The following is a 72,089-nucleotide window of genomic DNA, read 5'->3' on the forward strand; positions in this document are numbered from 1 at the left end:
CGTTAATAAAAACTCTGGCTGAGGGATTGGAGTACAATGCAGAAATGGAAGTTAAAGCTCTGCCAGTTATTCCAAACTTGCTTAGAGTAGCTTTCAAATATCTCCAGTGGATCCTATCGAACTACTTTTCCACATCCAAAAACAACAAAAGAAGGGGGTTCTCTCTCGCAGAAAAGGCATCGATAATATTGATGACCCTCCTTGTATTGTCGGGGGACAATAAAACCCACTTGGTCCGTGTATAAAACCCACTTGGTCCTGGTGAATCTGGGAGCGGAGTAAAGGGTTCAGTCTATTAGCAATGACTTTAGCGTATATTTTAATGTCAGTATTTAGTAAAGCTATTGGGCGGTAATTAGCCAACATAGTGGGGTTCTTGCCAGGTTTGGGGAAAGCAACAATCCTAGCTTCTAGCATTTCTTTGGAAAAATCACCAGATTCTGAAGCTGCATTAAAAACTTGGGCCAAAAGAGGAGCCAGGGAGTCCTGAAAGCCTTTATAAAAACTGTTTATGTAGCTGTCCAGTCCCGGGGCCTTATTAGATGGGAGAGCGTTAATGACCGCAACTATCTCCTCTACTGACCAAGGACGGCTAATGTGTCAGTATTCAGAGAAGGAAGATGTAAATCTTCTAGGAATTTGCTAATATCAACTGCGGTCGGCTGTGGAGTTGCAGAATCATCTGCCAGGTTGTAGAATTGAGAGTAAAACTTTGCAAATGCACTAGCAATTTCCATAGGATCAGTAACTTTAACTCCATGTAGATTAGTAATCGCTCTAACCCGGTCTTTAGCCACTTTCCTTCTAAGTTTTCTAGCTAACATTCTACCCGCCCTATCTCCCTGCACATAAAATTTTTGCTTCAGTCTAAATATAGATTTATGTACTTCTTTTAAAGTCAGAACATTCCATTCTTCCCTGACCTTAAACAGATCTTTGTATATTTTTTTATTAGATGGAGATGATTTATGTCTGGATTCTAAGTCAACAATTTGTGTTTCCAATTCTGTTCATCTCTGAAGCGCATTTTTAATAAGTTGCGCTGCTGTCTGGATAGCTGTTCCACGCACAACTGCTTTTAAGGTACACCATACTGTAAACACAGATGTATTATCTACTGGGTTAGTTTCCAGATAGAAAGATAAAGATTGGGAGATGGATATTTCCGCATCCTGATCATTAAGAAGATAGTCACCTAATTTTCATGGGTTGGGTGACGTTCTAATCGAGATATTCCAATGTAAACAAAGTGCGGAATGATCAGACCATATTAGTTGCAGGATAGAGGCCCCTTTAATCTGTTGGAGGGTCCATTTGTCGGCGAGAGCTAAATCAATCCGCGAATATGAGATGTTGACCTGGGAGAAAAAGGATAATCTCTTGTTGAAGGATTTTTGGCTCTCCAAATGTCGTAAAGATCATATTCCAATAGGATACAGGCTCGTGTAATAAGTTTGAGAGTAGATCGGCCCACATGGGGGTTGGGGACCATTTTAGGGATGTCCTTACAATTGGCACGGAATACATTACAAAAGCATCTAGTGAAGCTAATCTGTTTCGTATTAGGGGCGTAAACAGTGGCTAAAGTCATTTGGGTATCTTCTAATTTTTCAACAAGAATGAGGTGCTTTCTGGCATTTGGGTGGCATGGTGTAACCATAAAAATAGCACTACTCAGAGCTCTGGGTTGACGGACTACCGTGGAGTATAAGGCAGGGCCACCCACTGATGAAAAATATATAAGCTGTGACACAGTCAGGTTAGGGGGTCCCTCTCCTGGGTAGAGGACTCCTTCCTTTCACACACAGCAGCTGGGAAACAGTACGCCAGACTGGATTCGAGTACAAGCTGGTCGGCGCCAGTCTTTATTGTACAATGTCAGAAATAATATAAAGAAAACATAAACCTAAATCCTAGCCCTGTCGGGGCACTAACTTCACAGGTGGTTCCCTCACTACGAGAACCTGGCAGGGCCTAATGCCCTCACCAGCAACAAAAGCACAGCACAAAACTCACGGATAGGTTTTCAAGTGTCTCTGAGCAAACTCCCTGTCTGCTCTCCCAGGTGAGACACTCAGCCCTAAACACACTAGGCTTATATTGGCCACTCTCAGGTGGCAACCCTAACAAGCCTGTTACCAGGCTGCGAGAACCAAAACCTGGAGTGGCCGTGGGTGGAGCCCTCCCTCTCCTCTCACCCAGAACCCCCAGGTCCCAAACCGGCTTTTCAAAAAGCCGAAACTCAAGCCTGCTACACTGCAGACTTTCTCCTGGGGGTTTAAAACACATAAGACAGGAATCTGGGACAAATGTACCTGCCACAGACCACTTTACCAATGATCCTATCACATATCCCCCCCCTTTGTTTCGACCTGTGGGGCGGAACAACTGAAGCCCACAAACAATGAACGCGTGACAACGCGTCATCATTGGCCAGCTGGCTTCCTGGCCTGTGTTCCACTGAAAATTTAAAAGTTTGTAACGCCAAGAACCATCTCGTAATTCTCGCATTACTGTCCTTATTTTCGGACATCCACTTCAAAGGGGCATGGTCAGTGATCAATTTGAACTTTCTTCCAACCAAGTAGTACCTGAGAGCCTCTAATGCCCACTTTATGGCCAACGCCTCCTTCTCCACTGTGGCATAGTTTTTCTCATGTACATTCAACTTTCTACTTAGATAGAAAATAGGGTGTTCCTCACCCTCCTTGTTCTGGGACAGGACCGCTCCTATACCTACTTCTGATGCATCGGTTTGTACTATGAATTCCCTTTCAAAGTTAGGAGTCATCAGGACTGGTTGGGAACACAACGCTACTTTCAACTCCTGAAAAGATTTCTCTGCCTCAGGACTCCATTCTACCATGACTTTTTGTTTGCCTTTGGTCAGGTCAGTCAGTGGGACTGCCATGGTGGCAAAGTTGGATATAAACCTCCTGTAGTACCCCGTAATTCCCAAGAAGGCTCTCACCTGCTTCTTATTCAGAGGCCGTGGCCAGTTTTGTATGGCATCAACTTTATTGAGCTGAGGCTTTATCAGGCCTCTGCCAATGGTGTATCCCAGATATTTTACTTCCTCCATGCCTAGACAACACTTTTTTGGGTTGGCTGTCAAACCTGCCTTATAGATGGAGTCCAACACTGCTTGTACCCTGGGTAAGTGAGACTGCCAATCAGGACTATGAATGACCACGTCATCCAGATAAGCAGCCGCATACTGTCTATGGGCCTTAGAATCCTGTCCATCATTCTTTGGAAGGTAGCAGGTGCCCCATGTAGCCCGAAGGGCAACATCTTGTACTGAAACAAGCCCTCTGGCGCTGAAAAAGCTGTCTTTTGTTTGGCGCTCTCGGTTAACGGTACTTGCCAATACCCTTTGGTTAGGTCAAGAGTGGTTAAATACCTTGCCATCCCTAGTCTCTCAATCAGTTCATCCACTCTTGGCATCGGGTAGGCATCGAATTTTGAAACACTGTTCAACTTTCGGAAGTCATTGCAGAAACGCACACTCCCATCGGGCTTTGGAATCAACACAATGGGACTTGACCATTCACTATGTGATTCTTCAATAACCCCTAACTCTAGCATATTTTTAATTTCTTTCGACACCGATTCTCTTTGTGCTTCTGGTAACCTATAGGGCTTTAGATTAACTTTAACCCCTGGGTCAGTGATTATGTCATGTTTAATGACCGAGGTTTTCCCAGGTACGTCAGAGAACAGCACCCTATTTCTGATCAGAAACTCCTTGACCTCTTGTTGTTGAATTGCCGACAGGGTTTCTGCCACTGTCACTTCGGGAACTAAGGGCCCTGGATTTACTGGAGGGGCTCGGACGGCCGACAGTACCGTTCTATCTTTCCAGGGCTTTAATAGATTTATATGGTATATCTGTTCCGGCTTTCTTTTCCCCGGCTGGTAAACTTTGTAATTTACCTGTCCCACTCTTTCTAAGATTTCAAAGGGCCCTTGCCATTTAGCCAAAAGTTTATTTTCCACAGTGGGAACCAACACTAACACTCTGTCCCCAGGAGCAAAGCTGCGTAACCGGGCATTGCGGTTGTATACCCTCTGCTGTGCCTGTTGAGCCTGTTCCAGGTGCTTTCTCACTATCGGCACTACCGCAGCAATTCTCTCCTGCATCTGAGAAACATACTCAATCACCGTTTTGTAAGGACTAGACTGCCCCTCCCATGTCTCTTTGGCAATGTCTAGTAACCCCCTTGGGTGTCTCCCATACAACAAGTCGAAGGGCGAAAACCCGGTGGAGGGGAACCTCTCTTATGGCCAACAATAAATACGGCAATAAGTAATCCCAATCCCTACCATCCTTGTCGACCACTTTCCTAAGCATGTGTTTTAACGTCTTGTTAAACCTCTCGACCAGCCCATCGGTTTCGGGGTGATAAACCGAAGTTCTTAACTGTTCAATTTTGAACAGGTGGCATAACTCTTTCATGACTTTTGACATAAACGATGTACCCTGGTCAGTTAGTATCTCCTTGGGTATACCCAGCCTGCTAAAGACATGAACTAGCTCTCTGGCAATGGTCTTGGTTGACGTATTGCGCAACGGGATCGCTTCCGGGTACCTGGTAGCATAATCCATTATGACCAGAATATACTGGTGTCCCCTGGCAGACTTCATTAAGGGTCCAACCAAATCCATCGCTATTCTTTCAAACGGCACCTCTATAATAGGCAATGGAACTAGTGGACCCTTAAAATGTGGCCTGGGAGCATGATACTGACACTCAGGGCAGGATGCGCAAAAGTCAGACACCTCTTTATGAAGCCCGGGCCAGAAAAACCTCTGCATTATTCGCTCAGTGGTTTTCTCTACCCCTAGATGGCCTGCCGTTATATGACCATGGGCCAGATCCAACACTGTTCTTCTGTAGGCTTTGGGAACTATTAGTTGTTCCACAATATCTTCCCCCTTCTTAGTCACCTGATATAACAAATCCTGACACATTGCCATGTGGGGATAGGACAAAGGACTATCAGGGTCTACGGGTTTACCATCAACTACTTTTACATTCTCCCTGGCTTTTACCAAAGTAGGGTCATTCAACTGCTCCACGGCAAAGACCTCTCTTCTGACCTCTAAATCAGGCAGACGATCACCTGGCCCAACAACACTTCCCACCTCAATGGGAGGCACATCAGTTGGCGGGCCGCCGTCACGTTCCGCATTCTCTAGTTCGCCAACCATAGTAGAAAAAGGGAATAACTCTGACTCAGAAGAAACTCCCTCCTCCACTACATCGACAACCTTCTCAAATGGATCGGGGTTGTTCACCTCTGGAACAAAACGGCTTTCCCACAACTTCCAGAAGTGAGCAAAGTCTCTCCCCAATATTGCATCGTACACCAGACCATGCACCAAACCCACAGAAACTATAGCAGAGCCACATGGTGTCTCGATGTTCACCTCGGCCGTAACATAATATCGAGTATCCCCATGTATGCAGGTCACACCAACAGTTTTCCCTGTATGCCTCAAGGGGTTCACCAGCTCAGCTTTTATAAGTGTCACCAAGCTACCAGAGTCTAACAGTGCCTCTACTCGGTTGCCATCTACAGTGAGTACACACATGTGCTTATCAGTCTCAGCCTGCCGGTCAGCCGTACAGGCTGTCTGTGCAAAGAAAGACCCCCTGCGGTAGATATGAGCAGTATCACATTGCATAGGTTCAGTTGCAAGTGAACAATTAGCGGCAATATGGCCGAAGCCACCACATCGGAAACACTGAGTCATATTAATGTCTAGAACCTTCCTGGCCTGGCAGGCCTGTCTCCAGGTTCTACACCCTCAGTCTTAGATACATTCCACCGCCCAGCACCCTTCTCCCCTGGAACAGTCTTACCAGTGTCTGTGGGAGTTCGCCGGTGCGCCATCGGGGCTCGGTGGGGCATACTCATCAGCTCCTCAGCCGCCATGTACCTCTCCACCAGCTCGACCAACTGGTCCGCGGACTTAGGGTCTGCATGGCTCACCCACTTGCGCAGAGTCACAGGTAATGATCGCAGGTACCGGTCCATCACGACCCTTTCCACGATCTGTGGTCCCGTCAGCGTCTCGGGCTGTAGCCATTTTGAGGACAGATGGACGAGGTCATGCATCTGTGAACGTGGAGGCTTGTCCCTATGGAACTCCCAGCGGTGGACCCGTTGGGCACGAACAAAGGTGGTGACTCCCAAGCGAGTTAGGATCTCCTGTTTTAGTTTTTTATAGTCCTTGGCATCAGCCAGGCATAAGTCGAAATAGGCCTTTTGTGGCTCCCCAGACAAAAAAGGTGCCACCAGACTTGCCCACTGCTCCTTGGGCCAACTCTCCCTTTCGGCCGTTCTTTCAAATGCGGCGAGATAGGCCTCCATATCATCGCCCGAAGTCATCTTTTGGAGGAAGTGACTGGCTGGTACGGAGTGAGTGGGGGTGGGAGGACCAGCAGTAACCTCTCTGGGCTGGGCGACCAGGTGCTGTACCACCTCTGTTATGGCCTGGCTGTTTTCCGCTAAGGCCTGGCGGGTTTCCTCAATGGCGACCTGTTGAAGTCTGTTAGTCTCCTGCTGAGCTCTGGTAGATTCCTGCTGAGCTGCTGTAGCTTGGAGCAAGGCCTTAATAATGTCCTCCATTTTGTCCTGGGGTGTAGGTTGGAAGCTGAACCTTGCCTCTCTGAGCATTGGCTGACGCCTCCTCTATGGGACTCCAAGGACACAGTGTTATTTCCACACTCACCAATTGGGTGTCTGTCCCTTTAATTTTTAAACGGAAAGTTTTCCTCTTGCTGCAACTTCAGTGTGTGTGGATGCCCGCATCCTCCACCATATTGTGACACAGTCAGGTTAGGGGGTCCCTCTCCTGGGTAGAGGACTCCTTCCTTTCACACACAGCAGCTGGGAAACAGTACGCCAGACTGGATTCGAGTATAAGCTGGTCGGCGCCAGTCTTTATTGTACAATGTCAGAAATAATATAAAGAAAACATAAACATAAATCCTAGCCCTGTCGGGGCACTAACTTCACAGGTGGTTCCCTCACTACCAGAACCTGGCAGGGCCTAATGCCCTCACCAGCAACAAAAGCACAGCACAACACTCACGGATAGGTTTTCAAGTGTCTCTGAGCAAACTCCCTGTCTGCTCTCCCAGGTGAGACACTCAGCCCTAAACACACTAGGCTTATATTGGCCACTCTCAGGTGGAAACCCTAACAAGCCTGTTACCAGGCTGCGAGAACCAAAACCTGGAGTGGCCGTGGGTGGAGCCCTCCCTCTCCTCTCACCCACAACCCCCAGGTCCCAAACCAGCTTTTCAAAAAGCCGAAACTCAAGCCTGCTACACTGCAGACTTTTTCCTGGGGGTTTAAAACACATAAGACAGGAATCTGGGACAAATGTACCTGCCACAGACCACTTTACCAATGATCCTATCACAAAGCGATACTGGAGTATCTTCACCGCTGGAATGACCACAGTGTTTGCATTCAGAAAGGAGTGAATGAAGGGATGTATGAGGCAGTTCTAGGCCATAGAGATCATCTCAAAATTCCCCAAATAGTGAATGTTGGGCAGACTGAGAAAGAAAAAATGGCTGCTACTAACCTCCGCTAATTACTATATAGCAAGCTTATGTATAGTAGAGACACACGGGGTAAATTTCCCAAGGCAGTGTATGACAAGTTTATAGTTACCCGCCGCCTGTATTCACCTGCTGGACGTCTCACCCACCAGCGGACTGCCACGGGCGATCCGCGTCATGTGACCAGGAGCGGAGCCACAGGCAAGGCCAGGGACCTGCCAACTATGCCAGGCCTCAGCATATTATAATCAAACAGCCTCTTGCCGGTTCCCAGGTATGCTCGTCGGGATGTCTAGGGGTGCACTATATGAATACCCTTAAATTGCTAGAGAGAAATAATCGCTGTCCAGACAATAATTGTGGTTCCAACACACAAAAAGTTCTTATTGCAATAAAAGAAAGTTACACACTTTCATCTAGCACAATTAGCGCAAAGACAATTAAATACAGAATATACGATACAGCCCAATACATACGCGTGCGCACTTGTCCCAGCATACAGTCAACAGTCCAGAAGCCTGTGGTCATCCAAGAAGAATGGCTGTATACTAGAACCAGTATGCAAGCTATATACCCTCCCAGAACCATTGGGTCTTGTTCGTGGACATTCTGGTATGATGCAGGTCATTGGACAGTTCATATAGCATCACTAGGGGTATGTCCCAGTTCCTCAGATGTTGCTTTGTGTGGTTTTCCCGCCAAAAAACTGTTTTAAACTAGTAAAAAACACTTCATACAGCTTCACATTCTTACCACTATTTTCATATAGTTCATATCTTGCGAACGCATGATGCAATTTCCTTGTGGGTCGAACCGGATATCTGCAAATAAACAGTGATTTAGAATGGTACCAAACATGATATATCTACTTGCTTATGTACCTTAAATATCGTATACATTACATTTCCCAACATAAGTATTCGCTAAAATAACCTCTAATATTAAGCTTTTAATGTGGAGGAACCTTTTTATAAGTTTTGGTATGTGTAAGTCTGAGAATCTTGCATAAAGGCGCTAATATGCGTCGTGTGTTTATGTGTAGAGTGCTTTGATAAATAGCGCAACTGTGCGCTGTGTATCTTATATATTTTATGTTTTATTTAATGTGCGTATGGGGTATGGTAGGACTTTCAACAATATGCGGTAGCAATGCAGACGCATAACGCTAATAATTGCATATAGCATCGCACACAATGGTTTCATGCTGACGACGCAAGATGGCATCGTCAGGGGCAACACAAGATGGCGTCACCCGATATTAGCTTAAGATCTGGTCTCAGCCAATCATCTGGCTTCTACAGTCCACCCTTTGATAGCAAACAATACGCTATCACACTCTGGTCTTAAATTTATTCAGTCATACACTATGAAATATTATTTAAAGTTATGTTATGGGATGGCGCAATGTGGTCATTAAACCATCAATAATGTGTCCCTGGAAGGGACATAAAACTACCCTTATACGCACACCGCGGATCTCGGCAGACCATGGGAAAGATGTAGGGATGCACCTAACCTATAAAAGGAAGTCTTGAAGGGGATAGGGACTGTCACAAACTCACGGGTGGATAGTGGATGCTACCCGTATTCAGGAATTGGCTAGACCTATTCCTGAGGCGCGGAGTCTAATGTGCCGGCGGTTTTCACCAGAGTCCCTTGCAAGAGGGTATGGACTTGGCTGCGTCCGACACACAGGTCGCGGCCCTCAGGTTAGGTTTCCCTATACAGGTGCTGGCACTTGGTCGGTATACAGGAGACTTTGAGTGACTTAGCCTCTTAGCTGGGTCAGAACCAAACGGACGAAGTGGTACCAGGGAGCAGACGTAAATGGGTCACAGGGAATAGCCGAGGTCAGAACCAGATATCAACGTAGAACCAGGGGTCAGGCAGAATCAGAGTCATAAAACACGCCAAGGGTCAGAACCAATCATCAGGATATGCACAGGAACGCTGGAGTATGGTAATGGAGCCTATACTCTGGCACTGGAGTGCTCCCAGGAACTTCCTTTTATAGGTCAGGGTTCAAACTAGCCCCAATCAGCGCTTCCATTTACAGGTGCCTGTCCCTGTAAATGTTAAACAGAGCGGTGCGCGCTTCTAAGGAAGCCGCGGCCGCCTGCACACATCCGCCAGGGGAGAAGAGGAGCAGCTGACAGCTGTCACACACCAGCCCGGACTGCAGCGTTGCCAGACCAGGTAAGGGCAACCTGGATTCAGCGGCGCTGTGACAGGGACTTACATTATTTAGGATGTTTAAAATAACATTTAATAATACATTTCATGCTTAGCTAAATCTATACATCATCTGATGGTACATTCTAGTTCAGGATTGTAATACAGTTCTTCATTTACCTTAGTATGCATACTATTACTACGAACCACCATCATAATTTTATTCTCCCGGTTTACCTTTGTATTACATTTTCCACACTTCAACACAGCAGGAACACATCTGACACATAACCCAATAACTAAGATGACAGCCAATATGAGGATCAGGAGTTTACCTACACTAGCAACCATTTGCTGGACCCACTCTCCTAGACCGGAGAACAATTTTACAGGGTTCAACCACGAGAACCACTCTTCTACCTTATCCTCTACATCAGTCAATGAGGCATTATGGTTCTTTCGAAATTCCCATTTCAGCTGCAGAATCTCATCCATCTTCCAGTCTATCACCTCCTTGAGATCGCCAGTATTATTTGTGATGTAAATGCAACACTTGACACCAATTTGGGTGGCCAGAGTCACACAGTAACAGCTGTTAAATAATTTAATACTAGTCTATGTTGCACAAGTTATTTCTTATAGGCCTGCAGCTCCTTACCAGTGTACCTGAATGTGTCATCATACATCTCGGTGATATTATTTATTAATTTAGCAAGGTCGTGGATGTATCTAAAATTTAAAGTACCCCGAGCGATCCTGGTGGGATCTAATGCTACCAAAATTTGGAAGCCAGTTGTTTCGCTAATGTGCCACTGTGTGGCTGTATGTACATCACCAGGTATCATATTACTTTTGTCTCTGTGTTCATACTGTGTGTGAAGATATGGTGATGGTGTGTTTTTGTGAATACCAAGCATTTCACCATGTGTAAGGGTCATAACCTCTGGGAGTACCCTTCCCAGATAACATAAACCTTCAGAACTCGGAATGAGCCACTTGTACGCTTTCCTTCCACATATAAAATACACATCGTCTGGGAGTACATAAGGGATAGAATTCATCATTATCATCGGGCACAATTCTCTAACAAATAATCCTACCCCAGATTTTCCCATTTGGCTGGTACACGATTTAGGTTGTACAAAAACTGCACAGTACCCTTCAGGTACTCTGCCAACCATTACCTTGGGAGAACTGTGGCCCTGATTCAAAGCCGAATGCTCTGACAGAGCGCTCGCTCTGAATCAGGGCCGTCCTTCTTAACATTTAGAGCGTCCTACTGACCACTCACAGCTATAGCGAGTGGCCAGGAAGATGGTCGTGATGGTCAAGACCATCGCGACCATTGGGCTTGCGACGAGACCCTTGTGGTAGGGCCTCCGTCTGGGCAGCCACGCCCCCGGCATGCCCACCAAAGGGGGCGTGCTGTCACTCACCATCGACAGCATGCCCCCTTTGGTACGAGACCCGGAGCGACAGCTTGCCTGTCGCTATCCGGGTCTCGCGCATGCGCACGATGGAGCCTGCTCCGTCATGCACATGCGCACTGGGCCAACATCAACCCGCTTGCGAGCGCTCAGCACTCGTGGGCGGGTCTGAATCAGGCCCTAAGTGTATACTTATCCTGGAAGTGTCTTCCATTGGTAATGTTGCATATAAGTCCACCATCTGCTGGTTCATTATCAGCTCTGTGTGAGAAGGTCATTGTCTGATTGTTCCCGGACACCTCCCAATTTCCTGGTTTATTGGAATTGGTGATGTTTAAACATAACAGGGATCTATCCACTTGGTACTGGTGGAGCTTAAAATTTGGAGGCTTGGACTTAACGAATTTCCCGTCCAGTGTTTTCCCCTTAAGTAGTCCAAGAACCTCAGAGACATTTAATGGGAGTGGTACTAAACCTACATTATGTTGTCCCTGAGGCACATGAGTGCAAACCCAACACTCAGTCTGGTTTAAGACCTTACCCACCTTGGAATGGTACTCCTCTAAAGCTCGCACTTGACAGGTCTATGTAATCTGCCTCGACTCCGCCTTGTATCTCCACCTCACTTTCTGCAGTGAGTGGAATGGACCCAGGTATCTGTCTCTGCCACTTTCAAGGATGTCGTACTTGTCAGCAACACTTGATACGGACCTTCCCACCGATCTGTCAGACAACCTGAACATAAGAAATTTCTGATCATAACAAATTCTCCAGGTTCAACATCATAAGCTTGTTTCTGGCATATCAGGTGACAACAATTTCAATTTCTGCTGCTGCTGTTTCAACTGTTTACTCATTGTTATAAGATACTTTACAGTAACCTCGTTGTTACTCTTCAAGTCTTCCTGTGGACTTACAATCAGATAAGGTTGTCTCCCGAACAGTATCTCAAAGGGGGACAAATTAAGAGGGGGTCTAGGAGTTGTCCTGATGCTATGAAGGACTAGTTGTAATGCTTCTGACCAACCTAGTCCAGTTTCAGCCATGATCTTACTCAATTTGTTTTTAATATTACCATTCATCCTCTCCACCTTGGCACTGCCTTGCGATCGATAGGGGGTGTGAAGTCTACTATTAATACCCATTAACTTACACATTTTCTGGAAGACGTCACCAGTGAAATTAGTACTCTTATCACTTTCTATGATTTTAGGGATACCGTACCTGCATACAAATTCCTGAACGATCTTTTTAGCAGTAAACGCAGGAGTATTAGTGGCAGCTGGATATGCCTCTACCCAATTAGAAAACACATCTGTACAAACTAATACATACTTGAGATTCCTGCAGGGTGGTAATTGGATGAAATCAATTTGTATTACCTGAAAAGGTCCGTCTGTCGGAGGGATGTGAGATAGCTCAGTTGGTATTGTCTTCCCGACATTCTTCCTCAAGCAGGTCAGGCATGACATTGCCCTTTTCTCAGCTTGAGAAGAAAAGCCTGGTGCACACCAATATGCTCTGACCAACTTGCACATACCTTGTTTACCTAGGTGAGTCAGACCATGTGCTGCCTCAGCCAAGCTTGGGTAGTATGCCTTGGGAGCCACCGGCTTACCTTCTCCAGAGTCCAGAGGACTCTTGCCCACATCCCTTGGATCTCCAGACTGCCTTTTCCTGAATGGAACACAAATTTTGCATCTCAATTAATTTCTGCATATCAATCATTTGAAAAACCATCATTTTATCAACTGGTATGTTAATTCTTAACCCTGCTGCAAATTTGGCAGCTTTGTCTGCACTATTATTGCCCAGTGACACCAGATCTTCTTCACATGTATGGGCTTTACATTTGATGACAGCTACTGCCTTTGGTAGTTGGATCGCTGTCAATAGTCCTTTTATATTTTTTAAGCATGCTACTGGTGTGCCTGCTGCTGTCATAAAATTTCTAAGACGCCATAGAGCTCCGAAATCATGTACAACCTCAAAGGCCTAGAGTCAGTGTATATGTTAGATTTGCCTTCTACCAACTCACACGCTCTTCTTAGTGCCACTAGCTCCACCACTTGGGCCGAGTGAGGTGGACCAAGGGGTTTGGCTTCTATAACGTCCTCGTCATTTACCACAGTATAACCTGTACATAACTCTCCAGTGTCAGTTTGTATATGACAACTCCTATCCGTGTAAAATGTCACATCTCATTTTCTAAAGGTGTATCATGTATGTCAGGTCGTCTGATTCAAATATTCCATACAATCATGTGCATCAGTATACCTGCAGAACTCACCTTCCACCAGCAACTCACCTCTCTCCACCCTTTGTGCATCCTGAGGCACATATGGTAAATACTTTGCTGGGTTTAACGTACTGCACCGTTTAATGGTGATATTTGCAGGTGCTATTAGAGCTAGTTCCCATTTCATGAACCTAGCTGAGGAAACATGTCTGGTTTGGGCAGAATTCAGCAAAGCAGATACAGCATGGGGTGTATAAACAATCATATCATGGCCTAATACTACATCCTCACTCTTACTGACCAAAAGAGCCGTTGCTGCTACACTTCTTAAACACGTTGGGAGTGATCTTGCCACAGGGTCCAATTGTGCACTGTAGTATGCTACGGGTCTACTAGCATCACCATGTTTTTGTGTGAGGACACCTGCTGCGCAGCCATTAGCCTCCGTACAATATAAATAAAAAGGTTTTTCGTAATCTGGTATTCCCAATGCAAGTGCTCTTGTCAGACTATCCTTAAGGTTAAGGAAAGCCTGCTCTGTTTCCTCAGTGTGTGTTCAAGAAACTAAGTCCTGCAATGGTAAAGCCAAAATAGAAGAAACCTGGGATCCATGATCTGCAGTATCCACATATGCCCAAGAAGATACGGATTTGCTGTTGGTTTTGCGGCAGTGTCATGGTCTGCATGTCCCGGATTCTGTCAGTAGTCAGATGTTGTAGCCCCTGGGTTAGGCAGTGTCCCAAGTATTTAACCCTGGTCTGGCATGGCTGTAATTTGTCTTTAGCAACCTTGTGTCCTGTCTCTGAGAGATGAAGCAACAGTAGTTTAGTATCATTTAAACATGATATAAATGAATCAGAGCACAACAACAAATCGTCTACATATTATATTAGAACAGATCCATTGGCCGGTTGAAAAGATTGTAAACAGTCATGTAAGGCCTGGGAGAAGATACTGGGGCTGTCTATGAAGCCCTGGGGCAACCGTGTCCATGTGTATTGTACCCCCTTGTGTGTGAAGGCGAATAAATAATGACAGTCAGGATGTAGAGGGACAGAGAAGAAGGCAGAACAGAGGTCAATAACAGTAGAATGGGTAGCATTTTGTGGGATCTGCATGAGAATGACAGCTGGATTTGGCACTACAGTGAATTGGCTCTCAACTACCTTATTAACCCCTCTAAGGTCCTGTACTAGCCTATAACCCCTCCCACCACTCTTCTTCACAGGAAAGATGAGACTGTTGGCTACACTAGCTGTACGGACTAAAATCCCCCGCTGGAGCAATCTCTCAATTATGGGATACACCCCGAGCTCCACCTCTGGTTTTAAAGGGTACTGAGGGATTTTTGGAGCCTGTCTTCCCACCTTTAAGTTGATCATTACAGGAGCTACATTTGCCATTAATCCAGTGTCCTGTCCATCTTGGGTCCAAAGGGAACCCGGTATTTGAGATAACATCTCCTTTACCTGGGATGGACTTTGCTCTAGGATGGTAGAGTGAAGCTTTAACCTTTGTGGAGTGTCCAATATATCCCTTACCTCATGCACAACTCTCTCTGGGATATCTAAAAATATACCATCAGGGGTACAATAAATTACACATCCCATTTTACATAACAAATCCCTTGTCAGTAGGTTAGTATAAGCCACTGCTGCCAGGAGAAAGGAATGCCTGGTATGCAATGGCCCGATAGTAACCTCTGCAGATTTGGTTAAAGGATAATGCTGTACTTTACCTGTTACACCCATTCTGGTACTGTCTTGCAGGTCACCTGTTAATTAGATGGAGATTTTAACACTGATCTGGTTGCCCCTGTGTCTACAAGAAAAGTATGTTTAGTACCAGCTACATCAACCGTCATTATAGGTTCTTCCCTAGTATCCCCAGTTAACCTGACTGGCTGTAGACTACAGGTGTGACCTGACCCCTAGAGCTGACTGTCCTGCTCCAATAAAGCATTTACTGCCACTATGCGAGCAGGCGATTGCTGGAAGTTTCCTGCATTCTGGGGATGTTTTGGAGCTCCCTGGTTAGGTGGCCCCTGTTTCCATGCTTTACAGTCCCTAATTAGGTGTCCCTTCTGGTTGCAGTTATAACACTTTCGTGGTAGGTATGATTTGAAAGGTATAAAACTTAAAAACCAAGCGCTTACGCAAAGTAAATAGAAAAGACAGACTTTAAAATATCCAAATTGAAGCTGTAATTATAGCTGTTTCTATGGATATCAATAGATTTTATGCTAAGCATAGCAATGGCTCCACCTCAATAAGGGATCTATGCCCTGTAAATACTATTAAAAACAAACTTACATTTATTGAAACTGTAATGTTTATAGTCTTTTCAGACCAATTGGTGGAGTAGTTGATTAAAACAGCAGTGTCCCGATGTTAATAGTCCGTGTAGCCAACCTCTAACTGTCCCTACTTTACTGCTCCTCTCTCCGGGGTATCCTCTGTGTGTCTGCTGACTGCGGTGCTTGGTGAAGGTAATAGCCATCACGCGGTGGGACCCGCACTGATGGGGGATCGCTGAGTACTTTCTCCCTCCGGGGATTCCTCTGCGCGGCGCTGCTCTCACACTGCGTGGAGCCCGCGGCACAGGGTGATGACGTCAGACGCCGGGCGGCTCTCTCGGATATGGTGACAGACCTGCTGTTGAAGTTCCTTAAGTCCTCCTTAACTCTCCAACGCGTTTCGAACCTGATGTGGTTCTTTTTCCAGGATGAGTGTGGTAGTTATTTAACTGCCTTTAAATACTAGATTTTATTATCCAAACAGGAAAGGGTAAAACCGGAAATCCTCAAAAATTTGCGGCAAAAGTACGGTCTGTGGAATCAGGCAGGGTCAATATTGGGAGCGAATAGTGCGGGTGCATCTGGTAAACCCGTGTAGGATTGTAACACTAACTCGTTTTCTTTGACGAGTGTTGCTCTAAATGCCAACTGGGCAAATTTCTGGACCTCGGAGTTACTTTTTAAGGCCCAGTGTGTGGCATATAATTTAGTCGGTGGTGTTTTTCCTGCTAAAGCCACCCTGGCCATCTGAATCTCGCTTTATTGCTGAGGCAGAGGTTCTGGTAATTTCCTCTGATACCCAGTCTACAGAGGAAGAGTGGCCATGGTCCCTATGGGAAATGTGCGACTGTCTGCTACGGACAATTCCAGGGAATGGAGGAATGACACCTGAGCACAGGGCCGGATTGGGACTAAAAATAGGCCCTGAAATTTTAAAGCACACAGGCCCACCTTGGTGTCAGTATCTGGTTCCTGGCAGGGACTCCTCCCATTACTATTCCTGACTCCTCCCACTGCCTAGTCTATGCTCTTACACAATAATTAATATTAGAACAACGTAAAAGTGTACATTATTCTCTGTATTAAAACAGAGCACAACCTGCATAGCCAGATATTTCGTATTTGGTTGGTTCAGTTAGATAAGGCTGGAGCTACATTGGTGTAGATCACACCCAAAGAAAAGGTAAAGCAGTTTCCCAATTGACCAAATACTAGCTTAGCAGTTGTAGAGGATTAGATAGGGATCACTGTAGCTTTTTTAGGACAGTGGGTGCAGAACACAGAGAAGAACACATCTGTGTACACCAAAGCAGAGCTGTTACTACACAGACAAGTACCAAGAAACAAAAAAACAGATGTGGGCTCGCTGGGAAGGGGCGTGACCCCACAATAGTACCCCCAATTCAAATTATGCCACACAGTAGTGCCCCTTCGTCACATTACACACACAATAGTGCCCCTCATTCACGTTACACCACACAGTAATGCCCCTTATGCCATACTATGCCCCCGGCAGCTGTCCAGCACATCAAAGGGATGGGCTCCTTTTGGAGCTGCTGTCCCTGCAGGTGTCAAATTACGTATTCCAGCGATAGGTTTGCGTCTTGCAATGCGATCATGGGTGGTAATGTCATGCCCAGCTCGCATTGCAATTGCAATAGTTAATAAATGGGGCCCCAAATAATACCCCAGGCAGAGGTGGTTTGGGAAATTGAAATGGCCATGGAAAAATTTCCTGCACCCGATGTAGACAAGACAAAATCAACAGTAGGCGGGGCCCAACAAAAACGTTAGTGGGACTAGCAAACTATTTCCCTAGCAACATTACAATATGTCAAGCATGCCAATAATGACTTTAAACTAAATATGTGGTCAAACACTCCGATAATCCAAACAACGTCTTAGATAAGACACTAATGGCAATGTATAATAGTAAATATAAAACAGTAAGATAGTTCTCTATTATGCATGCATTTAGTCCTAAAAGCCCTCTATGCCAAGTACTGTATATCACATCCTTGCCACTCATAAGTACACATTACATGAGCACAGAAATAGAAAAACACTTTAAACAATACACATAACATATTTATATCAATTAAAAATATTTATAAATTTACACTTAATATATGGTAACACCGGAATAGGGTGTGGGTAAAGGCCAGATCCATGCAAAGTATATTGAAAAAACCTGATCCATAAGAAACATTGAAAAAGCTGGATCCAGACTAATTTCCCACACGTGCACACCCAGAAAATCTGGATCCACACTCATTTCCCACACGTGCACACCCAGAAAAGCTGGATCCAGACTAATTTCCCACACGTGCACACCCAGAAAAGCTGGATCCACACTAATTTCCCACACGTGCACACCCAGAAAATCTGGATCCACACTAATTTCCCACACGTGCACACCCAGAAAATCTGGATCCACACTAATTTCCCACACGTGCACACCCAGAAAAGCTGGATCCACACTAATTTCCCACACGTGCACACCCAGAAAAGCTGGATCCACACTAATTTCCCACACGTGCACACCCAGAAAAGCTGGATCCACACTAATTTCCCACACGTGCACACCCAGAAAAGCTGGATCCACACTAATTTCCCACACGTGCACACCCAGAAAATCTGGATCCACACTAATTTCCCACACGTGCACACCCAGAAAAGCTGGATCCACACTAATTTCCCACACGTGCACACCCAGAAAAGCTGGATCCACACTAATTTCCCACACGTGCACACCCAGAAAAGCTGGATCCACACTAATTTCCCACACGTGCACACCCTGAAAAGCTGGATCCACACTAATTTCCCACACGTGCACACCCAGAAAAGCTGGATCCACACTAATTTCCCACACGTGCACACCCAGAAAAGCTGGATCCATACTAAATATATAGGAATAGATGGTTACACACTGAGGACCTGTTTCTGAGTCGCATGCTATGCCGATAAGAATGCAAACAGCCAATGTTTTTTCATCACCGCGCATGTCCTGATTGTCTGCCCACAGAGACGCAGGTTTGTACACAGGGTGTTGGAATTATATTAAGCATATATTAAGCATTCCTGTACAGCGACTGGTAAATAACAGGGGGTGTGGAAAATCCAACACGTGCAGATGTTGCGTCTTATAGGAGTGTAGCTGGAAGCGGCTACGTACAGAGACACAGCAGCCTACATAGGAGGCCTTACTCAGATGGAGTAACTGCACCTCCCATAGGTAATGTAGCAACTTTAGATGCTGCGAGTGGGCGTCTCAGTCCTTGTAAATTTGGGCGCATGCTTGTACACCAGGGAAGAGATTTTTAGCAGCATTGCATCTGCGTCAGTTTCATAATCAGGCCCTAAATATACGGAAAAAGAGGAATTTATATGAATTTAGTATGGATCCATCTGTTTCTCCTCTCTTTCCTCTTACTCCATCTCTCACTTCCCGTTCTCTCATCCCCATATCTCTCCTCCCATCACTACTTCTCTCTCTGATATTCTACATCCTCTTTCTCTGATCCCGCTTCTTTGCCTCTTCCATCCCTTGTTTTGCTCTTTCCCCCTGTCACTGTCCTGCCCTTCTATGTCTATAGGCCAAATGTAATGGGGTGAGAGTTTAGAAAATGTGAGAGTTTAGCAGTAACTCTCACATTGGTCGAGTTTTATGCTCAAAATGGGAAAACATCTGGATGAGAGTTAAAATCATGAGAGTTTTTGAGTCTGAAAAACATGCGAGTTTGCCTGTTCTGACTCTATTACATTGGCCAAGGTTAATAGTGTGGGAGTTTACTGCTAAACTGTCACATTTTCTAAACTCTCACCCCATTACATTTGGCCCCAGGTTTTTGTTTCCATTCTGCCCCTTTCTTATTAATTTTGTGTGATGGAGAAAACTGAGGGTGATTGTGTTACTTACGCTGGACATTTACTATACAATTGTCTGTCTGATCCACCCGTTATCAACTGACCGGCCAGTTAATTGTACAGTGTTTGCACGTGACCGATCAGAAAATATTGACTGGTCAAACATGCCGGAGGGGGAGTTACGGAGAGGGTGAGGGGGAGTTACGGAGAGGGGGAGGGGGGGGTTACAGGGAGGGTGAGGATGGGGACACTGAGGGGGGTTACAGGGAGAGTAAGGGCTGGCACACTGGGGAGGGCTTACAGGGAGGGAGAGGGAAGATTGGGGGATACAGGGAGGGTGAGGGCTGGGATACTGATTGGGGGTGACAGGAAGGGTGGGGGCTTGGTCACTGATTAGGGGTTACCGGGAAGGTGGGGGCTGAGACACTGATTGTGGGTTACAGGGAGGGTGAGAACTGGGACACTGATTGGGGGTTAAAGGGAGGGTGAGGACAGGGAAACACTGATTGTGGGTTACTGAGTGGGGGTTAAAGGAAGGGTGAGGACGGGGACACTGATTTGGGGTTTACAGGGAAGGTGGGGGCTGGGACACTGATTGGGGATTACAGGGGAGTGAGGGCTGGGACACTGAGGGGGGTTACAAGGAGGGTGGGGGCTGGGAGACTGAGGGGGGTTACAGGGAGGGTGGGGGCTGGGACACTGATTGGGGTTACAGGGAGCATGGGGCTGGGACACTGATTGGGGTCACAGGGAAGGTGGGGGCTGGGACACTGATTGGGGTTACAGGGAGGGTGGGGGCTGGGACACTGATTGGGGGTTACAGGGAGGGTGGGGCTGGGACACTGATTGGGGGTGACAGGGAGGGTGAGGGCTGGGATACTGAGGGGGAGATACAGTGATTATATATATTATAAATGAAGGAGACCAGAATTTCGCAACAGATTTAAAAGGAAAATAAAGTGCACACACTTACCTGATAGTGTTTGGTAGTGCGCCCTCTCCTCTCCTCTTCAGGGTCCAGGACATGCAGCTGTCTCATTGGGTCTGTCTCCTCCTGCTCCTGTATTAGCGCACTGCTGCTCCTCTAGTCTTCGGCACTTCCACAAACTCGCAAAGCAGGCAGGGGGCGTGTCAGAACGTACTGTACATGTTACTAGAGGTCCCGCTGGTCCTCTAGTGTCTGCTGGCAGGACATGGCCAGTGGACAGTAGAGGACCAGCGGGATCTCTAGTAACATTACAGTTTATGTGCAATAAATGTCTTCTCTCAGGCGGTGGCCATTTTGGGATAGACATTTTTAATAGCATCCATGCGGACGGGGGAAGTATACCTTTCCATGCGGACGGCCAGACCGGCCCACTTGACCAACGGTCCTTCTGGCATTTGCCAGACGTGCCAGATGGTCAGTCCGGTATGCAGTCGGGAAGCCGGCGGACCTAATCCCGACAGAAGGCTTCCCGACTGCTTAATCCCGACAAGGCACTAATGATAGGTGTTGAAATCCCGACGCCTGTCATTAGACCTACGCCGGAAGCCCGACACCCGGTTTACCGATCGAAGGTAAGCTGGGCGCGGACAGCCGCGGGGGGGGAGGGTTAGGTTTAGGGCTCCCGGGGGGGGGGGATTTAGGGTTAGGCACCCCCCCGGGAGGTTAGGTTCAGGCTAGGGGAAGGAGAGATTAGGGTTAGGCACCCCCACAGGTTTAGGCTGCGAAGAAAGGTGGAGTTTGGTTTAGGCACTTAAAGGGGGGTTAGGCAGGGCCGCAACTAGGGGGGGGGCTAGAGGTGCACATGCACCGGGTGCCAGAATGCAGGGGGTGAAAAAAGGCAGACTTACGGTGGCTTGGGGGCTGCAGATTAAGAAAACGGCCATCCAAAAATGGCTGCCGCCGAGAAGGAGACAGATGCTAGAGGTCCTTACTGGTCCTCTAGTGTCTGTCTCCTCCTTGGCGACGGCCATTTTTGGATGGCCATTTTCAGCAGATTCCATGCGGACTAGCCATCCACATGGACTCTGCTGAAAACAGCCATCCAAAAATGGCTGCAGCCGAGGAGGAGACAGACACTAGAGGTCCTACTGGACCTCTAGTGTCTATTAGGCCAGCGGAAGTGCCGGGAGCAGATGCTGAAAGCTGCATCTTCTCCCATGAAACTCCTTGGCAACGAGCATAAACCCCATGGCAACGAGCATAAACCCCATGGCAATGAGCAGGTAACCCCTGGCAACGAGCATGTAACCCCTGGCCACGAGCATAAACCCCATGGCAACGAGCATAAACCCCATGGCAATGAGCATGTAACCCATCGCAACGAGCATGTAACCCCTGGCAATGAGCATAAACCCCATGGCAACGAGTAGGTAACCCCTGGCAATGAGCACGTAACCCCTGGCCACGAGCATAAACCGCATGGCAAAAAGCATGTAACCCCTGGCAACGAGCATGTAACCCCTGGCAACGAGCATAAACCCCATGGCAACGAGTATGTAACCCCTGGCAACAAGCATAAACCCCCTGGCAATGAGCATAATCCCCCTGGCAACGAGCATAAACCCCATGGCAACGAGCAGGAAACCCCTGGCAATGAGCATAAACCCCATGGCATTGAGCATGTAACCCCTGGCAATGAGCATGTGTGATACCCTAAACTATTAGTTTATTCACAATGTAATCAGACAACATAGTATAACAGTAAAGACAGAGATAGTGAATAATTTCTTATGATTATTTTACTTTGCAAGAACAAAGAAACACTTGGTAATATTCATATATCAACAATGTATTTCAGTAGACAGTAACACACACATTAACACTCTCGTTTATTTTATTCTTCCGGAACCTGAAGATCACCAGCGAACTCTGGACTTCGAACCTGCAAACTATAAATGGGTAAGTATTCTCTAGTGGCAATTATCAAATGACTAATTTTGCAATTCCCTTAACATCTCTAAAATATATACAAACAACCTCACGTGAGTAGGATAAGGTTACATCAAGAATACAATTGCAAACTTGTTTTACTTTTCTATATACCTGTTTAGGAAAACGTTTTCCTCACACCACTGCTCTTTACAAGTCTTATACAATGCTAGTTCAGCGCTGAAATAGTTAATAGGGTGCACCCTTCGTTGCCCGGGATATGAAGAACAGTTCTTTGGGAATGATTTAACTGCCAATCTACTCTGTATTTGCCAAGTCCTGTACAGATGTTCTTATACTGTTCCAGCTACAGTACTTGTCTGTATTTAATGCAACACTGTAATCCTCTGTATATTATCCTGCTGCGATGGTGTTGGTGCTACTGTCAGTTCCTTCTCTGCTTAGCAACCTTAGTTCATAGCGAGAGTATTACAAGTGCTGGCACTGAAGTGTCCACCTAACACTGCTGGTACCTGTTGTACCTAACCTCCAATATGCGGTATCAGGGGGTTACTCTTACTATTATGAATGCAGTCTATAAACCCCAGGCTGATCTCTGCAGGGACTGCTGTGCATATGTAACTGTGGACAACTGTAGGCCTCCAGTTAATAGGCGCTAATGTCACTGAGTGTCTATTTGGGAGGTTGCAGCACTTTTCTTACCCCTCCAGTATCAGCTCTCAACCTCCGGCTCCTTTACAAGCTCAGTCTCTCTATATTTCCGCAGCTCCGCCTGAGGCATTCCCTTAGGGGTCGTCCGACACACCCCTCTTAGGCTGATTGTTCTCAGAACCTCCCCGGATGACACAGCTTAGTCCCATTGGATATTCCCCGCCTCACAGACCTCCGCTGCTCGTCCCGGAGTCTGGCTGCAGCCCTCAGGTAAGCATCAAGGCAGCGCAGCCCCTTCTCCTATCCAGCTACCTCACCAACTGCCCACAGCAACTGCCATTTTTCTCTAGTTCAAATCCTTGAGCCTTCTACAGTACTCACTGGTCCCCTGACGTCCACCACCACTGAGGGGGCAGTGCAAATAGTCCCTGAACATTAATGAAACCAGTGAAATCATGCCCTATATTAGACAATGGCAGGAGTCACATTAATATTTTACATTTTCATAGAGGCACATCAGTGTGGGTAGGAACACAGGGTGTTGGTGGGGTGCCACACATGTAACCCCTGGCAGTGAGCATAAACCCCATAGCAATGAGCATAAACCCCATAGCAACAAGTGTGAAACCCCCTGGCAACGAGCATGAAACCCCCTGGCAATGAGCGTGAAACCCACTGGCAATGAGCATGAAACCCCCTGGCAATGAGCATAAAACCCCTGACAATGAGCAGGTAATTTTAAAGTAATTAGAAGTCTTACTGTGGGGCATAAAATGGTGTCGGGCAAATATGTAAGTGGCACTTTGGTAATAGGTATTACAGTGTGTGGCATAATGTGAAATGGGCATTATGGTGTGTGGAATAATGTAAGTCGCTATACCAGGGACGTTTGACTAGTGTACTGCCTTATGGAGGAGCAAGGACAAAATCCAGGTACGGGAAGGGAGGGGGGCGCAAAATTGCTGCCTTGCACCGGGTGGCAGATATCCTAGTTTCGGCCCTGGGTTAGGGTTAGGCACTTGGGGGGAGGTTAGGGTTAGGCACCTCTAAGGGAGGGTTAGGGGGTAGAATTAGGTTAGTTAGTAATTACCTTAGGACGATCGGGATTTCCTCCTGTGTCGGGCAGCCGCTGTCGGGATTTGAAAATCATACTGATTCTGTCAGTCCGGCCCTGCCTGAGCTGGTCTCCTGGGGCTAAACTTACTTTTATTTTTCTTTGCACTTGTTTTCTTTGGTGAGTTTCCTGAACAGGGAGGTGACTTGTCACAGTGCCGAGGAGATTTTTGTACCTCAGAGTCAGAAGAATCAGAAGTGTCAACACTTCTGAAAGGAAAAGTTTTTTTCTTTTTAGTGTGAATATCCTCTGAAGAGGAAGAAGTAGAGGGGGAAGGTCTTGCCTATTTTCCCCTTAAAACTGCCAGCAATGGAGGACATTGCTGGCAGTTTTGCCAGCCGATGACGACATTGCACGCCGATGACGTCATTTTCGCCTGTTTTGCTTTTACCCCGTATTCAATTTGAAAGTCAATGCAAGGTAATAAGCAGTAAAGTTTCGCCTATGAATAGCAGGCGGAAAAAAGTGCAGAATTGGGGTTTTGCGGTGCAACGTTGCGGGAACCACCCTGCAGCCTTCAGACAGTCCCCCAAAGGTAATCTGTGTCAACATTTAAAAAAAAAACACTTAAGGACACCCCAAAAAATAACTTTGAAAAAGGGGGCAAAAAAAAATGTCGGGGGACAAAGTTAAAAACTAGCGAACTTGAATCTGGGGGGGGGGTACCCAAGTATGCCCCAAGTGTTTTTTTGATTGCAGGTGCTTGCGGCAGGTTTATTTTTCACGATTCTTTCAAATTCACTTTAGCAACTTTTAAATATGCTGACCCCCATTTTGAAGTACCACAAATTTGCTGGGATAAGTTATTTTCTGGAAAAAATACTCCAGAATACTATTCTGCACCACTTACACTAAAACGCTATTTAGCAGCTATTGAGCCCGTTTAAAAACACCAAATACCTTCAGCAAGCCAAATCGGAGGGTACCATAGTGAACCCCCATGTCAGAGCATTATTTTTGGGGGTGTCAGGCTGATTTCCCCAAATCTGACAGTACTTTCCAACTGTTCAAGTTTCGCCGGGTCCCGTTTTTGCGTACTTTCAAATTGAATACGGGGTAAAGCGGGCATGCGCGCGATACTTTTCCACCTACAAAACAGGCGAAGTAGGTGAAAAGTCCGGGACGCTAAAAAGTATCGCTGCTCGGCTCAAATTGAATACGCCTCATTGCCAACCATTTCCGCTCATTCAGCTGCCAGTGGACACTGAGTTGCGTATGTAGTTTATCATAGTTGAGTATATTTGGCCTTGGAGCATATGCAGCGCAGAAAATGGCAAGATCCGTGTGCAACTCTACAACAGCCCCTTAGGCGTGTGGATGTAAGGGTTTTAGGAGTAAGAGGGATCTTTTCATGAAACACTTGCAGCTTTGCATTTCCATAGCCTAATGTGACTGTCATGCCATGCCATAGCAAACAGATGTCATTTCATGTGCAAAACGATGCAAAGTTTATTAAAAACCTCCTGTATTCTATACCTTAAATGATTAATGTATCCGCCTCTATCTGCTCACAGGTCTATACTTGTTTTCATAAACAGAAATTCAGTGGGAATTCCACACAGTGCAATAAGTAACTTCTGCTTCTGCCAACTGAATCACAGCACTGCAGTCACAGTCAGGGGGCAGGGACTAAGAGGAAGGGAGTTCTCAGTAATTGAAACTGAAACCAATTCCTAGAGCTGAGAAGCACATTCGTTGCCTGCTGTATAACTGCAGCAAGACTTCCAGGTAAGGAGCACTGTGGTATATTATCTATAGACATTATGTAGCAGTAATACATGCCAGTCGTTTGAATATTAATATTATAGTAAATAAGTTAGTGTGCAGAAAGCCTGGAGTTCATTCATAGCATTGTACACCAACTCTGCAGATGTACTAGGAAAGGAGAAGTATAGCCTTCATTCAGCTATACAGTGTATAGATGTACGTATAGCCATGTAAAATCAATGTTTGCATAAACCACAGCTGCTTGAAAAATATATTTGTGTTTAATTTGTTTATAAAGATTTACGGTCACGAAGGCTGTGATAAAGTGACATTTTCAGCAGCTGCTCCTGGGAGAACACTGCACTGGGTAAATGAATCACTGTGAGCTATATTAAGTTCGGTATACGTTCAGGAAGCCGACGGACGCAATGCCGACCGCTGGCTTCCAGACTACTTAATCCCGGCGAGGGTTAAATGACAGGCGTCTAAATCTAGATGCCTGTCATTTTACTGATGCTGAGAGACCAGCGCCCGGCATCCTGTTTGAAGGGATGCCGGGCGCGGACAGCCGCTGGGGGGGGTGGGTTAGGTTTAGGGCTCCCGGGGGGGACTTAGGGTTAGGCACCTCCCCCCGGGAGGTTAGGGGGAGGGGGGTTTAGGTGTAGGCACTTAGAGGGGGGATTAGGGTTAGGCACAGGGGGGGGGAGGTAAGGGTTAGGGGGTAAAATTAGGTTACTTTATACTTTCCATGCGCCCGGTGGTAAATCATACCGAAATCATTAAGTTCTCCATATTGACCATATACATACAGATATGTCCTCGTACATTGTTGCTGCAGTTCCGCCAAACAGCTTCTCTCCGTACGACACTGCGCCGGGCATCTGTTTTGAACTTTTTCCCCAAAAGATGTGATGTCACTAAGACGCAGCAGGAGACGGCACTGATTAATTTACTATGCAACGCATATATCTGTGTGCTAATGAATCTGTATATGAAGTACTATGATGCAGCAACCACAGCTTTTTTCCACACCAAGTTCCGTTGTGGTTCGTTTACAGTCTCAGCAGTCGCATACAGCTATACAATCAGCGCAGTCTCTGGGTGTGTCTTAAGGTAGGTACACATTTGCCGACCGCCCGATGCGACGGCCGGTGTTGCCGATGAGCGATATATATCGGGTGGTCGATACACACTGCACGATCCGGCGATCGCCCGCCCGATATGTCGTCCATTGACCTTGCCGACGGAACAACCCTGGTGTTGGCCAGCGGGGCGGCATGCAAAATGCTACGTTACAGTGTCAGCGGCTGTGACACTGTAACGTAGCATTTCGCATGCAGATATAACTGCAGTCGTACATACAATATAATCATTTTAATCAGCAGAAGCTACCTGTGTGCATCCTATTCACATCGCTTTGTGAATAAGTCGTATTTTAAGGGGAAAAGTTGCACGAAAAGACGCTCAGCGATACCGAGTCGCATCACAGCATGGCGCATCTAGAAGAGCTGTTTAACGCGCAAGGAGGCTAGATGTATGTGGACACACCTGTAGCACTGGCTCATGAGCAGCTGCCTAGCCTTAAATGGTGGTGTTAGGTGTAGTACACAGGGGCTGATTTTTTAGTTATTCCTTACGCTATGTAATATAATATCTGATCATTCTTACATCATTAGACAACGGTGCAGTGATTTTTCAACCTTTTTCAACTCGCGGCACACCAATCAAGATTTTAAATTGCCAAGGCACACCATCAGTCCTCCATGGAGAAAACACGCACATTGGTCCCCGCTGGGATAAAAAAAAGACATACATTGGCCCCCGCAGAAGAAAAAAAGTCACATTAACCCCCGCAAAAAATAAAATATATCACTTTGGCCCCCACAGAAAACAAAAACTCATTGGCCCCCCACTTACAAAAACAATCATACTGGTCCCCTCAGAAAGCAAAATAAAACCCATTGGCCCCCAAATGGAAAATAAAACAATCACACTTTTCCACACAGAATACAAAATAATACGAATTGGCTCCCACATGTAAAAAAAACAAAAACACAATCACGTTATCCTCCACAGAAAGCAAAATAATACACATTGGCCCCCACATAAATTAACAGTCACACTGGCCCCCACAGAAAGAAAAAAATACACATTGTCCCCACGTAGAAAAAAAAAAAATTTCCCCAAAGAAAGCAAAATAGTATACATTGGCCCCCACTTAAAAAAAAATCACATTGTCCCCACATAAAAAATACAATTACACTGGCCCCCACTGAAAGCCAAATAATACACAGTGGCCCCTACCTGTCCGTTGCAGAGAAAGGATCTCCCTGCCCTTCAGTTGCCTGCCTAGAGATGGGAATCATTTGGTGTTTCATCGGAAACATCGGTTAAATGGTTTCGATGTTTGATGTTTAACCCTGCAATGTTTTTGATTCAATGTTTCATTACCATCGCAAGATTTCTCCCCCGATGTTTTTCCCTGCTTTTCCAATGTTTTTTTTTTTTGAAACAGGGAATGATTCAGACCTGCTAGCGAGCGCTATGCGCTCACAAGCGGGTCGATGGTGGCCCAGTGCGCATGCGCACGACGGAGCCGGCTGTCGTGCGCATGTGCGAGACCCAGATAGCGACGGTCAAACCGTCGCTCCGGGTCTCGCACCAAAGGGGGCGTGCCGGGGGAGTGGCTGCCCAAACGGAGGCATTCCCATGTGAACGCCTCCGTTTGGGGGCGGCCCCACTGACATCACGAGTGATGTCAGTAGGATAGATTTCGGCTCTGTAAGACCGCAAGGGTCTCGTCGCAAGCCCGATGGTCGCAATGGTCTTGACCATCGCGACCATCTTCCTGGCCGCTCGCTATAGCTATGGGTGGTCACCCACAGCTATGCGAGCGGCCAGGAGGCCGCTCTAAAAAACAAGAAGGCCGGCCCTGATTCAGAGCGAGCGCTCTGTCAGAGCGTCTGGCTCTGAATCAGGCCCACTGTGTGGTGCTGTCACTGCTGTGGGCTTCCAGCTGGCTCTCTTGTTTTATAGTCAGTTACAACTTAAGAATAGAGGGACTGATTCAGACCCGGTCGCAAGCGCTGAGCGCTTGCAACAGGGTCAATGGTGGCCCCGAGCGCATGCGCACGACAGAGCCGGCTCCGTCGTGCGCATGCGCGAGACCGGATAGCAACGGCAATCCGTCGCTCCGGGTCTCGCACCAAAGGGGGCGTGCTGTCGATGTTGAGTGACAGCATGCCCCCTTTGGTGGGAGGGCCGGGGGGGTGGCAGGACAGACGGAGGAGTTCCCATGAGAACGCCTACCGTTTGGGGTGGCCACAGCAATGCGAGCGGCCAGGAGGCCACTCCATATAAAAAAAAAAGACGCCCTGATTCAGAGCGAGCGCTCTGTCAGAGCGTCCGGCTCTGTATCAGGGCCAGAGTACAAAACACTGACTAGGCTATGGCTGCAGTGTGCATGCTGCTGCTGGGGGAGGCGGCTGACAGAGTGAAAGACACTCTGGTCAGCCAATTAGCAGCAGCACATAGGATAGTTCCACCCCTGGCTCATTGTCTCTGGTGCTGCTCTCAGTGAACACTGGTTGGATGCTGGGGTGTCTGGCTACTGTAGCTATTGGTAACTGAGCTGTCAATATCACAGTGTCACTGTCAAGCACTCACTGCATGTGCACTGTGCATGTGACAGACCTAGCGGTGCCTCAGTGTCTGGCGTGACAAGCATCATTGGTGAGGAGCTGAGAGAGCCAGAGGGAAGACTTGAGGAGACAGAGGGTCTGATTCACAGCCGCTCACTCGCGCTGTGCGTTCGCAAGCGGCCCGATGTTCTGTGTACGTGCATGCGCACACTTCGTTCTGCACGTGCGTGAACTACAAACTGCGAACGCATCCCGCTCACTCATCCAGCAAAGACAGCCCAGGGTAATGAGTGATAGGAGAGGCCATTTGTGGGTGGTAACGGGCAGGACACTAATAATGAGGGGTTGGATAGCGCACGCAGGCGTGCCTGAGTGTTTCAACGCCGTTTTAGAGGCGTGCATAATTAACAGGTAGCGTCGTAGCACACGTCACTTGCCTTTTTTTTACACTGATTTCCTCGCAATGCTTGTGGTTTCGGTAAAGCAACCGCAAGCACTGCGTTAGCATCCGATGGTGCTCGATGTACCAATGTTTGAATTAACTTCCTGGAGATGACGTGTTGTTGGTGGGCGGCTCTGCCTGTGCGATTGGGCATACGCTCAGACAAAGTGGCCGCTCGCTAAAACATGGTGGGTGTGCTTATGCCTTGGCAAGCATTCGCTTCCCGTGGCGTCACTTTGACAAATTTGCATACGCATCCAGCGAACGTACGCAGATAGTGAGCGGGTCTGAATCAGGCCCACAGTGTGTTTATCATGGTATAGACAGAGACTTAAGCTGAGGGCGGAGAAGAGACGGAGAGAAAAAAAGTCTGTCAGTGTTACTTGTGTGCGGAGGTGGAGGACATTAAGGTACTGTACCACTATCACCAACAACAGGATCAGCCAGCCAGTGGCGTCACAAGGGGAGTGCGGGCCGCACCCAGGTGTCACCCGCCGAGGGGTGACACCAAGGTGCAGGCTCCCCCTCAGTGACAGGAGGCGGGTGCTGCACTGTAACATCACGTGCAGCACTCGGCTCCTGTCACAGAGATTGACCCTGCACTGCCCGCACCTCCGGCAACCCCCATTGATAACAAAGTACTGGCGGTCTCGGGACGCGAAGCCACGCCCCTTTGCCCGAGGCCACGCCACCTCTGGAGAGGCCACACCCCTTTTCGGCAGAGCACGCGGCTCCGCCGCACTCAAGGCATCCCTCCCCCGCACCGGGTGTCACCGCAGGGAGGGACGCCACTGCAGCCAGCTACACTGCCAGTGCCCTGCCAGCAGTAACACACAACACTTCTGCAATACTGTCTGTCACTAGTAGTGAGTAATGACAATAACAATGACATGGCACCACCCAAAAGTCATTTGTGGAAACACTTTGATAGGAAAGATAATGAGCCCAAAACAGCTATTTGCAGATACTGTAGCAAGAAAATAAAAACATGTGCAAACACATCTAATTTAAAATGCCACCTTGAAAGCAAACACCCTCTTGTGCTGCTTTGTATACAGTCAGGTCCATAAATATTGGGACATTGACAGAAGTTTCAGATTTTGGCCTCTATTCACCACCACAATGGTTTTTAAATGAACCAAACAAGATGTGCTTTAACTGCGGACTTTCAGATTTAATTTGAGGGTAATTACATCCAAATCGGGTGAACGGTGTAGGAATTAAAACAGTTTCAATATGCATCTCTGCTGTCTGGTATTACCCATAGGTCAACCATCCTGCTGTAGCTCTGCCTCTGCAGCCTGTGAAGATGAGCTCTCAGAAGCCACGTATTATCCCTTGGCTCATCGACCAGATCAACAGCCAGAAGTATCCAGGCCTTAAATGGATTAACGGAGAGCAAACAAAGTTCCTGATACCCTGGAAGCATGGCCTGAGACAGGATCGATCCGATGACGATGTGAAAATATTTGAGGTAATTCTCTTTCATCTCCAAGGTTAGCTTTCCAAAGCTTGTTGTAATGGGTTAGGATACAGTATCTTCACCACATTCATATGTAATGTTTGTGGCGAGGGCAGTAGGCCCTACCACTGTTTGAGAGAGGGAAATTATTGTCTAGTTAGTACACAGACGAGCTAGGATTTATGTTTATGATTTACATTTTGTTATTACTGCACAATATAACTAGCTCCGGCTAGCTTGCACGAAAACTCTGGACTGGTGTGCTGTTTCCTGGCTGTTGTGAGTAAAGAGGTGTCCAACTACCCCAGGAGAGGGACCTCCAACGCCGATGTTATTACAATATATATATTTTAACGTTTGTAGAGCGATGGTTTAGTAATTTAGAAAATACATGATTGTACTAGGAATAGTGAACATAAAAATATAAAAGAATTATATGGATGCCACAGGCAGGGGGGAGTTGGGAACAATTCAGGTAAAAGGTGAAGCGGGATCAGTCCCGGGAAATAATTTGCTCTTTGCCCAGGGCAGGGGTATGCTTTTGTTACCATGGTACGCCACAAAGTATTAGGTTAAAGGCCTCAGAAGCAACAAAAATGTAATATTTTTTTTAATGTAATTTGCTTACTTGAAGATTAATAGGATGTGTCCCTACAGTCCCTACATGTCTCGTTTTGTGTTATTGCTTAAGAACATGCCCGATAAAAATTTGACTATTTTTGCAACAGTGTAGCTAAGATTGACTTTCATTAGTTGATATAACAAATGGTAGAATTGTGTCAATGTACTATTGCCTAACTATATAAAGCATATTTTAGACAAGTTATTTTCTGTCATCTCTTTATTAAGCTAAAACCAGGCGCTGTGTGTAATTTTATTGTTTTACATTTGTTGCTATAGTCTGAAAACTTAGGCCCTCATTCAGAGCCGTTCGCTATTTGCGTTCGTTCGTTCAAAAACAAGGGGTGGCTATGCAAATGATCCGTTCGCACATTGCAGTCTGTTCACACCTCTAAGTCTGAACGCGCGAGCAAAACATACGCTCTTTTATTTCTGAAAAACGCCCCCTGGCCACTCGCACCATACGTCATGTCCGCTATTTATTAGATTAATCGAGTACATCGAACAGGATATGAACTGCTCGCTATTCTTGTGGTTGGTTTTTTCAACCGCTATTTTGCGAGCAGTTCTGAGTTAAAAAAAACCAAATGACGTGGTCATTGACGCTGCTATATTAATTATGCACACCCATAAAACGCCCGTTTTGACCTTTAAGCACGCCTACGATCGGATCTCCACTCCCCGTTTTCAAGCACCTTCCCCTGTTACCACCCACATACGCCTCATTCTGTCACTCAAAATAGCAGGCACTCGCTATATTGCGTACAAATGATTTTCGGCCACACTGACTGGTTCGCGCATGCGTACTAAAAACCGTACGCATGCGCAGATGTGCGAACATCGCTCGGAACGAGCGTACTGCCGATAGCGAGTGGCTCTGAAAGAGGGCCTTACATCCTTATAGGCCCTTCTGGTATAATAACACTGGAAACCATGTTCTAGCTTCCCATAGCATCGCTGTACAGCAGCCCATAATACATAAATCTCCCAGGCTGCAATAGCACAGAGGCCAAACTTTACACTTAGGAAATAACTTTGGCGTCTATGTATGTGGGGGTATATTTACTGAAGTGCAGGTTTTAAGAAGTGGAGATGTTGCCCATAGCAACCAATCAGATTCTACTTAACATTTATCTAGCACCGTATAGAAGATAATAGCTAGAATCTGATTGGTTGCTGTGGGCAACATCTTCACTTCTTAAAAACTGCAAGTTGCTACCCCACTGGCTCTAAGTCAAAAGTGCCCATTATGCAGTGCCACCTGTATTTGTGCCCTTTATACAGTGCACCCTGTAGTTTTCCCCTTTATGCATTGCTCCCTGTAGTTTAGCTTTGCCATTATGCAGTGCCCCCTGGCTGAAGTAGTGCCCACAGACTGGTCCCTTATGTAGTGCCCCCAGGCTTTAATAGTGCCCCCAGGCTGGCCCCTTATGCAGTGCCCCCAGGTTTAAAGTGTCCCTTATGCAGTGCCCCCAGGCTGGCCCCTTATGCAGTGCCCCCAGGCTGGCCCCTTATGCAGTTCCCCCATAAGGCTGGCCCCTTTATGCAGTGCCCCCAGGCTGGCCCCTTTATGCAGTGCCACCAGACTTAAATAGTGCCCCCAGACTGGTCCTGGCCCGGCCCCAGCCCCAGCACTTACCTTTACTTGCTCGCCGCTGCCTTGCGCTGTCTGGATCTAACTAGATCCAGCAGGCGTGCAGGGCAGGCTCCTCACGTCGCAGGTGAAGTCATGACGTCATCCGCGCAGTGCATCACTGGGAACGCTGGCCTCTGAAGCGATTGGAGGCTTCTTTAGCCTCAGGACACTTCAGAGGCCAGCGTTCCACAGCGGGGGTCGGCGGGGAAAAGTGCCGGTTGGCAAGCTGTTTCTGCCGAGCGATGCACCCCCAGAAAACAGCCTGGGGAGAACACTGCCTTTGTCCCCTAACTCAGTCTTGGCTTATACTGTACGTGCCTTGTCTTAGTGTGGTCCCTCACTCGGTCACCATAGGCCACCAGTTACTTTCCGTTGGGGAAATGCAGCTGTAGCATTTTTCCCGGCAATGGGAGAGGGCACTGGGTTTAGGGTCTTCAGAGAAATAATATAAACAGGTAATCCTAAAGTATGGGAAGTAACAGTTCTCTCATAGCAGAATAGATATCTGAACTGAGTTTGGTCATTGAGATGAAGGAAGTCATTGTTATCTACCTGTAACAGCTGTGTGAGTGGTTATGGGGACATCAGATGAAGGTCTTGCATTCTATTTCCCAGGCCTGGGCCATTGCCAGTGGCAATTATGACCCCAGCAAAGATCCGCCTAATCCGGCTGTGTGGAAAAGAAATGTTCGCTCTGCCCTGAATCGTAAAAATGAGATCAAAGTGATCGAAGATAACAGCAAGGACTCTACCGACCCACATAAAATCTATGAGATCATCAGAGGAGACATTGCCTTTGGTAAGGATGCCTTTCCCTACACTAAGGCCGGTTATCCAATTAGACGCAGTAAATTACAACGGCTAATTACCAAGGCCGGGGCTATCCAATTAGCCCCGATGCCGACACTTATCAGGGATTTTATTTCGCCTGCCTTAGGCAGGCGAAACCAAATCCGTGATAAGATGCTGTTTTTCTCCCGATCGCTGCAGTGAATATACATAGGTTCATGACTTTTACGCGGATCCTATGAGTTTTCGTGAGAAAAACAGAATGTTTTTGGATGTAAAAAACGGGGTTTAATTGGATAGCATGAAAAAACAATCGGCGAAAAGACCCAAATATCGGCAAAACCCCCCTATTTTTTTGCGGCCGAAAATTTTGGCCGGCTAATTGGATCCCAGCCTATGTCACCCATGGTTCCTCCTGAACTAACTGCAGCCACCAAACCTAAAGGATCTCCAAGTCTGTTGTGCCTGTTAACTTATTAAAAGATCAGAACTAGAATTGGGTGCCAGGCCCAGCAATAGACTCACCAGTAACAGGTTAGATAAAGGCTGGAAGACCACCTCTAGATGGAGTTTCATGAACCTCCTACTCAACACTCTACATAAACCTCATGGTGTCCTGAATCTATCTATGAATATAGTGTCCTGGCAACACAGAGGGATAGCCAGAACCTGTCCTTACCGTTGTCAGATCTTCATGAAAATTGCTGCATAGGGCCTACGGCTAGGTCATTTATCTCAAATGTGGGCTGGTGGGGACCATCTGTCATAGTGATTTCATATGGTGATGAAATCCAATCTAGTTTTGATCAATTTAGCAATGATTTGGAGGCAGAAATGTGCCGTTGTCTACTGGTTGATCAGAAATGACCAAATTGGCCAACAAATTCTGTACCTTTTGCCAGAATAAGCCCGAAGATGTATATTCAGAGGTTCAGTGAGGTGCCACAACACTCTTTACTTGTTTGAGCAGTGAGTTTAGAGAGGAGACCGGCATGGGATCGTTATTAATTAATTGCTCTCTGAGGCTCACTTCTACAATAGGCCCCAATTATACTTTCTATGAATTGTAGCTGACATTCTGTTTTATCAATAAAATAAAGCTTTTCTTGTTTTTCATCTAACCATGATGTAGGCAGCCATTTTGAATGCTGAACATTGGTTCAGTAAGCATTCATGAGCTTTCACCCTGTCACTTCAGTATGAACTAGGGAATCGCTTTGGGCCTCAGTAAGGTCCCTAAATAACACTGGTTTTGCTCACAAAATGGCTTCCTGCACTATTTACAATATATTTTATTCTGGAACATGCAAGTCCTAATGAATGTTTAATTATAAGGTCCATATAATGAGATTTTTTTCTATAGGTGATGTAACTTCTGAAGACCTAAGCGACGTTGTCAGTCCTTCTTCTGATGCACCCAGCTTGGACAGCAGCCAAATATTTATGGTTAGCTGATTTACACTTCCCAGTCTGTTTGCTTTTTATTGGTATTAATATTATTATTAAATTGCATTAAAGGTGTTTAATAAAATCTACAGAGAATGTATCACAGAAAGTGGGAGCTATGACGAGTTAATATAATGAGATGAATGCTATGTGTAGGTACTTTCATGCTTTGTAGGCCTGTCTTCATACATCCATGGTGACCTATTTCCACTGCTGGCCCTCTGGCCATTCCCTCCTTTTAAACAGTGCTGCTGTCAGTGTCTTTTATTGACGTGGCTGACACATTACATTATATAAATGGCCTGGCAAGGCTTGTATTTTGTGTACATGTGGACAGACAGACAGATTGACTATGGGCCTGATTCAGAAAGGATCGCATCTGAGTTTACAAACGCAATCGGGCGATATTTGCGTTCTATGCATGCGTTTGCATCGCAGCACGCATGTGCAAACACTCCACTGCGATCAGGACTGCGAATACAGTGACTACTCAGACCCAATGCAGAGTGATTGACAGGAAGTACCATTTGGGGGAGGTGAAGGGGGGGTGGTCGCCGAAACGCAGGCGTGCCAGTGCATTTGAACGCTGTTGCAGGGGCGTGCTTAAATTAGCCACTGCGATGACATACGCAGCTTGTGTACTCACTGCGTGCGATGAGGTTAGCAATTCCTGAGTAAGGTCAGACCTTGTGCAAGTGTGCGTGAGGCTGTGATTGTACTCGATGTTACCTATGGTTTCGCAGTCTTGCTAAGTATTACGGATGTGTGTAAGGTAAGGTGGGCGTCCTTATGTTAGGCTGCGTATGACATAGCGATCGCAGACATTAGCATATCTTCGCAATAAGACTGCGTGTGTAATCGCTATAACGATCGCAGTTGCGATCCGTACTGAATCAGGCCCTAAGTTTGATACAATAGGCTAGTTTTTTTCTTATGTCAAATGACCAACAATGAATGTAAATTAATCTTCGTCAAACATGGGCCATTTTAGGGATTATTCTGAGATAACTAAAGGCCATCATTAAGCTTCTGAAATCACCTGCAAAATATAGAAAAATTTCATTCCAATGGAAAGTTCACAGACTAGGAATTCGAGAATGTATTTTTTATATTGGTCAAAGAGCACCTAGAAATGTGGTTTTCCACAAAAGTGCAATTGTAAGGCCTACAAAGTATCACATTATAGAGATAAGATAAGGCCAAATATTATTTGCTGAAGTAAAGGTAGAAAAATGAAGTCTCTATGCAGGGAGGCAGAGGCTGTGAATTAGGTAATTGTGCCCCAAAAAATGAAAACTTGTTTTGGGGATGCATAAGTGGGCTCACAGAAGTCCCCATCGTATCCGCTTGCACACGCCCTTATCTGTAAAACAAAAACAAGCATGTGCACAACAGTCACATGACGTCATCAAACAACATCTACAGTACTGCGGTTCTGTACAATCCTGTTTGTCTGGTTCAGGTTCCGGCCTGTTGATTCCTCTTGTGTCGAGTCCCACATTACCTTCCCTGCAATTTATATAGCTTCCCACAAGATAACAGAACAGTTGGAATTCCTCCTAGATTCCAAAAATAATGTTCACAACAGGACTACTCTGTGGTAGGTTTTACAAATTGCCTGCGCTGTCATAATTCTTACAACATAATAACATTGACAGAATTCCCACAAAACGATGGAACTAGCATATTTCCAGTCAGATGCATCTGTTAAAATGGACGCATCTCCCATTTTCAAACCAACTGCTCATGCGTCTGAATCAGAAAACATGGCATGCATATTTGCCGCATGATGCGTTTGAAGTAGCAAGTAGATGCTTCCATGTCAAATCATATTCAAACAGAGACTAATGTGAACTGGGCTTTTCTGGGCGGCGAGTGTCAAGCTGTTTCTGATGGGTGTGTGGTGGGCCTGATTTGTGACTTAAGTGCTTCGGTTAGGTGTCCGAATGTAGATAGGAAGTCTATTTCACACAGACCTCTTGCACTCAGCATGGGGCTTGTGCATGTCCAGATACTAAAGTTGGCGGCTGAAACACGGATATGAAAAAACAGAGAACAGTGCAACCGGGATGTCTGTATGTGCGTATTAGCACATACAGACAGACAGCTATATTAGCATATCTTAGGCTGCTGGGAAAGATGCAAATTTGGACGTGACTCAGATTCAGGCCTGATGACTGCAGTTGTACTTGTTCCCTAAGAATATGGTGACAGTTATTAGTTACTACGGTGATTGTGATGTCATTAATATTGTTAACCTTCTTGATTTAGTCAATAATACTGATTTTGGTGTTTGTGTATCCTACAGGACAGAAACCTTTCCCATGACATGGGCAATATGCAGATTTCCTATACTGAAGAAGGTAATGGCATGTGTGACCGGCTTCTGAGTTGGAATGTCCGTTTATTAGCGTAGTGTAAAGCCTGCAAATTTGAACTGCGCACGCCTACCAAACAATGCATATGACACTTGCGTCTCCTATCGACTGCAGAGGGTTGACGGGCAGACTAACGTATGCTGAGTACCGTAACGGCAGGTTCATGTAATTGCAAACCCATGCAGACCTGGTGTACGTCCAAAATATTTATTTCAAATCCATGTAAAAGACAATGGGACCTATTCAGCATCACTTAATTTTTACAAAAGTAGATGAAAATGCACATTTTCACCCTGCAATTGTAAAAATTAAGTATTCGGGCCATTCACCAAGTAGGTAAAGCAGGAGGTATCACAAATATCCCCTACTTACCTTCCTCTTGCAGAATGGCCCGCTATCCCCATACACTAGTATCACAGACATCTCCTACTGACCTTCCTCTGGCGGAATGGCCCGCTGTCCCTATGCACTAGTATCACAGATAACTCCTACTTACCTTCCTCTGGCGGAATGGTCCGTTGTCCCCATACACTAGTATCACAGATATCTCCTACTTACCTTCCTCTGGTGGAATGGCCCGCTGTCCCCATACACTAGTATCACAGATATCTCCTTCTTACCTTCCTCTGGCAGAATGGCCCGCTGTCCTCATACACTAGTATCACAGATATCTCCTACTTATCTTCCTCTTGCAGAATGGCCCGCTATCCCTATACACTAGTATCACAGATATCTCCTACTTACCTTCCTCTGGTGGAATGGCCCGCTGTCCCTATGCACTAGTATCACAGATATCTCCTACTTACCTTCCTCTGGCAGAATGGCCTGCTATCCCCATACACAAGTATCACAGATATCTCCTACTTACCTTCCTCTGCCAGAATGGCCTGCTTTCCCCATACACTAGAATGGGGACAGAATTCATCAAGCTCCGAAAATATAATATTTTCGGGGCTTGACTGCGGAAGCATTCGCCATCTTCAGGTGGCGAATTCTCCTACTCCGGGATCGCAACTCGCTCCTTCCCTATGGGAAGGAGGTCCGGGTTGTGATGAGGGATCCTGTAGGACCCCTGTCCAGCTCCTTCCGCCAGACGTCGGAGCTCTTGTGCGCATGCGTGAGCTGTAGGTCGCGCATGCACAGTCCCGACAAGAAAACACTTGTTGAGGGATCTTGGAGCATTCCTCCATGTAATTTTCCAGTTCCTCTGTATTCTTGGGTCGCCGCTTTTGGACTGCCATCTTCAGTACACACCACAGGTTTTCAATTGGGTTCAAATCTGGAGCGCTTCAGAGGTGGACATATTTGCAGTAGCAGCTGTGACAAAGTCGAAGCCACTACTGCATCTTTATGCTAATGGCGCGGCCAGTGGATATTCTATTGAGATGTCCATCGGCCACAGCGCAAATTCGCCAATGTGCCCACAAAGACGTTCCATCTGCCGTATCATCGGACACCCTTTGATTACTCAGAGTGTCTGTTGGGACAAACAGACTCCAGTGCCAGGGGAACTTTCGACACAGTCCCTGACACTGACAATAACACCGCCATTAGGCACCCCCCAGTAACACCTATTGAAGTTTCATGGATCTCCATGCAATTTCGATATGTGCCCACCGGCGGTAGCCATCGGGATACATGTGCATGCATCGGTAACATTGGGCAATGAGTTGCAAAACTTTAGTTTTGTGTTCCCACAACCAGTTCAGGGTGGATATTGATATGTGTTTGGGTTCACTGTCTTGCCGAAAGCTCCACCAAGACCGATATTAGCCAAAAATCTCCTTGTATAAAGTGGAAATCATTATGCCAATGATTTTCACAAAAGTACCTGGATCACTAAGATAAAAAAAAACCATAGCATTAGTGCACCACCACCGTATTTGATGGTTGTGTGTTTGGCCAAAAAAAAAAAAATAATCTCATCTGATCACATCAGTTCAGGCTCTGCATTTTGTGTCTTGCTGTTAAGAGAAAGACTTCTTTCGTAGAACCCTTCTGAACAGCATCGGGTCATGGAGGTGGCACCTGACAGTGGATTTTGACAGTTTAAACCCCAAGATTCAACTAACCTGTTAAGTTGTGAATCTGAGATCCGTGGGTTTCTTTGCCTCTTACCATCCTCCTCACCCATCAGTATCCCGTGCGTCCACTGGCAATCTGTCAGCTGTTCTGTGCTTTTTTATTATCACCCTGATTGTGCTTAATGATAATTTCAGTTGACTACTAATGTTTTTTAATAACAATGTCCTATTGTGTGCAGTTCCACAACTTTCTGTCTCATTTAATTTGTTAGCTCTTTGGTTTTAGTTATGTCAATAGTTGACAAATGGATGTTACATGTGTGCAGGGGCATAGCATGTGGCAATGCCCAGCCAGCCAGCACTTTAATGGGAATGTCGTGAGCAGCAGGGATCTTACTGAACTAGCCCTGGCAGGGGTGTGGAGCAGTGATACTGGGACAGAGGATAACACTACGTGTCCTTCCCAGGATCCATCCAGTGCTGGAATGTTCCCGAATTAACACACATTTTTTGGCTATAGCGCCTGTTCCATCTGTTACAGATGTGCTATAAACATAAGCAGACCAGATTCCTGCCCATTGTTCTCACTGGCTTGGCAGAATTTCACATGGCACAAAAGAAGCTCATTTGAAGACTCAATAATGGATACTTGAAGCCTTTGCACCGCTGTAGTGTGGAGACACAAGACGCTAGGAAGCATGAAGATCTCTAAAATCACCAAGACCTCTGGAAGGTGCACAGGCTGGCAAGGTTGACACAGGCTTGCTGATAAATGTAAAGGCTCTTGCCTGCTTTGGGACAGTTACTGATGTGCATAATGGGGGTGCCAGTAGCAGTGGAAGACCTAGCAGATGAGGTAGTCATACCCAAATGCAAGTATCACAATTCTGTCACCAGTAAAGCTAAATGTACCTTTACACCTTATGATAGTGGATTGGACTCCAAAAACTGGCAGTACAGTAGGTGGCGGTGTTTGTACACTGTAGAGCAGCCGTGTGTAATGTGCAGACTGGAAAGATTCCCAAACAGGTCAGAAAACAAGCAGCAGCCTAATGTGAGGCAAGGAAGGCACAGTTCACGGGAAGCTAAGGTGCCGGTCAGAACACAGACAGAAGTCGGTAGACAAGGAGACTGAGGTCAAGCGAGGCACAGTACAAGGGAAATACATTAAGCGTGTGAGTGCACAGGCAGCATCTGTACACAAGGAGGCTGAGAAGAAGCGCACAGGGACTCTGGAACTGGAAGACAGAAACACCAGAGGCACTGGAACACCAGAGGCTTGCTGGAGTAACCAAGCACTGGGGCCTAGGGGTGACTGCCCTAAATAGGGAGCGGAGCCATTAGATGACATCACTGACAGAGTGAGCAAGAGGCCAGCGTAACGCAAACACATAATGCGCCGCAGGACCAAGATACCGATGGTGTCCCCAAGCACACCAGATTGCTATAGTGAAGAACTGCTTTGTGGGCCAGACCACACAGACCTCTGTTGCCACACCCCTGACCACTGCAGCAGTTCTTCCCAGACCCTGAGACCGCCATCCTGCTGTGCTCCAGTGATTTGTGACATCTGGTACATCAGTGCCTCATACTTTATTTGCACATCCTGATCCAAACATTGCTGCATAGTCGGGCAAAACAGATGCACAAAACTCACAGTGGTCAATTCCAGCAGATATACCCGCTGAACACGTGTGGCATTCTGTCTGCAATGCAAATCAAATATTGTTCAGGAAGTTCTTCCCAGCACTGCAGCAGAAGTTGCCACATGTGTGGAGACTGTGCTGGCCATTCCATTATTTGAAGCCTACCATTTTGTATCTGTACTCAAAAGTAGTTCTGGCATATCTTGGAGATAAATCTGGGTAATTTTCTTGCTGAAAGATGAATCCTTTATCAGATCATCTAGACGTAGACCAGAGGTTATTGCATGTTTAGATGTTGTCTCCCTCTCATCTCTCTGGTACAATACTGACACTGGGTCATCGTTCATCTGTAGATATACTCAAACACGCACAAGATTAGTCAGCTACTAGCTATCATTTATCAAGAATATATATAGCTGGAAGCTGATTGAATGCTATGGACAACATCTCTACCTGTCTTCTTTAGAAGGTTGGAAACATTTCCCAATATTATTGTAGAGATTAGGGACTATAGGTTTGGCCAAACTGGACAATTCAGGTGGTTCGGCCAAGCTGATGGGTCTGGGTCTCTCTTCGTATAGTGGTCACTGGCCCATTGCATTTGTGGCTGAGAAGCCATGAAACACAAGCAGATTTTAGTGGCTCTCGGCAATTATAGTGGTTTGTGAGACGGGCTAACAAAATTGCTGCTTGGGCTTCCTATGGGAACCATTCTTCAGTGGAAACCATTTTTTATTGCTTGTGTTACAGTTTTTATAATATAATTAACTATATATTTTTTATATACATTGCTCCCTAGACTTGTACCTTTCTCCAGAAGACTTCCACCTTCCTCCGGAAGACTTCCACAGCCCCCCAGGAGCACAGTCTCAGGACTGGTACAATAACATCTTATCTCCAGATGTGTTTATGGGGGTCACTAGCCCAGTATGCCCCAGTCACCTCTCACCCTGTCCAGTTACTGAGCAGCAGCCTGGTAAGTAATGTACTAAGACAAGTAATTAAATATATTTACTATCTCGTGTAACAAAACATTACTGATTGAGGAATGTTTACATAATGGTTACAGATGTATCACAACTTCTCCGCTCTATCTCTCTCCAAGGCTTGATATGTCTCCCCCAATGTCTGTTGTAATTTTCTGGTATCATGGTTTATAGATGGGCTCTTCCATTATGTCTAGCTATGCCTCAGGGCCAAATACTGAGAAATCCGCTACAAGTCATCTAAACCTTAAATGGGATGTAGTCAGGAAGCTGACGGCTGAAATGCCGACTGCCGGCTTCCCGACTGTCAAATCCCGGCAGGGGTCTAATGATAGGCATCAAAATCCCGACACCTGTCATTAAACCTATGCCGGGAGGCCGACACCCGGCATACCGAACCTTGGGGAAAATTTGGAGCTAGGCACTTCCCGTGAGGGTCAGGTTAGGGGAAGGGGGGGATAGGGTTAGGCACCCCCGGGGGGAGGTTAGGGTTAGGCACCACCCTGTGAGGGTTAGGTTTACTCTGCGGGAAGGGGGGGTTAGGTTTAGGCACAGGTTAGGGTTAGGCACTAGGGGGGGAGGTTAGGGTTAGGCACCACCCTGTGAGGGTTAGGTTTACTCCGCGGGAAGGGGGGTTTAGGTTTAGGCACAGGTTAGGGTTAGGCACTAGGGGGGAGGTTAGGGTTAGGCACCACCCTGTGAGGGTTAGGTTTACTCTGCGGGAAGGGGGGTTTAGGTTTAGGCACAGGTTAGGGTTAGGCACTAGGGGTGAGGTTAGGGTTAGGCACCACCCTGTGAGGGTTAGGTTTACTCTGCGGGAAGGGGGGGTTAGGTTTAGGCACAGGTTAGGGTTAGGCGCTAGGGGGAGGTTAGGGTTAGGGACCCTTAAAGGAGGGTTAGGGGGGTGAGAGGGTTAGAAATAGTTAATTTACTTACCTTGTCGGTGTCTTCACTGCCGGTCTGCAGGCGTCGGGATTCGGGGTAAATCATACTGATCACCCTTAAATATATGATTTGCACCATACAGATGTTTATGTAAGCACTCCCATCTCATGCCTGAACTGCTGATGTTATCATTGTAATGTGCTGTATAACTTACTACCTACTCATTGCTCTCCTTTGTCAGGCATTTTAGGCTTCCTAAGGCAGGGTACACACCTAAACAACTGGCAATCGTGCCGATGTTCAGGGCGATTTGCCTTCACCCTGGACATCGCATGACTGCCGGTACACACTAGAAAGATTTAATGAAAGACGGAACAATCACTGTTCCGTCCTTCATTAACTTGTACAGGCTCACATGCGATATCGTATGGTTGTGCAGCACAGCCAATCGCACGTGCTGCACAGTCAATCATACGATATCGCATGTGAGCCTGTACAAGTTAATGAAGGACGGAACAGTGATTGTTCCGTTTTTCATTAAATCTTTCAAGTGTGTACCAGCAATCATGCGATGTCGCCCTGAACATCGGCACGATTGCCGGTCGTTTAGGTGTGTACCCTGCCTAAGGCTCCACTCGTCTTTTAACTAGGCTCACTGACAGGAAGACTGATTTGCATAGGCTTTATGTGAAATTATATTTACCATTATTATTTTTAGTATTTCTTACCAGTTATTAATGTAGCGCACACATATTCTGCAGCGCTTTACGCCATTCACATCAGTTCCTTCCCCAGTGGAGCTTACAATCTATGGGTCCCATTCAGACCCGCTCGTGAGTGCAGGACGCTCGCAAGCGGGTCGATGGTACCCAAATGCGCATGCGCATGACGGAGGCTGCTCCGTCGTGCGTATGCGCGAGACCCCGCGAGCGACGGGGAAGCCGTCGCTCGGGGTCTCGCACCAAAGGGGGCGTGCTGACGATGGTGAGTGACAGCACGCCCCCTTTGGTGGGCGTGCCGGGGCGTGGCTGCCCAGACGGAGGCGTTCCCATGGGAACGCCTACCGTCTGGGTCCGGCCCCACTGACATCACTAGTGATGTCAGTGGGAGTGATTTTGGCTCTGATAGAGCCAAAATCACTCCAGGGCTTGCGGTCACCGAGACTCTACCGCAGGGGCTCGTCGCAAGCCCGATGATCGCGATGGTCTTGACCATCGCGACCATCTTTTTGGCCGCTCACATATGCTGTGGGTGGTCACCTACAGCTATGCGAGCGGCCAGGAGGCCGCTCCAAGTTTAGGTAGGAGGGCCCTGATTCAGAGCGAGATGTTCCCTATCACATGCTCACACACATTAGGGTTAATTTTTATTGGGAACCAATTATCCTAACTGTATATTTTTGGATTGTGGAGGAAACCGGAGTTTCCGGTTATATGTAATCCAAAACACTGAGAAAATTACATTTTGCCTTGTTTGCAGATAAGAAGTAGGACGGAGTGCATTTCATATGCAAGGAGGTAAATAAATACTGAGCCTGTGGGTGTCGGCCTCTGGACAAGAAGGGGCTAGTTGTTTAGTTAGATAGTGTTGTGGGGTGGGGTTAGGTGTGGTTAGCCTATAGAATTGGCAGGGTGGTGGGTTTTTCAGGGCTTTTTCAGAATTGCTGCTTGGCAACCATTTCATAGAAATTTCTCTGGTCGGCTGTTTCCCGTCCTCCGGAGGGACCCCACGCAAGCACAGAGAGAATATACAAACTCCACACAGTTAGGGCCATAGTGGGAATTGAGCCCTCAACTTCAGTGCTATGACCATTACAATGCTAACCATTACACCACCTGTGCTGCCCATTTCAGTTAATTACATAAATAACATGACTTTATTGTACAATTGTTATTACTGAAGGACAAGCTGAAGCCGCTGCACTTGGAGAACAGGAAACGCAGCAGAACGCCATACTTGAACAGTTTTTCCCTAATAACACATTTGGTAACGTACGATTTCTACTTACTAAGTCTGCTTATTTATTTCTTTTACTTTGCTAGCAGTTTGTTAAATCTTTAGGGCCAATGTTCCAATGAGAGAATCATTTCTGCTTTCTGCACTTTATTTACTAAGGTCATAATGTTGGCATTGGGCTTATGAGACCCTGCAGGTTATATACCGTATGCATTTCTTTTTATGTTTTTCCTTTTATTTGCTTGTTGTAATTGACTCAATTGTTCTCGCAAAGTTTGTATCTGAGAACAAGGCAAAACGTCATTTTACCAGAAAGCTTGGATCTTGCGTGATTTGGAGCACATTTACTTTATATGTAATCCAAAACACTGAGAAAATTACATTTTGCCTTGTTTGCAGATAAGAAGTAGGACGGAATGCATTTCATATGCAAGGAGGTAAATAAACACTGAGCCTGTGGGTGTCGGCCTCTGGACAAGAAGGGGCTAGTTGTTTAGTGAGATAGTGTTGTGGGGTGGGGTTAGGTTAGAATATAGGATTGGCAGGGTGGTGGTTTTTTTCAGTACTTTTTCAAAGTTGCTGCTTGGCATCCATTTCGTATAAATTTCTCTGGTCGGCTGTTTCCCATCCTCCCTCCCTTATTCATTGAGTTGTTTGGTGTCGGCTTTTTTTGCCGACACCAAACGGTAGCAGTTGCCATCTGTCTTTGGAGCTTGAGGTGCGCTCCCTTACAATACATGGCTTAGGCTTATTTTACCCTACTGGGGTCAGCGGCAACCACCTACCCAGGTGGGCCTCACGTCCTGTTACTGGGGTGGAAGGCGGATACATTGGGCGTGGTAATGGGCTGGCTGCTCACCTCCCATTTAGAAGATCGGTGTGAGTATGAAGTTGGTGATCTTGCATTGTGGGGCCGTTCTTTCTGTGCCACCATACTTTGTCTGTCTTTATTCTTCTATTAGTTCAGTTATAAATTAAATTGTTTAATTAGTTTAAAAATAAATAAAGCTGACCTTCCTGTCCCCTTATACAGGTCTCTGTGTCATTATTTCCTTATGATTATGGTTGATGGTTACCCGGCACTGTTAGGAGGGACCACTCATCAGGCGATGGGGAGATTATTGGTGGAATCTGAATCCGAGCCACAAATTGTGAAATGTTAATGTTTTGCCCTACTGAGACAAGAGTATCTCCCAAACGGCGAAAGTACCAGACAATACCCGTATTTCTGATATGAAATATGTATGCCTGGATTTTATTTGCTACGTGTAAGCATCAATCCCGCATAGACACGGTTTATTTGTGCTCGTTTTCAAATAGCAAGATAAGTTCCTTTTTTTTTTTTTAAATCAAATTTTCTCCTTTATTGAAGCATATCAATTATAGTACAGTCAATAGAAATACAGCATTATACCTTTGGGAAACGCATAACCAATATACGTTAAAATTAATTGATCATTACATTGCAGATAAATGTTAAATAAAAAATAAACAGTAATTATGGTGAGAACCCAGAATCCATGCTGTCCACTCTTCCCCTACCTATACCCGTGTGATAAGTTGCTTTTAAGCAATGCATCGGATAAACATTGTACTTAACTATTTTCCAAAAATTCATCACCTCCTTTACAAAAAGCCTCACCGGGGACACAAAGAATGGCTGCCAGTCATACATACACGCTCACAGCGCTCAGCATGTCATGTGACGGTAGAGGGGTTAGACACAGGGGGAGGAGCTTACAGTACATATGGGGAGATTTATCAGAGGACGCAGCTGGTAACATGTCAGCAGCTGCGATAGCACTAATATGGCGGATCACAGAAGCCGGCAGTGGGCTTCCTTTTTCTTAAGCGCCACCTGTGACTTTTGCATAATTTTGCACAGCATCTGCGTACAAAGGCGTAGCGTCTGTGCCTTTAACGTCCACCTCTGAATGAGCCCCTTCGTTTCTATAGAGTAAATACAGAGACAGAACAAAAACATGACAGGAATTGAACATTAGAAATACTGAAAGGGGCTAAATGTAACATATGGCAGCGAGGATTAGAGGAAATGACATGGTAAGACTATCTGGTTTAATAAACAGCTCATTCATTTCTTTTTTTCTCCATTACAGAAACACAATTTCAAGTGGACATTTACTATCGTGGAACCCTAGTAAAGAGCACCTTGGTGCAAAACCTGAATGGTTTCCACATCACTTCAAGAAAACCGACCAGTCCCGATAGTAGATTAGAGTGTGTTATACTGCCGCCTCCGTCAGTAATCGCTGACCAGAAGGTGGCTGCTGCAATAAACAAAATTCTACACAGCTTGGAGCCAGGGACACTGGTGGAGGTGCGACACGGCTCCATCTGTGCAAAGAGACAGGGCAAATGCCACAGCTTCTGGAGTATGACGGACACACCAACCACATGCGAAGCCAATCCCATAGACAAAAGCGACTATTGCGCTCTCTACAACTTTCATCAGTTTGTCAAAGGTATAGGCAAGAATCCTTTTCCCTCTATTTATTAGTCCTACGGGGAGATGTACTAAGCCTTAGAAAGAGATAAAGTACCAGCCAATCAGCTCCTAACTGTCACATTACAGGCTGTGTTTGAAAAATGACAGTTAGGAGCTGATTGGTTGGTACTTTGGACCTCATTCAGAGTCGGTCGTTGCGGCCGCACGGTCGTACGCCACCGATGTTCGCTAAACTGCGCATGCGTAAAATTCGCAATGCGCGTGCGCAAACTAGCTATTACGATCAGAAATTGCTCTCTCCTTCAACTTGGCCAGGTTGTTAGTTTGAGTGACAGGTGGAGGCATTTGTGCGTGGTAACAGGGGAAGGTGCTTGTGAACGGGGGAGTGGAGATCCGAACGCAGGCGTGCCTGACTATGCAAACGGCGTTTTATGGGAGTGCATAATTAACTAAGTAGTGTCATGGCACATGTGACATGGGAGGGTTTTTACACTGACTTGATCGTAGAGCTTAAGAGAGGGTATGGTCAACCTTAAGCTCTACGACCAGCTCCGATGGTTCCCGATGGTCTCGATTAATCCTTATGCCCGGAGATGACGTGTAATGGGAACGAGAAGGGGGCATATTTTTAATCTTACGGCCGCATCCTCCCCTCGCTCATCCAGCTAACAATCTCATCTTAACGATGCAACTTGCGAGTGCATCATTTGCATATCCGGACCCTTTTACCTTACGACCATGTGGCCGCAACGACCGACTCTGAATGAGGTCCTTTATCTCTGCAATTATAGAGGTTTAGGGCCTGATTAGGTGATGTAAGTGTTTGTACACAGTGGCCGTGTGAAATAACGCAGGAGGTGTCTTGTGTAAGTGGACGCTTCCTGACAGCTTCTGTGATTCTGTCATCCGCTGCTGCATCGGAGGATGCAGTATCAGATCACTTGCGTGACCATCGGACATCTGAGTAAATCTCAGGTTAGTCAGGATGTCTGGTGTAATATCACTGTGAAGGTCAGTAAATCTGCGTCAGAAGACGCAGACCCTGGACTCTGCAGCACCTACAACACAGCTTTTATACCCCAGATGTGTAAACGCTCTCTGCCCCCCCTTCCTGAGCGTACTCACCCTGTCATTCAGGCTGCAGTGTCCAGGGCACTGCGAGATATGTCACAGAACGAGATCTGCACATGCGCAGGGCGCCATCTGTGCATGCGCAGATCTTATACCATCGGAGATGTGCGTTAACACCGAGTTACCATACATCTGTGAATAAGGCCCTTAGTTATTATGTTTGTAGATGTTATGGAGTCATTTAAGTTGGAATTTACTATGCGGAAATACAATACATTTTTATTTGCCTGGCGAGTGCACGCTCCTTCTCTGGCGGTTCCTGCAAATCCTCCAACAAGCCAGCGCTGCACTGCATGCTGCTACTACAGTCTGCCTGTTTCATGCAAGTGAAGGTGTTGTTGTGTCTACACTATGACGTTCTCAGTTCATATGAAAGGGGGAGGGGCATTGACAACACCACTGCCTCTCTGACACAGTCCAGCCCTTGTAACAGGTGGCAGATCATCACTGGACTACTGAGGCTTCAGGAGATCCACCAGATCAGGAGAATGCTGCAATAAATGTACATATGTATTTTATAGTAACATAGCCATAGGTCTTTACAATCAGCACCTTGTTTAGGAGATAAATTAATGTTGTTTGGATTTGAAGTTGTCATTGCCGGGAGAAACAGCATTGAAGTTCTGGTGGAGAGTGGGTTCCTGTAAACTAAGATGGTCCCAGGGGATATAGGAGACCGAAAGTTCAGCTGGCTACTTGGTAGTTAATTATTGGAGTGACAAGTTTGCAAAGCTATCACATCCCACCATTTATAGGGGAGACGGTGTATCTAGAAAACACTGTAAAGCATCCAACATAAGTCATCGTTAAAGAGGACTTATCACCTGCACAAGTATAGGCAGCCATTTTGTATTCCAGAGTAGTCTAACCTATCACTAGGAAGTGGTAACGGCTCTGAGGCATCAGGCACTATGACCAGACACCCCTGAGATCTCTAAACTGGATACTCTGGGCGGAATTCAATTTAGCGCGATGCTGCATAGCCCCGGGAGGGAGCTCCCGGAAGTATTCAATTCAGCGTGCTGTTAAGTCAGAGGATGCCGGTTCTCGCAACTTAACCTGGGTGTTTAGTCGTGAGAACAGGCATTCTCTGACTACAGTGCTGGCCACGCAGCTGTTAGTGCTGCGCTAAGCAGGAAACCAGCAGCGCGGCCGGCACTTTTGTCAGATTTCTCCTCGCATTCCCAGGGGGGTGCGAGAAGAAATCCTTTAGCCGGACCAAATATCGCATTGAATTGAATAGCTTCAGGAGCTCCCTCCCGGGGCTATTCATCATTGCTTTTAATTGAATTCCCCCCTCTGTTGTAGATCGTGAGACATCACAAAGATGTTATTATGCAGGGCTAACTTGTCAGCAGGATCTATGTTATTGAAAGGCCTCACAACACTGCATTTTGAAGCAGTGATGGTCAAATTTTAAATATAATTGTATGTCTGTCAGGCATGCACATAGGGAGCTGGGGCACATACCTTCCCCTCCCCCTTTCCTCCCTTTACTCAATGGCTCCCACTGTTGATGAGACATGACATGAGGAGGCCGGCGGAGGGTAAGTATAACAAGCTTCTGACGGAGGACAGCAATGGAGTAGGGTGATGGAGGTGAAATAGGGACAGAAGGTGGAGCTGGGATGAAGGCGGGATGGGGGATTGAGGCAGAAATTGGGGTGGAGCAGGGACAGACATGGATCTTGTCCAACGGATAAGTCTTAAAATAGCAGCAGGTATCAGCAGCAAGTTACACAGTGCTCATCACAGTAACATTGGAAAGTCTGGTAGCCTACTGGGGTATGGAGAGGGAGAAGTTTGGTTATAGATGGGGAGGAGCTTGGCCATAGAAGGGGAGGAGCTTGGCTATAGAGGCAGAGGAGCTTGAGCTTGCCGGGTAGATTTTGTCTACCACACATTAATGACAGCACCAAATACTGGATTTTGTGGTCAAAAAGATAGCGAGCTTGAAGTGGGCACAATATGTAGACGCTGCCTTTTTCAGTGTATGCAAAGGTGCATACCCTGCACTCTAAACTGATTGCTGTATATGTTTAACAGTATATATTTATATTGTGATATACATTCAGTTCTAGTAGTATATGTAGCAGGTACATCGTGCACAGAGTTTCTCATTATTCATCCTTCTTTTCATCAGAGCTGATTGATTTCACAGAACAAAAGAGAAGCGAATCTCCACAGTATTCCATTTATATTTGTTTGGGAGAACTCTGGCCGGATGGCAGATCCTGGAAGAAGAAATTCATCATGGTGAAAGTGAGTCTGAGAAATCACATGTGAGATCCCCGTGCTCTCCAGCAGGGGTGTAACTATGTGAGCCCCTTAGTAACATTTTAAAGGGGCCCTCAATTCTTCTATAAAGGCACGTTTCCCCGCTGTGCTCCACCGGTGTGGCCATGCCTGGGGCTTATTGCCACCTATGACTATTAAATATCACACATCATATAGGAGTTTACATTAACAGATATGTCCACTTCCATCTTTGCCGCTTGTACGGCAAATCACGCCACGTATGGAGCGGTAAACGTGCGCCGGTGTTCGAGTACGCGTACTGCATTCGTAACCGCAATCCATAGGAATGCATGGTGTGAATGCAGCAAATCGCATGGCGCGATGTGTGCGCACATTTGCCACGCAAGCGGCAAAGATGCAAGGGGACACATCTGTAGGGGCTGATTGGAGGCTCTCGTTCATGTCTTTATGTTAATGCCCCACTTCAGTGCAAATCCATGTGAGTGCTTCTTTAGATCCACCATCGGTACACCATCAGACCCACCATTGGTTCACCATCAGACCCACCATCAAAACCTGCACCAGCCCTATGGCAGACACAATTTTCTGCCTGAACATGGCGCCCTGTGTGAGCAGTTCTGCGTCTGCCTACCCATCCCTTGTTATCTCAGGAACGCCCACTGATACCCACACTCCCTGCGACCACATTCGTGATGCGCCCCCGTGCGGTAAGAATCAGTACGCATGGCAGACCTATAACATCGCCCAACTATGTGCCACATTGCCACTACTTCCGCCGCTGAGTCAGGAATACAGGTTGAGTATCCCATATCCAAATATTCCGAAATACGGAATATTCCGAAATACGGAATATTCCGAAATACGGAATATTCCGAAATACGGAATATTCCGAAATACGGAATATTTTTAGCATGACTGAGATAGTGAAAACTTTGATTTTTGATGGTTCAATGTACACAAACTTTGTTTAAGGCACAAAATTATTAAAAATAAAGTATAAAATGACCTATAGGCTGTGTGTATAAGGTGTATATGACACATAAATAAATTTCATGTATGTACACAAACTTTGTTTGAGCCACAAAATTATTGAAAATATTGTATAAAATTACCTGCAGGCTGTGTGTATAAGGTGTATATAAATCATAAATGCATTCTGTGTTTAGATTTGGGCCCTATACCTTAGACATTTTAATATAATATGCAATTATTCCAAAATACGGAATATTCCGATATCCAAAATACCCCTGGCCCCAAGCATTTTGGATATGGGAGACTCAACCTGTAATGTGTAAAGTCGGAGTCGGACGTTTCCGCATATACGAGTGGATCTCGCGGATTTCAGCATGATGCATGAAAAAAATAAATCAGTGACTGCGCACAATACTCAGCTGTCCTGGCATTGCCATGTTTTCCATGTGTCTGACCCAAGGGTTGTAATGCACATGAACTGCAATATTTAGTAGGTCTTACTGCAAAAAAGCCTTTAATACATCTCACCCTTGAACTTATATTACTTGATTTTTCATTTACTGATGTAAGAAAAGATTGAAATACATGTAAAGGTGCCTATATGCCTCCTGTCAGCCCCAGGTTACAGTAACTAACGCAAAGTCTGGCCTTGCTTACCTTATATCTAGCCTATATCCCAATTATATCCTAACCAGATCCCATCTTCCCTATAGCAGATCTACCACAATAGGGCAATATTGGGAACTTTATCTGAAATTCATACATTGTTGGTGTTGTGCTACCACCTATTAATCAGCTGTATGGGGGCTTTTAGGTGACACTGTGCAATGACTTCATGTTGTTGCTCTCCTGCAAGAATTAAGGACTAGAACGTTTCTGGTATCTACTAATACATACTTACCTACTTTCCCGGCATGTCTGGGAGACTCCTGAATCTTGGATGGCTCTCTAAAATGACCGTAAAGGTAGGCAAGTCTCCCGGAAGCCCCCTGCAGCCACCCGATTCCACCGACATCCTGATCACAATGGACGGTCAATTTGATGACACGATTCACGCTGAATTGCGTCATCGTGGCCCCTCCCCCAACTTTACAATGGGAAGAATTATGGCTTTGTATAGTGGTGACCCGATAATAGCACCATGACCTCACACCGCCCACCTTGCTGTGCCACATCCCCCGAACCCCCTACCGGAGGGGACAGCCAGGTTGTCGGCAAGCATGTAATAAAGCAATGATAATGCATGCACTTGTCTTGGAGCACAAGCTCAGATCTTGCACCGGGGCCATCAGCAACTTCAATGCATACATTTTCTGGTGTGGTTGCCTAGGATCATAGCACCTATTTCATTCAGTCTACAAAACTGTATGAAATGGACAGGAATATAGCCACCAGGAGCCAATCAGATATTATCAGGGATATAGGGCTCGATTCAGACCCACTCGCTAGATGCGCACGCTCGCACCCAGCATATGCAAATTTTGGCAGGCAGACAATCGCACGGCAAGGCATTAGCCCGCCCACTATGTCTTGCAGTGTTCTGCCCAGGCTGATTTTTGCGGGTGCACCACCCGGGAAAGAAACAAACTACCACCCTGCACTTTGGGAGCCTGCAAGTGGGGACAGTATCTGGGAGCTGTATAAAAAGGACCAGATCCTACAGACTTTGCAGTTATTTCATAATAAGATGACTGGGCCTCTAATAAGAAGAGGAGAATTAATATATAAAATGTTATTTCAAATCATTATAAGGTCAGGGTTTAAAACATTTTATTATTGTGAAGGCCCCCACTTGGCTACTTCTTGATGCCACCCAGCTGGAAAAAATTTCTGAGGAGAACACTGTCTTGGCGTGCGATCGCTCAGTGTATGCAGATGACCACCAGCCGGTCTTAAGACGCCCACTTGCGCACGTCATCTCCAGAAAATGTATGCAACCATTGGTACATTGGGTACCATCGGATGCGATCGCAGTGCTTGAGGTACCCTACCGCAAGCACTGCGAGCAGTTCAGTGTAAAAACCAGCCAGGTGATGTGTACTATGACGCTGCCTATAATTTATGCACGCTTCTGAAACGGCGTTGAGACGCTCAGGCACTCCTGCGTTCGCATCTCCACTCCTCCGTTTATATTGGCCAGCCCCTGTCACCACCCACAAACGGCTTCTCCTGTCACTTACACTGCTGGGCTGTCTCTGCGCAGCGAGCGATCGCTTCCCCATCCCTCAATGCGATTCGTGCACGAGCACTCTGCGATGCATACGCATGTGCACAATGCGAACATCGTCCGGCTACGAGCGAACGCATCCTAGCGAGCTGGTCTGAATCAGGCCCATTAACCGCAGCACAGATTATTTAAACTCATAAAAATCCTATGGGGGAAATGCAATAGCCTGCACCATGCAGGTATTGGGGCGTTTCCCAGTATTTTAAACCAGAAATAATCTAAAAGGCTAAAGCAGGTCAGTTTTGACATTTAAATTATTGCTGCTTTAAAACATCGGGCAGATTTACAGAAATTGCGCTGATGCCTGCATCTGGCAAACTATTCTATTTCACCCTGTACGTCCCTGTGTCGGAAAGTATGTAGCGTCATTTCAGGGAATGATGTTAAGATCCTGTCACACTGATGCCGGAAGATTTTCACTTTTTGTTACCATTCAGAGTACGTGTTTTTTACATTACTACATTATAGCTGTTGTTGCTTTTAGATCACACCGATATCGATGCAAATTCTTCATGAGTTGAGTTACAGCACTGGAGCTTCCTCCCTACGTAGCAGCGACATCAACCTGCAAATCTCGGACTCTCTCTCGTTCCGCAGCTCAAACGATCTACTGACTTTTCTCAGGGCCTTCGAGGAAAGAATGGACTGGGCTGAGTAGACCGAAAAATGTAATAATCTGCACCAACTACCATTTCTAAATCAGCAAAGGGGCATTTTTATATGATAGGGAGCCTAATAAATTATTTGAAAGGATTTGAAAATGATAATAGACACTAAGGGGTATATTTATTAAAGTGCAGGTTTTTAGAAGTGCAGTCATTGCCCATAGCAGCCAATCAGGTTCTAGCTATTATCTTCTAGAAGGTGCTAATTAAATGTAAGTAGAATCTAATTGGTTGCTAAGGGCAACATCACTTCTAAAAACTCTCACTTTAGTAAATATACCCCTATTATCTTCTAGACGGGGCTAAACAAATGTTAAGTAGAACCTGATTGGTTGCTATGGGCAACATCACTTCTAAAAACTCTCACTTTAGTAAATATACCCCTATTATCTTCTAGACGGGGCTAAACAAATGTTAAGTAGAATCTAATTGGTTGCTAAGGGCAACATCACTTCTAAAAACTCTCACTTTAGTAAATATACCCCTATTATCTTCTAGACGGGGCTAAACAAATGTTAAGTAGAACCTGATTGGTTGCTATGGGCAACATCACTTCTAAAAACTCTCACTTTAGTAAATATACCCCTATTATCTTCTAGACGGGGCTAAACAAATGTTAAGTAGAATCTGATTGGTTGCTATGGGCAACATCACTTCTAAAAACTCTCACTTTAGTAAATATACCCCTATTATCTTCTAGACGGGGCTAAACAAATGTTAAGTAGAATCTAATTGGTTGCTAAGGGCAACATCACTTCTAAAAACTCTCACTTTAGTAAATATACCCCTATTATCTTCTAGACGGGGCTAAACAAATGTTAAGTAGAACCTGATTGGTTGCTATGGGCAACATCACTTCTAAAAACTCTCACTTTAGTAAATATACCCCTATTATCTTCTAGACGGGCTAAACAAATGTTAAGTAGAATCTGATTGGTTGCTATGGGCAACATCACTTCTAAAAACTCTCACTTTAGTAAATATACCCCTATTATCTTCTAGACGGGGCTAAACAAATGTTAAGTAGAACCTGATGGGTTGCTATGGGCAACATCACTTCTAAAAACTCTCACTTTAGTGAATCCTGAGTACTCATGTAACAGTTTTAAAAATAGTAACGTGCTCCTCCGAGAGTTAATGGCATGAAAGAGCTCAGATGCTCAACAGCAACAAATATGACTTGTGAATTATGAACAATTCCGCTGAGGAAGTTACTGCAGGGATATGTGCCCAGAGGGAAGTGGAAGCAGCATGTAACCTGCTCATCAATGTTTGATATGAATTAGATACGTGTTTAGAGATGAATTTATCATTTGCAACACTAGTGAAGCGGTAACACACGGGGAATTAGAACAACAACCATTCAAAATAACCATTCAAAATAAGGGGCCTGAATCATAGTAGGACAGAAACCCGATGGTCTGCGTACTACTGCGATTGCTGGGGGTCTGCGCATGTGCAGAACGGGGTCCTTTGTTGCCGTTTGCGTTTCCCCCAAGACGTTTTCTGGGAGTGACCAGGCCGGGATCTGCGTTGGAGGATGCAGATTTCCTGGCCTCGCAAGCAGGCAGCAGGCGACCAGTCTGAGTGAGCTACGCTTTACTCAGATGGGCGCAAGCTGCGTCCATCGCTACTGGTGATCCCATGCTGTGTCTTCGGACGCAGCACTCGGACCTGCAAAGCTGGCAGGAGGCGTCTTTTGTCCTCTGACGCTCCCTGCAGCATTACAGTATTAGGGAAATGCTTCCCCTCGGCTGTGTAATACTGTACAGCTCAGCATCACGGCCAAGATGCACATTACATGTAAGTGTGTACGGTCTCATTTACTGCAATCACTTCTCTTTCCATGTCCATGTCCATGCACTGATATTGCATTGTGGGTATGTAGCCTCATATAGCAGATTATAGATAGGAAAACATGGAGAAATCCTGTTTTACATTAAGAAGGGGATAGTTGGATGCCAAATAAAAGAGTAACATGCAGGGCCTCATACAGAGTTGGATGCAGAAGCGACAGCGTCTATTGGGGGTCTTCCATCTGCGACTTTATGCAAATGCCGCTACATAGCTCTTTCCCAGTGTACAAGCGTGCGTCTGCGTGTGCAAGGACTGAGACGCCCGCTGTCAGCGTCTGTAGACGTTGATATACCGATCGGTACGTATATAGATGCCACCATAGGTTGCACCATCAAAACTTGCGCCAGTCCTATGGCAGGTGCAGTTCCTTTGTCCGAGTATGGGCTCCTATGTGAGCGGCTGAGGAACGGTGTACACAACCACTCTCACCGTCACGCCCGCCACAATTTCATAACGCACGTGCGCTAAGAAAGTTCCCAGCAACTGCGCTGCAGCGCCCATTACTTTTCCAAGACAATTCTGATACCGCGCATCTCCATCGCAACAGCGCCTCTGTGTGTACACTCTGGCCCTCATTCAGAGGCGGTCGCAAGAAGCGATCGCTCTCTCTGAATGAGGGGGGCCGCTTGATTTTTTAAGAGCGGCCTCCTGGTCGCTAGCTAAGCTATGGGTTACCACCCACAGCTTTAGCGACGGACCAGGGTGATGGTCAAGATCATCGCGACCATCGGGGCTTGCGACGAGACCCTAAGGTTGGGTCTCGGCAACCGCAAGCCCCAGGGAGCTTCCTGCTCTGATCGAGCAGGAAGCTCCCCACTGACATTACTGCTGATGTCAGTGCGGCCGCCCACAAAACGGCCGGAACGCCTCTTTTTGTGTAGCCACCCCCCTGCCCCGCCTACAAAATGGGGCGAGCTGTCGATCAACATCGACAGCCGCCCCTTTTGTAGTGATCTCCGGAGCAAGAGAGTTTCACTCTCGCTCCGGGGCTTGTGCACGCGCAGTGCGGATGTTGCGTGTGCGTAAGACCTTAACATCCACCCGGTTGCGGGCGCTCAGCGCTTGCGACCGGGTCTGAATGAGACTCTCTGTATAATGCAAGCGCCGTAGGAGTTTTTATAGCTTACTTTTGTCCCTAATTACAGGGTGATATATGTAAGTAATAAAGATGTTGTACACCGTAAATTATTGCTTTATAATGGTAAAGAAGATAATGATGTAAAAGTATAATAAGTTGTATTTGTCTCAGGTAACAAATAAATCTGCTTTTTATCCTGTTCTTGTTGTGGATTATTTGTTATATCTATACATATAGTATCTTTGTATATTCCAAGTCTTTCAATGCCCCACTGGAATTCTGGGTAGACTCTAAGCGGTATATATACTAAATGTCGGTTTTAAACGATTGTGATCGATTTAATATCGATGAAGAATCGATCAACATTGATGTTATGTTTCTGGGGCTAAACCACAAATTTACTAACAGCCAAATTTTCGATTTGTTTTTTTTAAGTATTAATAAACGTCTGAGTTTAACCCTGAAACACAACATCGATGTTGATCGATATTCATCGTTTTTAAATTGATAAAAATCGACCTTTAATAAATATACCCCTTAGAGATAACATTTTAGGTATATATGCTGGTTTGTTCCTTAGCAGAGAAAAAAATCTTTTATATTAATTCAAGGTTGTACACTTTATTATTGTATTATGAATACTGGGGCGTTTGTTAATTAGACACCGGATATTTCTTGGATTTTCAGGTGTGTGCTTGAATAGTGTTACAGGTACAATCTTGAACCAGATACCTTGTTACCATATTATTACACGTTTATAAATAATTCCTGCATATCGTACAGTAGCAGTCATGAGTACTCCATATCACAAGTTGGCAACCAGATGGAGCTCAAAAGAAATGTTCTAGAAGTGTTTATAATCAATAGAAGGGGTTATATAATCCTCAGTGGCATCCCTCCCTGCAGTGTCACCCGGTGCGGGGAGGGAATGTGCCACACGCCGCTGAAAGGGGGCGTAGCCACATGGGAAGGGGCGTGAGTTCTTACGTCATGGTTGTCATATACTTCCTTATTTTCATGTTTCTAGGTCCAGGGGTTTTGGCAGGGCGTTGATGACTCATTCAGTTAGTCAGTTAGGACATTTGATTTTATATATGTGGATATACTGTGTATGTGTATATATATATATATATATATATATATATAGACAGATAGTATTCAGATGGCACTCATAGATAAAATGAAAGTCATGGAGAATGTCAATTTGGATACCAACGTCTCAATCAGGGCCGTCTTAAGAGAGGAGGGGCTCATGTGCACTCCCTCGTGCGGGGCCCCTTCCTCTCTTACCGGTGGCCGGCAGCCGACTGACACGGCTAGCCAGCCACCACAGCATTAGTAGACTCCGGGCACTAGAGTGTGCCCAGAGTCTACTGCGCATACGCAGAACGCTGGGAAAATGGTCGCGGCTGCCATTTTCCGGTGTTCTTAGCGGCGCTGACACCCGCCGTGGGACCACAGACAGGTAAGTTTAAAATAATATGGGTGCAGGGTGTGCGGTGCGGGGCCCCCTGGACCCGGGGGCCTATGTGCCCCGCACACACTGCTCCCATTATAGATACGACACTGCTCTCAATACCTTTATTGTATTTTCCTCAGAGTACAATAAAGCTATTGACAAATCTCTCTATAAATTTAGATATATATTTATATGGAAAAGGGGGGGTAGAAGACATATTATATTTACATAGCGCCATATACCTGTTATAGGAAGTACTGTACTATATGTTCTCTTCCATCTGGCTTTGCTTGAGCCCCTCCACTTAAGGTTTCCGAAATACCAAGAGCCCCGGGTCCATCTCGTCCATTGACCTCCTTGAGTGGAATTTCAGATAAGCATTAAAGAATTTTTATTTGGTACGCACATTCACTTTGGAGCACGTGCACCCCATTATTTAATTTACTACACTATTAGGCGCTTGTCTTCTGGAATCAATATGCGGCCGACGGTTCAAATCCTGACAGAGGCAGCCCGTCAAGGGCAAGGGTGAAAATCCCAATCGGAATTAGGGTAAGTATCGCTAACCTTTCTAACCCCTCTAACCCTACCCCTCCCTTAGGGGTGCCTAACACTAACCTCCCCCTCAAGTGCCTAACCCCCCTCCAAGTGCCTAACCCTAACCCCCTCCTTCCCCTAGCCTAGACCCCCCCCCGGGCGGCTGTCCGCGCCTGGCTTACCTTCGATCGGGGCGCCGTGCTCCCAGCATAGGTAAAATGACAGGCATCGGTATATTGACGCCTGTCATTAGACCCTTGCCGGAATTAGACAGTCGGGATGCCGACGGTCGGCATTCAGGCCGTTGGCATCCCGACTGCATACCTGTCTTCTACCCCCCCTTTTCCAGATCACAATAATCCGCCTGCCACACAGAAATATTGAAAGACCGCTGCCGCCTTCGCCTACAGGATCACTGTACAGAACTGTAGTTTCCATATCCTACATCTGGGACAATAACCTGTGCGCTCTCCTACAACCACTATCTTCAATATATATTTATATATTCATTTAGACTACAACATCTCACTATCTTCATGTATTGTACAGTCAGGTCGATAAATATTGGGACATTTACAGAATTTTCAGATTTTGGCCTCTATTCACCACCACAATGGTTTTGAAATGAAACAAACAAGATGTGCTTTAACTGCAGACTTTCAGATTTAATTTGAGGGTAATTACATCCAAACCGGGTGAACGGTGTAGGAATTACAACAGTTTCAATATGTGCCTCCCACTTTTTAAGGGGCCAAAAGTAATGGGACTATCAACTCAAAAGCTATTTCATGGACAGGTGTGGGCTATTCCCTCATTATTTCATTATCAATTAAGCAGGTAAAAGGTCTGGAGTTGATTCTAGGTGTGACATTTGCATTTGGAATCAGTTGCTGTCAACTCTCAATATGAGATCCAAAGAGCTGTCACTATCAGTGAAGCAAGCCATCATTAGGCTGAAAAATCAAAACAAACCCATCAGGGAGATAGCAAAAACATTAGGTGTGGCCAAATCAACTGTTTGGAACATTCTTAAAAAGAAAGAATGCACCGGAGAGCTCAGCAACACCAAAAGACCCGGAAGACCACGGAAAACAACTGTGGTGGATGACAAAAGAATTATTTCCCTAGTGAAGAAAAACCCCTTCACAACAGTTGGCCAAATCAAGAACACTCTCCAGGAGGTAGTTGTATATGTGTGAAAGTCAACAATCAAAAGATGACTTCACAAGAGTGAATATAGAGGGTTCACCACAAGATGCAAATCATTGGTGAGCCACAAAAACGGGAAGACCAGATTAGAGTTTGCCAAACAACATCTAAAAAAGCCATTACAGTTCTGGAACAACATCCTATGGACAGATGAGACAAAGATCAACTTGTACCAGAGTGATGGGAAGAGAAGAGTATGGAGAAGGAAAGGAACTGCTCATGATCCAAAACATACCACCTCATCATTGAAGCCTGGTGGTGGTAGTGTCATGGCGTGGGCATGTATGGCTGCCAATGGAACTGGTTCCCTTGTATTTATTGATGATGTGACTGCTGACAAAAGCAGCAGAATTAATTCTGAAGTGTTTTGGGCAATATTATATGCTCATATTCAGTCAAATGCTTCAGAACTCATTGGACGGCGCTTCACAGTGCAGATGGACAATGACCCGAAGCATACTGCAAAAGCAACCAAAGAGTTTTTTAAGGCTAAAAAGTGGAATGTTATGCAATGGCCAAGTCAGTCCCCTGACCTGAATCCGATTGAGCATGCATTTCACTTGATGAAGACAAAACTGAAGGGAAAATGCCCCAAGAACAAGCAGGAACTGAAGACATTTGCCTCTACTAGGCCTGGCAGATCATCACCAGCATGCATTTCACTTGATGAAGACAAAACTGAAGGGAAAATGCCCCAAGAACAAGCAGGAACTGAAGACATTTGCCTCTACTAGACCTGGCAGATCATCACCAGGGATGAAACCCAGCGTCTGGTGATGTCTATGCGTTCCAGACTTCAGGCTGTCATTGCCTGCAAAGGATTTGCAACAAAGTATTAAAAAGTGAAAGTTAGATTTAGGATTGTTTAGTTTGTCCCATTACTTTTGGCCCCTTAAAAAGTGGGAGGCAAATATAGAAACCATTTTAATTCCTACACCGTTCACCTGATTTGGATGTAATTACCCTCAAATTAAATCTGAAAGTCTGCAGTTAAATCACATCTTGTTTGTTTCATTTCAAAGCCATTGTGGTGGTGAATAGAGGCCAAAATATGAAAATTCTGTCAATGTCCCAATATTTATGGACCTGACTGTATATATGAATAATACACTGGAATGGGCCCTGTTCTAAAAGTTAGGATTTTTTTTTCTTTTAAATGCTTACATGCCCTCATATCATACTTACCGACATTTCTGCAGCCCCTTTTGGGAAGGGTCTGCCAGGTCGGTCCAGCAGGGAGGGTGGGGCGGTTCAGGTAGGCGAAGCAAGAGCATGGTGATGTGATCACGTCATCATGGCATTATAAGATGGGGCGGAGCTACAATAACGCGATTAATCGCGAATTGCATCTTCGCACCCCTGGACTGCCCACTTTTGCGCTGGGCGCAGGGTGAAAGCAGCCATTCCAGGGGGCTTGCCTAGTCTTGCGGGGTGCCAGGAAGGCACCTGATATTTGGGAGGCTCCCGGGAATGTACACGAGATCTGTCTGTTATTATCCAGTTTTGTTCTATTAATGTTAACAATTGTAAAGCGCAACGGAATATGCTGCGCTATATAAGCAACTGTTAATAAATAAATAAGAGTAGGGAAGTGTGCCCCACATGTTGGTTATGCCCCCAGTTTAGTACAGGTAAGGGGGACACTGCAATATACCCTTTCTCCAGGCACCATGGCTCCTAGCTACACCTCTGGGTGCTGACATCACTGCTATGTATATTTGCATTATGGTCAGTGTATATTTGCATTATGGTCAGTGGCGCTCGTCATTGCTAGTGAAAATGTCTCCGCTCTGTAGCAACAAATTGAAGGCTCTATAGAAGCAGTACAGCAAAGTGCATGACCACAATACTAAGGACATGTGTGGGCCATATGGAGAGCCCATATTAGGATCTGTGCAACACTATAGGCCGGATGCACTAAATGGATAATGCAATAAAAACCCTGTTTCGGAAGTTTAACCTCATTTTCCATATGCACTATTGTGTGGTTGCCGGGACTCACATGAGGAAGAGCTGTCCTTTGCTGTACTGATCACATATGTTACTGTTATCAGTACGAATGCGATGTCTGGCAGTATGTACCGCACTATGGACCTGATTCAGAGCCGCTCGCTATATGCGATCACTCGCACCCAGCGTATGCAAATTCGGCTAAGTGACAGCATGGCAGGCGCTCGCTCGAAAAGGCATAAGCACGCCCACTTTGTCTGTGCGAGCGATCGCTTTGTGTATGCAGACACCCATTAGCGTATGTAGAGACGCCCACTAACACACGTCATCTCCAGGAAGTGTATTAAAACATTGGTACATCGAGCACCATCGGAAGCGAACGCAGTGCTTGTGGTTGCCTTACAGGCATATGACGTGTACTATGACGCTGCCTGTTAATTATGTATGCCTTACACTCAGGCACGCCTGCGTTCGCACCTCCACTCCCCCGTTATTAGAGTCCTGCCCCTGTTACCACCCACAAACAGCCTCTCCTGTCACTCATTACACTGGGCTGTGGTTGCTGGGCGAGCGAGCGGATTGCGATCGCACAGAGTACTTCGTGCACGTGCAGAATGAAGCGTGCGCATGCGTGGTCGCTTACCATCGGCAGCCTACGAGTGAGCGGCCGCTAGTGAGCCGCCGCTAGTGAGCGGCTCTGAATCAGGTCCTATGTTAGTGCACCCTGCCCTATATTTGGTAAGTCAGCACTATCCAACCCCTTTTCCGATCCTCTTATAGCTGTGCTGAAATATTTTCTACACCTGAAAGCAGCCAAAGTGGCTCATCCTCATCCCAGAGAAGGAACGAAGAGCTGCGCTAAATGTATGATGTAGGTTCCTGCTCCTACTGTGGCTTTTATTCCTTGGTAGAACAGTGTAAACTAGAATATAAGCCACAGTTATGACCACCATGTTGGCTGAGCAGGTGAGGGAGATGGATGAGGCCATGCAGGCTCAAGAAGACGCTCGTCTCAGAGATACTTTGATGATGAATAGGAGATACAAAACTCTTTTGTGAGTAAACCTATGACCATGAATGAGAGAACAGAGAGTCATGGCTTTCCTCCATCGTTTGGTTATTAGGGTATAAGGCTCCAACACCACAGTAACAGCACCCCCCACACTGTTTTGAGGGAAAATATCCAAATTACAATAATAATAATAAGTTTAATAACAATAATTTTATTTATATAGCGCTTTTCTCCCATAGGACTCAGTCGCATTACAGACATCAGAAAACATGGTACATTGTACAAGGATTTGGTGTTACAAAAAAATAGAAAACCACACCGAGATAATTAAAATCAACCGAAACCTAGAGAGCACAATAAGCATACTGTATTGCGGGGTTGGTGCAGACATTTTGGGAAATAACTTCCATGGGTTATATATCCCACCCACAAAGGTACCACATGAGGCAGCCGTCTTGGGCGCACTACGTAGGATTACCCTGGGAGGAATAGGTTACGCCTAGAAGAGATGACACAAAATGGGTGGTTGCAGCATCCTGATTCTAGGAGTAGGGTCCCAACATAATAGTCAGGTCCATGTATTTTTCATCCCATCCCTGAGTGTACCAGGTGAGGCAGCCATGGTGGGCGCACTACGAAGGTTGCACTGTGGGTGATAAACCATACAAGGACCCAAGGCATATATGGGAAACCTGACACATGTGTGGCAGTATGATATACCCTTTGTGAATAGATCCACGTGAAGTACATCCTGCCCATGGAGGATGCACTTCAGTGGATGTATAGCACACCAGTATAGCATACAGTGGATGTATAGCACACCAGTATATCATACAGTGGAGGCATAGCACACCAGTATATCATACAGTGGAGGTATAGCACACCAGTATATCATACAGTGGATGTATAGCACACTAGTATATCATACAGTGGAGGTATAGCACACCAGTATATCATACAGTGGAGGTATAGCACACCAGTATATCATACAGTGGAGGTATAGCACACCAGTATATCATACAGTGGAGGTATAGCACACCAGTATATCATACAGTGGATGTATAGCACACCAGTATATCATACAGTAGAGGTATAGCACACCAGTATAGCATACAGTAGAGGTATAGCACACCAGTATATCATACAGTGGATGTATAGCACACCAGTATATCATACAGTAGAGGTATAGCACACCAGTATAGCATACAGTAGAGGTATAGCATGCCAGTATAGCATACAGTGGATGTATAGCACACCAGTATATCATACAGTGGAGGTATAGTACACCAGTATAGCATACAGTGGATGTATAGCACACCAGTATATCATACAGTGGAGGTATAGCACACTAGTATAGCATACAATGGATGTATAGCACACCAGTATAGCATACAGTGGATGTATAGCACACCAGTATAGCATACAGTGGATGTATAGAACACCAGTATATCATACAGTGGAGGTATAGCACACCAGTATAGCATACAGTAGGGTGGAAGTACATTTTTGCAAAACAGGGAATAGTAAATACAGCAAACAGTGGTGCAGTTTGGGCATGAGATTTACAGGTGACTAACAACAGAGGGTAAAATTCTTGTGACCCTAACCCATGAAGTACGCCACATTATTTCTTCAATAAATTGTATAAATTATTACAGCTGTCTGTATGTTTATAGCCAAATGTAATGATTTTATATAATTTCTTTTTTTTTAAAAAGCCCTTATTTAGGAAGTTATTAATAGTTAACAACTATTCAGGAATAAAACAATTGTGTGCTGAGTACACTTCTGTCTGCTGTAAGTCATTGCTGATGGGTTGTTAGAGATGGCGGTCCATATCAGTTCAGCGCTGCAGTTAGTTGTCTCTCCCTCATACAACACTGTACTATCACACAGGTCAGCCTCCTGTACAGTCCACTCAGGTTGAAACGGCTCTTTTTGTATTTCACATACATTATGTAAAATAGCGCAAGCAGCAACTACCTGCGGCATGAACTTAATGTCACTTCATTCCTCCTTAACAACATCTCTTGAGTCCTCCAAAAGTGTTTTCAACCACCATCCTGGCTGAACTGAGGGTGTGGGTGAACCGAACTTGTTCCACAGGAAGTTGATGATTGGAGCCTTCATTAGCCATCGCCTCAACGGGTATGCAGCATCCAGGGGCAGAACTATGGGAGACAATGGAGGCGCCTGACGCCGGGCTCCAGTTCTGAAGGGGCATCTCCTGCATTGTCCACAACATATTCACCCCAGTTAGGGATGTAACTATGTACCCTGAGTGTACCATCATGGCCGCCCAATACATGGCACCCCTTCCCGGCACCTGAGAAGCCACCATACACTAGTGGAGAGCTCCATGTCATGCCATCAGCTGCTGCCTTCATCTATTTATAGCCTGTATGCATGCGAATTGCTACATTACAGTGTCAGCGGCTGTGACGGGGGGGCACCAAATTATGACTTGCCTCCTGGTATCTGGGATGAACTTACACCACTGGCAGCATCACCAATAATATGATCAGGGATCTCCACACCATCCACTGTCCATTGTCTTAGATTTCTGTAATGCAACACAACAGCTTCAATATATAGTAGATGTTATACAAGTATGTGCATGAGGCTGCCTGAAATAGTCAGTGTCATTCACTGCAGTATATATGTGTGCTCACTGCAGTATATATGTGTGCTCACTTCAGTATATATGTGTGCTCACTGCAGAATATATGTGTGCTCACTGCAGAATATATGTGTGCTCAATGCTATTAGCACTTATTTCTATAGTACACATACATTCTGCAGCACGTTACAATGAGTAGTTTGGACATTCACATCAGTCACTACACCACTTGAGCCCATGATATTCTATTTGCCATTAATAGCATTTTCCCTCTACAAAAGCACCACCAACTTGGCTATACAGTATATTTTTACCTCTCTAGGGAACAGCCAGCCGTCTTGTTTCTCCTCCACAATGTGATACAGGTGTGAATTGGCCAGAACTCTGGTGTCATGTGCCCGTCCAGGCCAGCCAATGTAGACATCTGAGAAACTGAAAAGAATATGTATAAGTTTTGTTTTAAGATAAGCACCATGTGCACTCTACATATGACTCACATTTACAGAAAATTATGCTTACCAGAAATTGTGCTACACTACAGCCTGAAGAATAATGGAATGCCAGACTTTGCCGTTCTAGTAGTCCACCGCGTTGTCTCTGGGAGCAATGATAAGGATATGTACCCCATCTATAGCTCCAGTGCACTGCAGATATAATATGATCAGGGATCTCCACACCATCCACTGTCTTGGATTTCTGTAATGCAACACAACAGCTTCAATATATAGTAGAGGTGATACAAGTATGTGCATGAGGCTGTCTGAAATAGTCAGTGTCATTCACTGCAGAATACATGTGAGCTCAACGCTATTAGCAGTTATTTCTACAGTACATATATACAGTCCAGTTACATTATTATGACCACCTCCAACATGTGACTTTGGCAACGCGTAGCCCATGAAGTACGTCACGTGCCCTGGCTTAGTGGGTATATAAGGTGTGTGATAGGCCGTCTGCACACATATCACTCGTTACTGTCATGGGTAAAAGGGGCGATTTCTCAGAGTTGCAAAAAGGGATGATTATGGGCTATTGGGCCAAGGGTGGCAGTATTTCTGACAAAGCGCAGTTGGTGAACTGTTCAGGTGCTGCTGTGGTGAAGGTGTATCGTGACTGGACAAATGGCACCATTGCGAATAACTGATGTGGAAACTGCGGAGCACCACTTGCAATTGATCTGACAGGTGAATGCCAACTACGAAGGTGCGTGAGGGCCGACCGACGTGCTACATTGGAGCAGCTCACCATCAAAATCAACCTGGCACCACCAGACGTGTGTCTAAAACAACAGTTCAGTGAACTCTGCTACGTATGGGGCTCCGAAGCAAACGGATGGTGACTGCACCTATGCTAATGAAGGTGCATCTGCGGAAAAGGCTTACATTTTCATGCATGTATCAGAATTTGACCTTCGCTGATTGGCGAAGGGTTGCCTTCTCCAATGAGTCACATTTTCTGCTTCATTGAACGGATGGATGTTGGCATGACCGACAAAGAACATCGGAGAACAAATGCCCTGCAACCACTGCTGGAAGAACACAAGTTGGTGGTGGCAGTGTTATGGTCTGGGGAATGTTTTCATAGCATTCTCTGGGCCCACTCATCCATGTGGATGGCACCCTAAACCGATTTGGTTATGAATCCATCCTTGCAGAGCACGTACACCCATACATGCTGATTGTCTTCCCTGATGGGATCTTCCAGCAAGATGATGCGACATGTCACACGGCTAGACATGCCCGACAGTGGTTGGATGAGCATGACCAAGACTTTCAAGTACTTCCCTGGCCCACTATTTCCCTGGTCTTTAACCCAATTGAGCATCTGTGGCATCACCTTGTTCGTTGTGTTCACTCTATGGATACTCCACCACGCACCCACCACTAGCTGTGGGATGCACTGCAGTCAGCATGGCTCCAGATATCTGTGCCAACCTACCAACATCTTAATGAGTCACTACCAGCCCGTCTAGCTGATGTCCGTGCTGAACATGGCGGTTACTCTGGCTATTAACTGGTGGTCATAATAATGTGACTTGACTGTGTATATGGCAGCACATTACAAAGAATAGTTTGGACATTCACATCAGTCACTACACCAGTTGAGCCCATTATATTCTATTTGCCATTAATAGCATTTTCCCTCTACAAAAGCACCACCAAATTGGCTACACAGTATATTTTTACCTCTCTAGTGAAACAGCCAGCCGAGAACTCTGGTGTCATGTGCACGTCCAGGCCAGCTAATTTAGACATCTGTGAAACTGAAAAGAATATGTATAAGTTTTGTTTTAAAATATGCACCATGTGCACTACATATGACTCACATTTACAGAAAATGATGCTTACCAGAAATTGTGCTCCACTACAGCCTGAAGAATAATGGAATGCCAGACTTTGCAATTATAGTAGTCCACTGCATTGTCTGTGGGAGCAATGCTAAGGATATGTACCCCATCTATGGCTCCATTGCACTGTAGATATCTACGATGCTGGAAACCTTTTACAGTGTCATCTAGGCGCTGACCTTGAGGCAATGGGATGAACCGATGGTAGAGGGTTTCCAGCAATGCCTGTGTCACTTCACACACATGAGTGCAAACAATGGAAATCCCAACTCCAAACAGGCAGGTGATCATGCAGCATTCTTCAGGGGTAGTATACCACCATAAAACAATGGCTAGAAAGAGGGGGATAGAATGGGTAGGCAGGTGGGGAATTAGAAGGTGGTGGTAAGGATTGTGGGGGGGAGGGTGGCAGTATGTTGGGAAGGTGGTGGGGGTTGGATTATAGTGGTGAGTTGGTGGGGGGGAGTATTTGGGAAAGTGTGGGTGGGTGGAGGAATGGGTGGGAGGTTGGTGGGGGAGGAATTGGTCAGGGAGGATTGGCTGAGGGGCAAATGGGTAGGGAGTTGGTGGGGGGAGGAATAGGTGGGAAGGGCTAGAGGAATAGGTAGGGGTAAGTGGGGAGGAATGGGTGGGGAATTAGAAGGGGCACCACAATTCCCTAGCTCCACCCACCTTTATCCCACCCCTCACACCACCTCCTCATCCACCAATTCTCCCATTACTCCACCACCATCCCAACCAACCTCTCCACTTCCTTCATTACCCCTCCATCATAACTCCCCACCATCAACACTCTCTTACCCGAACATACACTACTCCCATTACCTCAACCCCCACCACCACCTTCCCCAACTTTTTTTCCCAACCTGGAAAAAGGTTGGGGAAGGTGGTGGTGGGGGTTAAGTTAATGGGAGTAGTGTATGTTCGGGTAGGAGGGTGTTGGTGGTAGGGGGTTATGATGGAGGGGTAAAGAAGGAGGTGGAGAGGTTGGTTGGGATGGTGGTGGAGTAATGGGAGAATTGGTGGATGAGGATGTGGTGTGGGGGTGGGATAAAGGTGGTTGGGGCATTGTTGGTAGAGGGTGGGTGGTGGTGTTTGGGTTGGTGGTGGAGTTGGGATAATAGTGGTAAGGGATAGGGGAGGAATGGGTCAGGGAGGAATGGATGAGGAGCAAATGGGTAGGAAGTTGGTGGGGGGAGGAATAGGTGGGGGGCTAGAGGAATAGGTGGGAGGTAAGTGGGGAGAAATGGGTGGGGAATTAGAAGCGGGTGGAAAGGCTTATGAGAGGTGGTGGTAGAAGGTTGGAGAAGGCTGTGGTGGGGGTTGAGGTGGTGGAAGTGGTGTATCTGTTAGCAAAAGGGTATTGGTTGTGGGGGGTTATTAAGGAGGGGGTGATAAAAGGAGTGGGGAATTTGGTTGGGTTGGTGGTGGAAAAATGGGCGAATTGGGGGATGAGGAGGTTGTGTGGGTGGTGGGGAGTGGGATAAAGGTGGTGGGTGTTAGGGCATTGGTAGAATGGGGTAGGTGGTGGTAATTGGGTTGGTGGTGGAGGTGGGGTAGTAGTGGTGGGAGAGGTTGAGGGTATGGGAATGGTGGTGGCTTGTAGGGAAACTGAGGAGACTGACTCTAAAAGAATGAGACAAAAGGAGACAAAATTTTATTTTTTTTCATTTGTAACACTTACAACATAGAGATAGATTTAGGTCTTGCAAAAGGAGACTATAGCATGGTGGTACCTCTTGACAAATACGTATTTAACACATTTTCACTAGAGATAACCCTTTTCTCTCATTAGTAAAAAAAACAAAAACAAATTATGACTAAATCTGTGTTCAATTTTATATAAATGACTAAAATTAAATTAAAAATCCTTGTCAAAATGAACACTGGTTCTAACAAACTTAAGGCATTCATTTGTATAACACATTCTCACTCAGCCTTCTTAGCCTAGATTACTAAACACATACTGAAGGTAACGGTATGCTGACTTCAAGCTTTCTAGAGAAAAGTTCTTCAGTAAAAACCTTTACAGTATCATTAAACGGTTTACAAAAATGATGACTAAAATTAGACTAAAATGAAAGCTGAGGTCCACTGACTAAAACTTGACTAAAACAAAGCAAAGAAGAAAAACTAATATGTGACCTTAAACTAACAAAAATTTTAAATAAGTGACTAAGACTAAACCAAATTTAAAATCCTTGTCAAAATGAGCACTGATTTAGTCTGCCTGTGGTGTTATAATGTAGATCTAGTATCTAGTTATTTTACCTGGTTTTTTCTTTTGTTTCATTTTTCTATAGCTGCAAAAATAAAGAAAAGTGAGATGATAACTCTGTTCCTGGGAAGGGACCCCTTCAGGTCCACCATTAATGCTAGGTCCCCGAGATCCACCCAATGTTATCAGCATTTGTATAAAGGAGAAGCAGATTGTCCCCTCCCCCAACCCACAA

At 45.9% G+C, this 72,089-nt stretch overlaps 1 protein-coding gene across 1 annotated transcript; it reads left to right on the forward strand.

The window, feature by feature from the left end:
• The first annotated feature begins 25,870 nt into the window (after nt 1-25,870).
• On the forward strand, nt 25,871-58,684 carry LOC148535483 (interferon regulatory factor 3-like). Its single transcript, XM_088462582.1, has 10 exons — nt 25,871-25,955; nt 31,285-31,491; nt 34,352-34,535; nt 35,889-35,971; nt 38,280-38,334; nt 42,819-42,995; nt 45,793-45,876; nt 47,964-48,329; nt 51,588-51,706; nt 55,387-58,684. Exons 2-10 carry the CDS (start codon nt 31,327-31,329, stop codon nt 55,558-55,560), a joined length of 1,407 nt encoding a protein of 468 aa, XP_088318708.1. The 5' UTR covers nt 25,871-25,955; nt 31,285-31,326; the 3' UTR covers nt 55,561-58,684.
• The last annotated feature ends 13,405 nt before the right edge of the window (nt 58,685-72,089 follow it).

Source organism: Taudactylus pleione, unplaced genomic scaffold (assembly GCF_031769625.1).
Source record: "Taudactylus pleione unplaced genomic scaffold, aTauple2 ptg000051l, whole genome shotgun sequence".
Classification (NCBI taxonomy): Eukaryota; Metazoa; Chordata; class Amphibia; order Anura; family Myobatrachidae; genus Taudactylus; species Taudactylus pleione.

What these genes read in the sequence shown, in the direction of transcription:
- LOC148535483 (XM_088462582.1), top strand. Translation starts at nt 31,327, where the DNA reads ATGAGCTCTCAGAAGCCACGTATTATCCCTTGGCTCATCGACCAGATC. An exon ending in CTTTCATCAGTTTGTCAAAG is followed by an intron (nt 48,330 to 51,587) that starts GTATAGGCAAGA and finishes TCTTTTCATCAG; the next exon opens with AGCTGATTGATTTCACAGAA. An exon ending in AGAAATTCATCATGGTGAAA is followed by an intron (nt 51,707 to 55,386) that starts GTGAGTCTGAGA and finishes TGTTGCTTTTAG; the next exon opens with ATCACACCGATATCGATGCA.